This window comes from Staurois parvus, unplaced genomic scaffold (assembly GCF_062004578.1).
Source record: "Staurois parvus isolate SC_StPar_1 unplaced genomic scaffold, SC_StPar_1.0 ptg000562l, whole genome shotgun sequence".
NCBI classification, from domain to species: domain Eukaryota; kingdom Metazoa; phylum Chordata; class Amphibia; order Anura; family Ranidae; genus Staurois; species Staurois parvus.
Window position 1 is genome coordinate 10,491,736 of NW_028318358.1, and position 72,089 is coordinate 10,563,824.

General features: G+C 39.4%; 1 protein-coding gene across 4 annotated transcripts; it reads right to left on the minus strand.

Annotated features, from left to right (window-relative positions):
- Nucleotides 1-1,627: 1,627 nt before the first annotated feature.
- ZNF740 (zinc finger protein 740) lies at nucleotides 1,628-58,502 on the minus strand. 4 transcript variants are annotated; one of them, XM_089691465.1, is made up of 13 exons: nucleotides 58,382-58,502; nucleotides 52,963-53,037; nucleotides 45,097-45,196; nucleotides 41,993-42,169; nucleotides 38,939-39,022; nucleotides 38,508-38,631; nucleotides 38,312-38,430; nucleotides 35,466-35,542; nucleotides 25,840-25,902; nucleotides 25,345-25,368; nucleotides 23,411-23,478; nucleotides 23,213-23,331; nucleotides 1,628-9,659 (listed from the first exon to the last, which is right to left on the minus strand). In XM_089691465.1, exons 3-13 carry the CDS (start codon nucleotides 45,118-45,120, stop codon nucleotides 9,570-9,572), a joined length of 969 nt encoding a protein of 322 aa, XP_089547591.1. In that variant the 5' UTR covers nucleotides 45,121-45,196; nucleotides 52,963-53,037; nucleotides 58,382-58,502; the 3' UTR covers nucleotides 1,628-9,569. The 4 variants fall into 4 exon arrangements, with proteins under 4 accessions (XP_089547591.1, XP_089547592.1, XP_089547594.1 ...); XM_089691466.1 differs by having other exon boundaries at nucleotides 58,442-58,498; XM_089691468.1 differs by lacking the exon at nucleotides 41,993-42,169.
- Nucleotides 58,503-72,089: the final 13,587 nt, after the last annotated feature.

The following is a 72,089-nucleotide window of genomic DNA, read 5'->3' on the forward strand; positions in this document are numbered from 1 at the left end:
ATCCAGGTGCAACAATTGAAAAGATGTTGAAAGCTTTACAGTTTGTTTTCTTCAGAAAGCAGCTACAGCCTGAAAAGAAAATCCCGTCTCCTGCCAGTATGCTGTAGAGACCGATCTTTGTTCAAAAGCCATGGTCTTTGCCAGAGGTCCAACACCTTCTGCTGAGTCACAGCTACAGTTCTCCATTCAGCTCTAATTTGGCAGCAGACTTGTTGGAACTCTGCAGAAATACCACTGCTTGCAAACAGAAAGCAAAGGACTTTTACTGGCAGGAGAAAGGCTTTCCTACTCAGGTTGTGGCTGCTATGTTAAAGAAAAATAACTACACCTTTAAACATGTTTTGTTGCGCATTTAATTAAGCTGATTTGATCTGAAAGATCAGTTGGGATTTAAGCTGCCCCATGCTCGTTACAATCTCCCTTGGATTTACCATAAGTGTAACATGAAAGCCAACCTAAACATTACATTCATTTTGTATCCAGACAGGCCCTGCAGTGCCAGCAGTTGGTAACCTAAAGGAGATTGTAAAATTAAAAATTGTAAAGTGAATGGCCAGCTTACAAATGACAATATTAAAAACCATCCAACTGCACAGTGCACATACTTCAAAGAAATAAATAACCTAAAAGGTTAAAATGCTGAACAAAATGTGTCTTAAGTAGCTAGTCATTAGAAGCATGTCTTGCAATATTAAGTGTGTGTTGGGTTAATGTAAACCTTCTTGAAAGATACATGGAGGCTTCCAGTCCTGACTTCTTATCCTGCAAGGGCTCATTGTCTGGCTGTCATGCTCTACCTGTGCGCAGTTCAAGTCTCCAACCAGAATAAGTAAGCAGATAAATTGTTCTGCCTTTACTCTGACCTTCCTGAGCTGCATACTTCCAGTTCTAGATCAGTTCAAAACATGCTGAAACCAGAGTCTGCATAAAAATCAATCATTTTAGGAGGAGCACCACAATTGAAGCCTACAAGCTTTTCTCAAGGAATGTGTACTCTAAGACCTAGGGTCAGTTTGTACAGTAAGCTTTTATAAAGCATTTTCAAACTTTTGAACAAGCTTCAGGTGGCTTTGTTTAATCTTTTAAAGCACCCTTTAACTCCACTTTGAGAATGCTCAACACATATCCAACTGGCTGCCATTTTAAACAAGCTAATAGCAGGCGTTAGTCAAGTTTTATGCAGCCCTGAAGCCTACTGAATCCTGCAAACAACGTGTTTAAAGTGACAGCTACCACTTAGATGTGTTCTTAAAGTGGAGAAAAGTTCAATGTGATAAAAATGGTAGCAGATAGTCTCTTCTGCTATAAAAACTGAGTTCTAAAAAATATTTCCTGGCTTGCTAAACACATTTTCTTCAAATTATACACTGATTAGCACATGCACAGATCAGTGTGCAATCCTGGCATCTTGCAGATACTGGGAGTAAGAGCCAGGTGGCAGGAAAAGTAACTTCTGTGTCCACCCAGTGGAGATCAGAGGCAAGATGGTGGCAGCAACAGTGCAACAAGGGGGAGTGTGGCCTCAAATCAGTGGAAGAGGGCATATTAAAGGTAAGCCTGCATATTATACGTCATTCAGGAGGTACTGATAAAAAAGGGTCACAGTTAATGCATTCTCTGACCAATCTAAACCATAAGTTAATTTTATTGTGAAGTGTCATGGCACTTTATTTTTTTTATTTTTATTTTTTTACAAAATATCATACATGATTAATAAGTAATAAAATGAATAAAAAAACAGGCATAAGAATTTACAACACACAATATTGAAATGAAAAGAAATGACTTATTACAGATAAGCAGACATTTAAGTGTACCTGTTATTTACAAAGAGGCAGCCATTTTGTGAGGTGTACCAAGCAGTCTACTGGCTTACTAAGACTTAGATACTTGTTCTTCGTGAATTGCTAGGCTCGATTATCTAAATAAAATGGCTGACTAATGTGTCAGAACAACAAATGCACTTAAGCCAAAAGTAGTCAGACTTTGTTTAAAAAAAAAAAAATAATTAAAAATTGAACTTTCATTAGTATTCTACAAAAAGAAGTCTATTTCTACAATACTTTTTTCTATATTTCAATATACTTGTTTGCAAAAGTAGAAAAAAAATGAAATAAAAAAACTAATGAATCACATTCCTGCATTAACTGGGGGGAGTCATCAGTAACGGTGCAGTGTGTAATATTCCACCATGGACTGGTGAGCCTAGATCCACCTGGATATTTTCTAGATTTGCTACAAATGTACTACTTGACACCACTATGATTTCTTCTCTTTCATCAGGTGCACCTGGTTCTACATGTTTTACAAAAACAACTGAGTACTGTCCGTGATATTTTATTTGCAGTAACATCCAAATTCTTAGGACAAGCTTTCGGGGTATACCCCCTTCTTCAAGGTCCAAGCAGTGCAGTACATTTTACAAAGATGCAATGCTTTTTCTGACCAACAGAGGAAGAAATATATAAAACGAGTAACCAATATGAGAGCGTTGTCTCAACAACTGAGCTGAAATGGGACTACAGAAGCTGCAGGACGTTATTATAGTTTGATATATGTAACCACTTTATATTGCAGCAAAAAAAAAAAAAATATACTATCTGGCAGTGATATCCGTAACACAAAAAACCCACAAATCATTCTGGTTCTGCACACAAAACTGTAGAAAGTTGCTGTTCAACAGTATTATTAATTTAAGTAATTTATGCTTTTTGGCAGATGATAATCTGGAAGCACTGCATTTGAAAGCTCTAAAGATGCTTGCCAGATCACAAAGTTAGTTTACAATGGATAAGTTCACCTTTGGGAACAGTTTTTAGGGTGGAACATGTAATATGTTCACACTGATGCAGCCGCTCCCCGACCCTCTAGTGACAGTGAGAAGGGGATCTTCTCCATAAACTCAATCACAATTGCAAAAAAAAAAAAAAAAAACACAAAAGTGGCCAAGTGGGTGGGGCTCTGCCCATCTGGCTGCATCATTCATTCACAGAATTCTGTGAATAGGAGAACTACAAGTACCAGCAGCCTTTGCGACTGTCAGCTTGTAGTTCTCCATGAACTACCAGGGCGCTGTTGAGAGCTCTAGGTAGCTCATTGTTCCTTTCTGTCATTATGTAACTGCCTGCCTGTACGAGCAGAGTTTAAACAGACCATCTGCAGGAGTCCTGTATTGCACCCGCAATCTGCTGATACTGTGTGCAGTGCTGTGCAGGCTCCTAGTAAAAAAAATAATTATATATATATATATATATATAAATAATAAATGCACATTTTTTTAACCTGCAAAAAGATGAGAATTTTTTTTTTTTTTAAAGTGAACTTATCTTTTAAAAATTCTATCCCCATCCAAATTTAGTTCAACTTTATGTTCTATGTTATAGAAGCAGATAATAATACCCCAAATTCATATGAATCAACATTCAAATTCAGTTTAGTATTTTTACAAACGCAGTAAAAGGAAATGGGCTAAAATGTTAATCAAAATAAATACAGTAACCGTTAAAAAAAAATAACATAAAATAATGAGTTTTGCAGCCACAACTAAATTTAAAAATTTCTTTTGCACGATTCGGGCACGTTTGTCACACAAAAATGCATTACATTTTCAGGCGCCATAGAAATTAAATGGCACCTGAACATGATGATGTGCGATTTCACATATTAACAGCGCATTTTCAAATTGTGGGCGATTTAAAATGAACGGAGCCTAAATGAAACATGCTATTAGGCATATTCTTCATTAATGACCATTATTTAGAGAAGGCAGAGTTGTTTAGTAACACATACCAAGACCAGTAACACGTTAATATAAAAAGCCGACATATTAAAAAGTCAGGCCATAAAAAAAAATGTATTTCAGTTTTAAAGTAGAAACTAGTGGGTGCAATTGCCAATCTACTTTCCCATACTGCGGAGAGAGTCCTGATTCTTCCACGTCATCCTCCCTATTCCAGCTTCACCTTTTAGTAATTCATGTTTTAGTCTTAGGCCCAGTGTTGTTGAGATTTGGACATGCGACAACGAGCAGTTTACAATCACATGCATTTGACATCAGTTTGAGAATTCTAGGACCATGTATGATTCACTGACCAGTGCATTTGTCGTCCTTTTGACCTGCACTTTACCTCCTACGCTTTATAACCTTCTTTAAGGTAGAACTTTGACTTCCTATTTAAAGAAAAAGAAAAAAAAAAGTGCTGCAGAACTAACAACTTTCCTGTCGTCCTGCAAAGTCTCACAAATACCTGCTGATCCTGCCAGTGAAGTCCATTGTTGGTGTGACAATTATGTCGTACTGCTCCTGAATTCAGACTAGAGTTGACACTATCATGTAGCATGTTTGCTCTACAGAGAAATGAAAAAAAAAAAAGTAGCAGGGCATGTGGTTATCAAGAGTTGTCACTGCTAATTCACATGCCTGTAGCTGGTCAGTCAGCAACTGGTCACTCCTAGTCCTAAGAAAAACAGAAAAATCCAGTGCAGAGGAGCTCAAAGTGTAGTATTAGAATGCACCACTTATTAAAAGAATATAAAAAATGCACTCCTAAAAGAATAAAAGGGAGGGCATCTGTAGCAGGACACAGGCTGCTAGGATATCTATAATCCACTCCAAGGCTCAGGAGTGCTGAGGGAAGCCCACCTGGTCTAAAGGGAAGGAATGCTGCAGATCTAAGAAGACTCCGCTGAATCTACACACCCAGGAGAGGCAGAATAGAAGTCAGCCGCTTTCAATGCAGACACGCTCCACGAAGTGATGTTATCCATCAAGGAGATGAAGATGCCCTGGAGACTGATAAAAGGGAACTCCTCCAGAAACATACGTCTCGCTGTACCAGTATCTTCATCCTCTTTATGGAAGACATCACACTCAAGGGAGGCTACTGTGGATTCAGCAGTGCCTTCCTAGAGCAGCAGCAGCATCCCTTTCCTTTAGCCCGGTTGGGGTTCCCTCAATACGTCTGAATCCTGGTGTGGATTGTAGCTATCCCCACAGCCTGTATCCAGCTGCCCACCCTTTCATTCTTTTGTGAGTGCATTTTATATATTCTATTGAATAGTGCCATTGTAATACTACACTATGAGCTCCTCTGAGCTGGATTCTTTGTTAGCTTTCATTACCCATGCAGTCAGTGTAGGGGTCTGGAGATTTGAAAGCCGTTGGCTTTAACCAGGACTGCTTTGACCTATCAGAATCACTTTTATCCATCCTAGCTTTCCTAAGGAAAGAAGGGGAAGTAGACAGGGGCTTTCAAATCATCAGACCCCTGCAGCAGCTGTGTTGATGAAAGCCAATTATCCAGAGAGGTAATTGTAGCTGCTTTTGCAGTCCCTTTTTCTTTGGATTTCTATGGCAAGAGAAAAAAAGCAATGCTGGCACGAACAAACGCCCCATATGGAATTGACAAATTCAGCAGACAAAATGACAAGCCTGGAAATGGCTAAAGAAAATGCGTAGAGCTGGGAAATTAGGATATCAGCAGCATGAAAAAGAAACATAAGACACACACTGCCAGTGTGCGATTAAACCTGTCAGTATCTAAAACCAAAATATTGTACAGTGGCAGCGTAACTGCAACTCATGATGTTGTTTTTGTTAAAGATAGATTTGGATGCAATAGTGACAACATCAGAAGGATCACAGTAATATTGTGCTAAAAGGTTCAAGCTCTACATTAACTAAACAAAACCACTAGAAGGCTTAACAGATTTTAAAGTTGAACTGCATACAGTTAAGTACATTGCTTCAAAAATTATATGGAAGCGGTTTTACTAATCAGGTACTTGCACTGCTTGTATTTAAACAAAAAAAATGTAATTGATTTTTAACAAATACAGACATGGATTGATGTGAGTATTTTATACCTGCCTAGGGTTCAGCTTTATTTAGCTCAAGGTGGAAATGCTGCTGTGGGATTTCACTGCAAAACGAACACCGTCTGTTACAGGAAGCAAGGGGAAAAAAGTGGACCAACTGGCAGGATCAACAGATTATAAAACTATTCACTTGCAAGTGCAGCGCTAAAGCATAAGTGACAAATGCAATCATAGAGTGCTTATGTGAAGAGAAGTGTTCATACAATAAAATTGTCTCAGATCTCCAAACTCCGGCCGCGGCGGTGTGAGGTCAGCACGTAAGGCTCACCCAGGCTCCTGTGGTAAGCTTCTCCCCCTAGGGGGATCTATTTCTTGTTTTGCATAGCCCTGACCCTGGAGAAGTCCGGCCCCTATTTATGGCTTCTTGAGACCCCCCCCATAAGGATCAGCATTAATGCTATTATACAAGTAGTGTTCTGGTGAATGCATATCCATACAAGGTGGTGGATTCCTATGTTGGATCATGAGCACTCTTAAGCATCACAGCTGGTATTGCTGCACCTCGTAGTTCCACAAACACCAGGCGTTGCTGTGGCCTGTAGTGCCACGGACTATGTATAATCACTAATATTGCTAAAAAGCGCACGTATCACTTGGCACTTCTGTGACCTGTAGTGCCGTGGACTATTTATATTCAGATTTTTAGAGTTTATGATTCTATGATTTTATATGACCGGAGACTGTTTTATTGTATGAACACTTCTATTCGCTCTATGATTGCATTTTGTCACTTACGCTTTAGCGCTGCACTTACATTTGAATTGATTACTGTGGGTTTGTTACCTTGCCTTTTGTGCTAGCAGCTACCATATTATCTGCACTCACCTTATATCTCAGGTTATAAAACTATTATATAGGGGGACTCGGAAAAACAAAAACTGCTGTAACCAGTAAGAGGCAGTTATCGTATAGGACCTTTTTTTTTATTATTTACTTAGATCCAAAGGGACCCTACGATAGCACAGCAATAAGTTTAAAAAAAAAACAAAAAAAACTTCCAAAACAAACAACTGCCTCCAGCTCTTCGTTGTAGAAGTACAATGACTAACATTGTATTTCCCCAAATTTAGAGGGAACAAAAAATAAACACAGGCAGATACTAAAACATAAAACAGGCAATTATCTATTGTGTGAAATCTTCTTGGTCCTGAACAGTCCCTTCTGCTGCCAAATAAATACAGAAAATAACTTCTATATTATTTGTGACAAAATACCTCTAATGTTACTAAACTTTTCATGAAAACAGTTACATGAATTTAGGCAACCTAAGCACCTTTACCTTGTACAGTTCTTGCATATTTAATAAAATGGAAAGTATTAACAAGTCGGTCATTGCAGGGGGCTACACAAGGATTATACAGTAAAGATTTTTGGTAGTACCAGCAGGCTAAAAAAGGGGTTAAGACGACAGTGCCAAGTTAAAGTGGTATTAAACCCAAAAAGCAAACATTATATTGCAGCTTACAAATTCTTAGATGTGATGGCTGCATAAGTTTTCTTTCTAAGGCCCTGTGTCCTTTAATTTCATCTGGTGATCTGGTCAGTAACTGTTTTGAAAAAGAACAAGCTTTCCTACAAATGTATCAGTTAACACCATTGAGACAAACCATTTAACACTGATAGGGGTGCTTACAGTGATCAGCTTTTATTTATTCCTGTACTGTAAAACATTTATCCCACACGGAAAAAAAGACGGTTCCAGTTACTGCTTGTGTAACTCGTGTGAGCTAAAGAGTGCCTTAAATTTTTTTACTACATTTAAATCTGCTAGTACAAATCGGATTGGTTACTACAGAGACGACTATCTGACTTTCCACTGTGTTCATTCATGTTAATGTGGTACTCTCACTTCAAAGCTGCTAGCAGGTACCTGAAGCAGCTGTTATTGCTTCCTCCACAAACGATGCTGTGCTATTTAAACTAGCTAAACTCTGACACTTCTGTGTACTGTTGTTGCTTGACCACTTCTCCTACCACTCTCACATATTCCTAATCGTCTATCACAATAATGGGCAGCCTGATTGGCCAATAGGAATACGTGTGGAAGCAGAAGACAGGCAACCTCTATTATTACACAGAAGTGCTGGAGCTTAATGCAGTATTAAACCCAAAACCAAAAATGTAATATATTGCACCTTACCAATCCTTAGATGTGGTGGCTGCATTGGTTTCTTTTTTCAGGCTCCCTCCCACCCCTTTTTTTCAACTGTGAACTATTGAGTAACACACCTCCTGTAGTAGACTCCTCTGCTCTGGATGAAAGAGCACAGGGGAACCTTCGTACAGCAGCACTGTCAGTCTGTCTGGGGGGAGGGGAGTGTTAGTGGATCTAAATCTGTTATTCCATCCAACAAACTGAAGACAGACTCCAGCTCACACTGCAGTTACACAGTTACTGGATGTTTTTCTTTTGGGATAAAAGTTTTATGCAAATAAAAGCTGACCGTTGTAAGCACCTCCGTCAATGGTAAATGGTTTGTCTCAACACTCCAACTGCTACATTTGCAGGACAGATTGTTCTGTTGAAAACCAACATACTTGTCGGCTGGATCATCAGCTGAAAATAAGGGAAAGCAAGCCTAAAAAAGAAAAAAATGAATGCAGCCATCACATCTAACAAATGGTAAGCTGCATAAATGTTTGCTTTTGGGTTTAATACCACTTAAAGGCTAATCCTTAGATTTTAGAGAACTTTAGTTTATTTGGACCAAGGTGGTCCAAATGAACTATTTACTTCACCAACAGATGTATTGTGTGGGCTGTATAAATAGGATCTCCAGCTTGCTGCCAGAACACTGAGCTGAATGCTGTATGTAGTTCATACAGCGCTGAGAGCTGTTCCATGTCTTATTAAAGCAAATAGTTCCAGCTTGGTCCAAATAAACTATTTAACATTCACTAAAGCCTGGAGATCACCTTTAGGGCAATTAGAACAGCTGGCATTCAAGTGTGTGCTTTGGTTGGAGATTAAAACCAAAGTTGCTGCCGGTAAGTGATGTAGGCAATTTATACCTGCCAGCACTTTTTTTTTTCTTTTTACATGATAGAATCACTTTACAGAGCATTGGTTCACCTCGACAACAAGGAAGCAGTGATTTTATAGACTGACGTAAACATTTACAGAACACCATTCTGTTGATTTTACAACCATTTCCATACAGTTCCCTTCATGATATAGAATTACACTGAGTGTGAGAGACCTGGGTGTCACCCATAACCTGCAAAGATAGTTTGAATTCTGACTTGCCAATTGGAATCAGGTGGCCTAAACTAAAATGTGTAGCCACCTTTACAACCTAGTGATATCAGTTCTTTACAAAGTTTGATACTCATAATATTAGTTCAGCTTGCAAATCTCAATGAATTTGTGCTCAACATCAACAAAAGTCCAACTTTCAGTTTTTTCAGCCAGGGTTGTGGAAACTTCTTGCCTGAATAAACACAGTCCTTAGTTGTTTATCGTTTTCACTTTCACTCTTCCATTAATGGCTGGACTGCAGTGTAGTATAAATTCAGTCATCTAGACTTCCATTATTTTGTATTACAGATAAAACACCCTCCCCCCAATCATCAGTCATCTGTCCTTTTAGATAATTCTCTTAAGATACTGGGTCCTATTACTGGTACTGGTGGTAAATATGTCCTGAGTAAACAAACATTCTGGACACTGAACTGACAGCTAAAACCACAAGCTACACAACAAGCTCTATATTGGCACTCTGTGGACGGTTGCCCTGGCACATCCTCTTGTGTCTCAGGAGTCTGTCCGTCCTTGAAAAAGCCTTAAAGAAAAAAAAACAGCAAATTGTAATTATTCAAACAATAACCACAACTAAATATTCAACAGAATACTAGATCTTTGGTGAAAAAAAATGTCATAAAGTGGATTTCCAACTAAAATCAAACTAGCCTTAATTATTTTATTGTCCCCTCACCCCTCCTAACACTTATGCTGACTAACCTGTAAAAAAAAAAAGATGTATATACTTACCCATGGTCAGTCTAGTCATATGATCCCGCTTCAGCCAGTAGCGATTGCAGGGGAGAGAAGAGAGTGCTTAAAGGAACATGTTATACCCTCTTTTAAAGGTGAACGTATCCTTTAACATTGGCTTGTAAAGCCTGGAGCAGTGAAGTCACACATAGCATAACCATTGTCGGTGCTCCCTCCTCTTCCCTGCAGCTGCCACTGGCTGACACAGGGGAGCCATGTTACATGACCGAACCAGAGCAAGCTGAAAATAGTAAGTATATGCATCTTTCTTGCACAGGTTAGTCATCATAATTGTTAGGAGGGTGGTGGGAATATTTTAAGGCTAGCTAGTTTAAAGCTGGAATTCCATTTTAAAGTGGTTGTAAACCTCAGACAAGAAATATGAATAAAGCATATCCCTCTATAGTATATACTTCTTTCAATCCAGAGCACTAAGTGTCATTTCTGTCTGCTGCTTCATTCCTCTGCTATAAGCATGAATTCTGACAAGTTTTCCTAACACTAAGGAAACCGAAAATTCAAAATGCACTTCGCGAAAACCGAAACACACAGTTTTTAAAAATGAATATATTTTTTGGAAAAAAATACACTTTGATTAAAAAAACAAAAAAAAAAATATATATATACCCCAATTTTTTTGTAAAATATGAAAGAGAATGTTACAGCGAGTAAATAGATACCCAACATGTCACACTTTAAAATTGCACACGCTTGTGGAATGGCGTGAAAACTGTGGTACTTAAAAATCTCTATGGGTGATGCTTTAAAAATTTCTACAGGTTAGCAGTGTAAAGCTACAGAGGAGGTCTAGTGTGAGAATTATTGCTCTTGCTCTGACGTTCGTGGCGATACTTCACGTGTGTGGTTTGAACACCATTTACATGTGGATATGGCCTACATATGCGTTCACCACAGGGGGACAGGGGCACTTTAAACTTTTTTTAAAATTTGTTCAATGTTTTTTGTTGTTTTTTTGCACTGTCCTTTTAAAAAAAAATAATTTAAAGCATTGGATCCAAAAAAAAAAAAAGAAAAAAAAAAGCATTGATCTAGTGCTTTAAAATAAATCAAAAATAGCCGGAACCGGAAGCGACATCACTCCGGTCCTCCAAGAGCAGAGAGATGAGTGGAGGCCATCTTTCCTTCACTAATCTCTATGCCCAACGCCGGGATCGTTTGATGGTTTCTCAGGTAAGGATGAGAACTACTGAGCGGCGGCAGAAGCAGGCGGCAGGGTTTTTTCGGCACCTGTATTGGTGCTTTTTTCCCATATTGGCCGAAAGGGGCGTTTTCAGCTGAAATGTTTCGGCCACTGAAATTTCGGTGCATCCCTACTTTGAATGGATGTAGAGAAGACTGCAGGTAAACAGATACACACAGATTAAACAAATCCTCCTATGTAAGTTGTATCACCTGAGGATAGTCGCTTCACTGGGTATATGCAAGGGTTTACAACCACTTTAAAAGAGAAGTATGGATTCCCCCCACCAATTATACTTGCCTAGGTGGATGCAACATTGGTCTCATGCTGCATCTGTCCCCTGCCGGCTGTGTGTGTGAGAACTCAGCGATCACATGACCACTGAGTTCTCACAGCAGCTCTGAGCAGAGAATGGTGACTGTCATTCACCGCTGTCTGCTCTGCCCCGTGCTCACTGGAGCACTGGGCTGTGGAGGGAGAGAGAGTGGCTGGCTCAGGCTGTCAGCGGTTCGCTGAGAGGCTGAGCCAGGTGCCGCTCCAGACTCTGGGGTGGATCACGACTTTGAAGTCTGGATCTATCCCCAGCCAGGACAAGATGGGAGACATCAGCTGACAGCAGGCTTCAGCCCACTGTTGGCTAAAAACGGGTCAAAGGAGTGCAGAACGAACTGCACTCCTGTGATCCACAGGAGGACAGTAAAAAAAAGAAAAAAGAAAAGAAAAAACCTTTGGCTGTACTTCTCCTTTAGGGGAACACTGTCCACATTTTAAAGTGTGTAAAGGATTTTTTTTTTCAGTCTGGATAAAGCGAGGAAGTGTTAACACCTGTCAGGTTTTTTTGCCATCTGTGTCTCAGTGAGATTCATTCTATTTATCCTGTTGACCATTGCCACCAAGACAAAAATCAAGGAGAAATCCTAAATGTTCGAGATTTTATAAAAATCGCAAGAGATGAGGGGAAAGCCTCCAATGGACCAAATATTCTGGTGACAGATGGGAATCCCCCCCACCACACACTTTTGTAAAGATTTGCAGTCACTTCCTGTTGCATCTCCAAAAGCAGGATACTGGCAGCAAAAAAAAAAATCACCCTGGATAAAGACATTCGTAGAAGAAAGAAAGCCATTTCTCTTTCAGTATACAACAGACATTGACAAAGAACACCTCCACAAGGGCACACTATTCTGAGGCTCATTTTGCAAGGTTTTAGGTTTATGCATGCATTCTATGCATGAAGGTAAATAACCTGTGTGCAGCAGCTCCCCCAATACTTACCTGAGCCCCATTGCGATCCAATGATTTGAATGACGGCCTCGGCTGTCCCGGGTCTCTGCCTCCTCATTGATTGAGACAGCAAGCGGGAGCCATGTGAATGGACACACAAAGCAACGGGAGCCCCCACAGCAAGCTGCTTGCTCTGGGGGCAAATGACGGACAGGAGGAGCCAGGACAACCTGTGGGGGACCCGAGAAGAGGATGATCCAGGCTTCTCTGTGCAAAACCACTGCTGCACACAACAGGAAAGTATAGACATGTTTGTTATTTTACACACAAAAAAAAAACAAAAAACCTTTAGAATCGCCTGAAAGACTACATTACATCATCATGGGATGTTGTATTCTGTCTTATGAGAATATTCAGAACTTTAGTATCCTATTCATTTTCAACATGAGACTAGCATGAGAAAAAAAACAAAAAAAAAAACAGAGGAGCATTCGTCTGATACTTTCACCATGTATACTAGCCTTAAGGGTTTTTTACCTTAACCACCTCCCGTCCGGCCATTGTATATAAAGGACAGTGGCAGTGCAGGGTCGGGTGACCATTTGTGACATCATTGCTTACTACGTGTGAAATCTGTGAATGATCAGAGGTCACATGGTACAAGGCTTTTCACAACAGCCTTGTACCATGTGACAAGCTGTGACCAATCACAGCTCACTCAGTAGTTCTCAATGGCTGCAAGAATGCAGCTAGAGAGAAGGAGGAATGATTGCTTTTACAGCCTTTATAGGTGTAAAAGCAATCAGTGTAAAAAAATAAAAATAAAAAAAATAATCTTCATCACCCCCCCATGGTGACACTGTACTGCTAGGGTGACAGTTTGTAAAAAAAAAAAAACAAAAAAACCCCCAAATAATATAAAAAAAATAAAAAAAATGTTTAAAAATTATAATTTTGGTTATAAACTAATATGGGTTATTTTTTTTTTACTAAAAAGATAACGGAATAAATTTTGGCCAAGATTTATGATTAAATACTATATATTTGCAAAGTTTTATAAGAAAAACACTTTTTTTTTTTTTTTTGCGTGAGTAGCGCTGAGATTCCTGAATGGCCCCGTCGTCTTCTGGGACCGGTCACGTGTCCCACAATACTACGTGGATAGAGGGTAGGAGGACAACTTCCACTTCCGATCACCTAGGCGATCGCAGGGGGAGTGGGTACCTGTCAAATTCGGGTACCCGTTAGGCCCCCCCCCCCACTCCCTAAAGGTGCCAATCCTTAATGGCAAACGGGGGACCAATCTTTAAAGCGGAACTTCCCTTTTTGGGTGGAACTCCGCTTTAATGTATTCTATTTCCTTCAATAGGCCTGGTTCACACCTATGTAGTTTGCTTCTGATCCATTTCTGCAGTGCTTTTTGTGGCGCATTTTGAGTCTTTGCACATACGTTTTACACTTTTTTAATGCAGCGCATTTTGAGTCTTTGCACATGCGTTTTACACTTTTTTAATGCAGCGCATTTTGAGTCTTTGCACATGCGTTTTACACTTTTTTAATGCAGCGCATTTTGAGTCTTTGCACATGCGTTTTACACTTTGGCAAAAAAAGCATAAAGCAAATTGCATTAATTTGTTGCTGGGCAGATTAAAAAAAACACAAAAACGCGTCAAAAAAGCACTACATGCTTTTCTGCAGTGTCACCATTGAACTATGTAGACTCAAAACACATCAATTTGCACTTAAAAAAAAAGTCCCTGACCCTTTCCAAAAATACGGCAGGTGAAAAAAAAAAGTATCAATGTGAATGTGTCCCATAGAAAACCATGTTAAATGGACTGTAGTGCACTTCTGCAAAATACACCAAAAAACACATAGGTGTCAACCAGGCCTTAGTCAATGCAGAGCCTGACAGCACTGTATAAAATGTATGTCGCATCAGCTTCATACAGTACACCACACTGTGTTAGAGAAGCAGGATGGAGACTTTTCATACTGTTTCCGGGAACAGAATTGAGTCGGGCTGAGTGCTGCTCAGCTGTTCACAGAAAATCTATTTTTTTCCAAATTTAATGCAAGGCTTCCTCTGATTGCCTAAGGTGAAGATCGTGACATTATCCGTCCACCTTGCCACCCTAGCCAATCACAGGAAGCCTTGTATTCATTCATAAAAATACAAGGTTTTCCACAATTTAGTTCCAGGAATAGGATGGTAAGTTTCCATACTGCTGTGGCAATACAGCTCTGTCTAAATTTATATAGCCGATAATACATACAGATTATACAGCACTAACAGTCGCTGAATCGATTAGTAAAGGGAATGGTTCATTTGACCAGTTTGGCCTAAATGAACTATTTAACCACTTCCTGTCCGGACACTTTTACCCCCTTCCTGTCCAGGGCAATTTTCAGCTTTCAGTGCTATCACACTTTGAATGAATTGTGCAGTCATGCAACACTATACCCATATGAATTTTTTACCATTTTTTTGAGACAGATAAAAGCTTTATTTTGGTGGTATTTATTCACCGCTGGGATTTTTATTTTTTTTGCTATGTAAATGAAAAAGCCCAAAAAATTTGAAAAGTGTTTTTCTTATAACATTTTGCAAATAAATGATCTTTCATCATAAATCTTGGCCGAAATGTTTTCCGGTATCTTTTTAGTAAAAAAAAAAAAACATAAGTCAAATTAGTTTAGAACCAAAAATTATAATTTTTTAAATTTTTTTTTTTTTTTTTTTTACATACTGTCACCCTAGCAGTACAGTGTCACCATGGTGACACTGTACTACTTGTAGGGGCTGATTTTTTTTTTTTTTTTTTTTTTACAGTGATTGCTTTTACACCCATATAGGATGTAAAAGCAATCATTTCTCCTTCTCTCTGTCTGCATTCTTGCAGCCATTGAGAAATACTGAGTGAGCTGTGATTGGTCACATCTTGTCACATGGTACAAGGCTGTTGTGAATAGCCTTGTACCATGTGACCTCTGTGATCATTCACAATATTTTACACGTAGTAAGCAATGATGTCACAAGTGACATCTTGCTTACTACTTTGCATGTGATCACTGATTGGCCAATCAGTGATCACGATTGGGATCCTGTCCGGCGATCGGTGTTTCACTGTGACCGGAGGACACAGTGGGCACCGGATCACGGTGCTGCGCGCTCCCGGGGAGCGCGCACAGCTAGAAATGGCGGGTGCCATTTATGAACGGCAACCGCCCCTGGAGTGCCACCGTTCTGCCGTTTATAAACAGCAGGCAGACGGCAAGTGGTTAAAGTCACAGAATTTCTATATTTAGAATTAAAAGGCTATTGAGGTTTTAATCTCGAGTCACTCACAGCTCCTTTTATCTGTGAAAGACTCCATTTATGAAAGTCTCCCCTTTTTGTTTCTGAACTCCACTTCCTCTGCCTTGGATTTTTACATCTTCAGACAGTATAGAGTAGATGAAAGATTCAACAAAGTAAATGGGTTTCCACTGGGATCAATAAGGCAGGATCTTGCCGCTGGAATCTATGAGCTTTAGAAGAAGCAGGTGAATGATAGAAATATAAATAAAAGGAAAAAATGCCATCATATAGGGTGTAAACACCGATCAAAGGGACCTCTCTGACCCACCCTATTTTGGGGTGTGGATTATAAACCGAATATGAGCATATTAGAAAAAGTTAGCAGCTGACTAGAGCAAACTGCAAAAAAATAGCGGTATTTTAAATCCAATGCAGAGTAAGCAATAAACATCAATAATAGATGCAAATAATTTCTTTATCATGATCACTAAGATCTTCTGAAAGGGTGGGCATATAACATGGTGAATATAGTCAACCAAAAAAGTAAAAGCAGTGAATTAAAAAAAAAAAAAAAAAAAAAGTCCTGCGTATGCACTTAGCTAGATCATGTTGATTAAGCATATGGCTGGGAAACCGATATTTTGATACGAAGAATTCTTCATATATAGGAGGATGATAGTATTGTATGGGAGAGTCCACTTTCATAGTATTCTGAGTGATTCTATCTTCACAATTTTGATTCCTTGTTGTTTTCTAATAGTGACATAACTTTAAGCGAATACTTCTTTGCACTTCACATGTGTGGTCATCAGTATTGGTTATAGAAGTAGCAAGTGGAAAAAATCTTAGGGAATCAATATGTGTAGTGAACGATATGTATGAGAACAATCACCATATTCATAGATATGTCATCAAGATGAATCTAATACAGTGATCATTGATGAATTACTTTAAAGAGGAAAATCTAATTGAATCTAAAATATTACCTTCATTATATCTCGTCATCATCATGTAAAGTATGCTGACTAGAAAGATTAACAGTGTGTGGCCAGCCTCAATCGGACGATATTTCTTTAACGGAATGACCTCTATTAATGGCACTATTATGCTAAATCTAAAATAAATGACAAATATTATCCATTAATGATTTTTTTCATCTTACTAATAAGTATATTATGGTAAATACCCTAATAGAGTTCGTCGTATGTAAAGAGAAATTGGATCTGGTGATCCGCTATCAAGAATGAAGACGTTTCCTCTTGTTCATAAAAGAATTTTGACTGTAGATAGTATATAGGTATCTAGAATCTTGATCCTGTAATTGCATTGATTCATATAGATGAAAAATAGCCCTTAATAGGCCCAAAAATTCCTCTTAAGTAAAAGAAAGACGGTTCCTTGAGAAGGTTATGGACAAAAGTCCCGTTTTATATCATAATGTAAATCGATGCTGGACGCATATCACATATAGAGTAGTCACCTTAATAGGTCCAAAAATGTCTCTTCTAAATAAGAGTTATAAAGTTCCTCTGTGAAGACCAAGAACAAAAATGTTCCATGTAATATCAAAGTGCAAATCAATGTTTAGCACATTTCGAAAATTACTTGCCACCGGTGGAAGTTGTATACATCACCATACATTACTGAGTAGACTCCCCGGAGAAAGCTCATTAGCTAGCGGTTTCCGTCTTGCCCAGTGAATATCCAAGATGGAGGCGTGTGGCATACCTCCTCCACCTCATGGACACAACAGCATGGTGTTACGTAGGGCGTGATGATGTCATTACGTTGACGTGTTTCATCCGCCAATCATCTTGGACTTCGTCAGAACTGGGAGGGGACATCTTTCCAATCCTTATATAGTACAATATTTGCATAATCTATTCTATTTGTCACCCTCTTGTGTTGAAATGTCATCATTACATTGTTTCCAAATCTAAATTAAATTCTAAAAAATGACTGACACATATAGATCATTAAAGGGTTGCTATAAGATCGACAGATATATCACATATTATATCTATTTATTATTATTCAGCAGATGACAAAATAGGGGCAGATCAAAGTTTTCATTTTCATATACTGAGTAATAGATTTTATAATGATATAGTATCATTAATAGGATACATTTAAAAGTATATTATCTATTTAAGAAACACTTTACAATTTAATTCAGTATTTAACCCCTGGGGTATCAAAGTACCCAGCGTATAAATCAAAAATTTCTCTTTTTGCAAAAGAATTCTATCAAAATCACCTCTTCTAGAAGAAATATTAAGGAGAAAAATAACTTTCACTTTCAGGCCTTCTATTTTACCCTGATGTACTTCCTTAAAATGTTGAGCTAGGGGATTTTCCCTTTCTTGTTCAGTTTTACTTTTATGATCATTTTTAATATCATGTAGATGTTCACTTATAAGTACTCTTAAAGATCTTTTTGTTTTTCCTATATAAAACTTTTTGTATAGGCATTCAAGCATATAAATCACTCTACTACTAGAGCAATTTATAAAAATCTTTATTTTGAAAGTGTTTGAATTATCCGCATTATACAAATTTTGGCTTTTTTTGTACATAAGGACAAATATGACAATGACCACATGGAAACATACCTGTAGTTTTACCCATTTTTGTCAGCCAATTTTCTTTAGGAATTTTTCTAAGTTCTGATTGTACCAAAATATCATTTAAACGAGATGTTTTTAGCTACCACTTGGGGTTTAATTTCCCACTATCTCAGCTATTCCTGGGTTGGTTGTTAATATATTCCAATGAGAATGCAGTACTTTAACTTCCTTCCATTGTTGACCAAATTTAGTTATAAACCTGATAGGTTCATTTTGTTTTATCCTATTAGTATCTCTGCTTTCAAGTAATTCACGTTGAGCTTTACTTGAAGCTTTAAATTTTGCCTTCCTCAAGGTTCTATGTGAATAGCCTCTTTCCCTGAATCTCATATATATTTGTGCAGCCTCTATTTTAAATTGAGTTTAATTTGTACAATTTCTTCGTATTCTAAGGAATTGGCCAATCGGTATACCTTGTTTCAGTGGTTCAGAGTTATGGCTACCTGCATGTAAAAGTGTATTTGCTGCCGTTTCTTTCCTATACGTTTTTGTGATTAAACTATAATCTTGAATTGAAATGGATAGATCTAAAAATTAAATTTCCTTATAGTCATCAGTATATGTTAGTTTAATATTCCTATTGTTTTGATTCAAAATAGTTAGAAATTCCAGAAGTTGGTCTATATTTCCTTCCCCTAACATGAAAACGTCATCAATGTATCTGAGCCATTGTGCAACATGGCTCTTATACAGTGGTGAGGTATAAACCTCATCTAATTCCCATAGTCCTAAATGAAGACAGGCATAAGCTGGGGCCCATTGTGCACCCATAGATGTACCACATATTTGTTGAAAAAATGCTCCCAGGAATTGAAAAAAAATTATGTGAGAGCATAAATTCCAGGAGATCGTGAATTAATTCATTTTGGGCTCCCATTTCCAGATAATGCAATTCCAGGAAATAAGCTACCCCCCTAAGACCCCATTTATGTGGGATAGATGTATATAAGGATTCTACATCAATGCCTACCACGAGTGCACCCTCTGGGACCTTAATGTTTTCGATTTTAAATAAAACATCTTGTATCTTTAACATAATACTGTAAGGCAATAACTAGATCTTTTATTAGGTCATCTATATATTTACCAATCGTTTCCAAAGGGCCATTTACAGCCAAAACAATAGGATGACAAGGTGGCTTAAGTGGGTTCTTATGAATTTTTGGGATCGCATAGAAAGTAGGAATATTATATGTATCAATTTTGAGCATATCATATTCCTGTTTATTTAACAGGTTCGCTTCATATGCCCAAATAATTTTACGATTTAGAATATTAACTATTTTAAGAAATGAGTTTTCAGATAATTTTCTTAAGTTCTTAAATCTTTTAGTTGTCTTTTAATTTTTATAGTCTTCACTATCCATAAGTACTATGGTACCTCCCTTGTCACTTCTTTTAATTACTATTTCCTTGGCATTACGTAGTTCATCAAGAGATATTCTCTCATTTTTAGTTAAATTATCTGGGTGATTTTTTCCGCAGTTAATTTTCTGTAGATCTTTATGGACTAAATTTAAAAAAAAGACTAAGCGATTTTTACTAATATTAGGCATCCTTTTTGAGGGTACTTTCAATCTCGTATTCCTTTTCCATTTCATAGATGTTGTTCCCTCTTCTACTTCTTCCTTACCCCTTTCTTCCTCTATTGTTCCTTCTTCAAGGAGATTTAATAAATCACTAAGTGCTTATCAGCCTCTGTAGTTAACCCTAGTTGTTCAGATATTTTTTCAGTATTAAATGGAATTCTCAATAGTATGTTTCTCAAAAATAGATTCAAGTCTTTAAATACCTCAAAAAGTTCTATTTTACTTGTAGGGGAAAATGATAGTCCTTTATGTAGTAAATCAAGATGTCTACATTCAAGGTTAAATTTTGATAAGTTAATCACTTTAAGGTAATTGGTATTTCCTTTAATATTCAATTTGGATAACAGATTTATTTTTTGTGACTCCTTGTTCGATTTATATTTGTCATAGTTTTGGAAGTATTTTGGGTGGTTCTTTCGTCTTTTTGTCGTTTCATTTGGTTGTTCTCCGATTTTAGAGTATCTCTGTTTTCTGTATTGTCAATCTCTCTTGTCAGCATAGTTTACATGATGATGACGAGATATAATGAAGGTAATATTTTAGATTCAATTAGATTTTCCTCTTTAAAGTAATTCATCAATGATCACTGTATTAGATTCATCTTGATGACATACCTATGAATATGGTGATTGTTCTCATACATATCGTTCACTACTCATTGATTCCCTAGGATTTTTTCCCACTTGTACTTCTATAACCAATACTGATGACCACACATGTGAAGTGCAAAGAAATATTCGCTTAAAGTTATGTCACTATTAGAAAACAACAAGGAATCAAAATTGTGAAGATAGAATCACTTAGAATACTATGAAAGTGGACTCTCCCATACATTACTATCATCCTCTATATATGAAGAATTCTTATCAAAATATCGGTTTCCCAGCCATATACTTAACCACCTCCCGTCCAGCCGTTGTATATAAATGGCCGGACGGTGGCAGTGCAGGGTCGGGTGGCCGTTTATAAACGGCCTCCCCACACCCTGCTTGTGCACGCTCCCTGGGAGCGTGCAGCACCGCAATCCGGTTCCCACTGTGTCCTCCGGACACAGTGGAATACTGATCCTTGGACGGGACCCTCTGTGCGAGGTCCCGATCATGTGATCACTGATTGGCCAATCAGTGATCACATGCAGAGTAGTAAGCAAGATGTCACTTCTGACATCATTGGTTACTACATGTAAAATCTGAATGATCACAGAGGTCACATGGTACAAGGCTATTCACAACAGCCTTGTACCATGTGACAAGCTGTGACCAATCACAGCTCACTCAGTAGTTCTCAATGGCTGCAAGAATGCAGCTGGAGAGAAGGAGAAATTGCTTTTACATCCTTTATGGGTGTAAAAGCAATCAGTGTAAAAAAAAAAAAAAAAAATCTTCATCACCCCTCACAAGTAGTACAGTGTCACCATGGTGACACTGTACTGCTAGGACGACAGTATGTAAAAAAAAAAAAACATAAAAAAAATAAATGTTTAAAAATTATAATTTTTGGTTATAAACTAATTTTTTTTACTAAAAATATAACGGAATAAATTTTGGCCAAGAATTATGATTAAATACTATTTGCAAAATTTTAAGAAACACTTTTTTTCAAAATTTTTGGACTTTTTAATTTACATAGCAAAAAGAATAAAAATCCCAGTGGTAAATAAATACCACCAAAATAAAGCTTTATCTGTCTCAAAAAAATGCCAAAAAAGTAATATGGGTACAGTGTTGCATGACCGTGCAATTGTCATTCAAAGTGTGATAGCACTGAAAGCTGAAAATTGGCCTGGACAGGAAGGGGGTAAAAGTGTCCAGACTGGAAGTGGTTAATCAACATGATACAGCTGAGTGTATACGCAGGACATTTTTTTGTTTTTAATTTGGTGCTTTTACTTTTTTGGTTGACTGTATTCACCATGTCATATGCCCACCCTTTCAGAAGATCTTAGTGATCATAATAAAGAAATTATTTGAATGATAGAATTAGCCAGCAATTACCAAAATGAAGAAAAAACCCCCAAAAAACAGCAAACTGGCCTCTTAATTTTTCAAGTAATGAGACACAATGAGAGACATATAGCGGTCGCTATTGATAGCCTCTTTTTGAAAATGGTAGTTACAAAGCTATTATTCTGACCACATATCTTCAATTTGTAGTAACCACTTCCTTTCAGAGTCTCTCTCTGGCTGAAAACTCTGTACAGCCACATCTGAACAGAGCAGGCAGAGAAGTGGAAGGGGGTCATTCCTCTGATCATTCAGCTGTGTGTTTCAATTCAACCACTTGATGCCCAGCGATGTACCTGTACGTCGCTGGCTTGGAAAGGTGATATCTCAGTCATCAATGCAGCGATGACTGAGAGATTATTTTTTTCAGCTAATGATTTCCTTCTAAGAAGCCACTGGATTACTTTTACAGGTTGCGGAACGAGGTCCCACCCTCCTCCTGCCGCTGCCTTTACCAGACTCTCCCGAGTGGGGAGCTCGGTAAGGATGCCCAGACGGCATCAGCTTCCCTGAATACGGAGAGGAACTGATCTTGCTCCTCCCACTATGATGTCAGAAACCGGTTCCTTTGTTTACAAACCATTGCCAGTTTGTGTAGCAGATCAAACCGATCTCAGTTTCATCTGCTGCTCTGGAGTTCAGAGGAGAGATCTGCGGTCCATGAGACCTGCCATGGCCCATGTTATCACAAGGGATGTTGCACTGTTTGTTCATCAATTGTGATAGCAATAAAAAGGATTTAAAAAAATGTAAAGTACAGTGTAACAATAAAATAAAATTTAAATATTAGCCCCGTCCTCGTGAACAAAGGTGAACACACAAGTCAGTCCCGCACACATGTAAACCACAAATCGCACCACAAATGTGAGATATCACCCCGAAAGCAATAATTCTAGCACCAGACCTCCTGTGTCAATCTAAAGTAATAACCTGTAAAGGCTTTTAAAGCATTGCCTATGGATAATTTAATGTACCATAGTTTGTCGCCGTTCCACAGGTGTGCACAATTTTACAATGTGACGTTTGGCATCTATTTACTTGGCGTACCATCTTTTATATTTTATCAAAAAATGTGGTATTCTATTGCAAAAAAAAAAATCACTGCACACATACGGCGTAACATAAAAATTGCAACACCCACCATTTTATTCTCTAGGGATTTTGCTTTAAAAAAATATGTTGGGGGATCTATGTACTTTTCTAGCAAAAAAAAAAAAAATGCTGATTGTTACATGTAGCAGAGGCTTGTCAGAATTGACTGGGGACTGAAGTGGTAGAGCTTGAACTCTGTCTCTAAAACAAGATACTTTCAGCAAGGCATGTAAGAATAATCTGGCAAAATGTGCAAAACAGTCTTGGGCTGAGGCTGAGAAAAAAGAAATATAGATTGACATACCTGCTTACATCTCTCACATTGGAACGGTTTCTCCCCACTATGGACCCGTTTGTGCCTGTCCAGATGATACTTCTGAATAAACTTCATGTCGCACATGTCACACTCAAAAGGACGCTCTCCTACAACACAACAGGCAGCCATACTGAAGATGCCTTTGCTAACACAACAGTGATCCTCGACTATGTAACCTTGACTTACCTGTGTTAGCGTACACGTCTCTGTCAACATGGTAACTCGGTGAGTAAGAAGGTAAACTTGCACCAGACCTAAAACATATACATATAAATGCGCCTGGTGAGTTTGCTGGAAAGTGCCCCATGTTAGGCTTGTGTAGTTCTCTGTAGGACCGCTGTGATATGTTCCTATGTCATACTAGGAATAAATAGATCACAAACAGTTGTGCGATGGAGATGCAAATAATTTTAACTATATAAACTAGTGAAATTCAGTTTTAAACCCTTGATTAAAAGCATAATTTTGTTCTACATCCCCAGTATACAGTATAAGACCACAGGAAGGAAAAAACAAAATGTAAACTCAAATTTTTGAATGTATTATTAAATGTAGAATATGGCGTTTGGAGGTATTTATCCTCTAGATCACAGCTGTGAAGATATCAGACACTAAAAGGATTATTTCATAACTCTACCGATTTTGCTTAACAAAGGTAGCAATGCAAGTTGGTTTGTTGAAAATCTCCACTGATGTTAATGTGGCCAACACAACTCTAGTAAGCACATTGGAGGCAGCAAATTTCATTTGGGTTCAAAAAGCAACTATCTTTATACACCAAATTTTTAAATTGACAACTTAAAATGATTAATGTTGTATTTGGTGGAGGGCATTTAGGCCCCTTTCACCCGAAGGGACTGATCAGGTCCACCTGTCACTTTTTCAGGCAGACTCGATCGGACCCTTCATTGTCCTCTATGGAGCGACCGTGTCCATTTACACCCGGCTACATCCAATTTGATCCGCTAAAAACAGATCCGCTCCCTATCCGTCTAGTGAATTGGACGACAGATGGGTTTAAATGGGCAGGCGGTCCTTTTACATCCAACCACCCATAGAAGAGAGTGGGCTGTGTCTGTGTCCGCTCTGCATAAGCAGAGCGAAAGCGGACCAGCCATCTGCCTGTTTAGCGGGGATCAGCGGACAGATCTCCCACTGAGCAAGTGGACTGATGGTGGAGCCTGCCCCGAGAAAGGGGTCTTTAAAGGCTTTCAGTCAGATAATCGTAAATAAAGATACTGCTGAGGCTGGGAAAGCAGACACTGTCAAAGGAGAAAAGAAGGATGCTGTATCGGATGAAACTGCTACCCTGGCTAGTTAGAATTGATATGTTGGTATTGAATTTCATTTTACAAAAAGCACACTAACTCAAAACCTATTTCAGAACTGCTCGTCCTATTTGAAAATACCCATGGTAGCAGTATCTCCATCCAGTTTTCTTTCTGTGGTTTATTTTATCTTCTCTTCCATCCCATCACGACATCACCAAAATGTGGCATTAAACTAACAGCCACAGCAATATACATTTGTAAAAAGCACATTACTTATGCTAAACTCCAGTAGACAATGATAAACTCCAGCAGACAACTGAATTTGGGGGGGTTTTTCCTGCTGTGTCATTGTTTTCTGAGAGCGGGACTCTTCTGCGACCATAATACACCGATCAGTACCACAGCAGATTGGCTACATGTGCTGATCGAAGAAAGATTTTTCCAACAAGCCCCTTCAAGACATGTCGACCGGTAGATGGATTGCTCATGAATTGGAATGCCCATAGGTAGATTGAAATTTGCATGGTCCATGCTAAACTGGCGTATTTTGGTCCATCTACGGCCAGCTTTAGTTGCAGTACATCAGCCACCCAGGAATACAAACTGGATCTGTGGCAAGTACTTTGGTGTTCTGCATAAACAAGATTAGGTAAAGCTTGTGAATGCATAAGAGAGCTTTTTTAACCCTTCCTAGTCAAAGAAAAGGGAAATGGCACAGTTCAAAATGTTGGCAAGTAGTTGCACTCCCATCCTTCCTGTATAAACTGTACGTGCTCTTTAATGGTATGACAGCAGTTATAAGCCTCTTCCAAAATCCAAACCTTTTAACCTGGATAAAATCTTGCATACCTGCCACACCCTCCATGAAGCAAACTGTTGATAATAAAAAAATGATGCATTTCACATATTTTTGTACTATACCATTTCTATATCAGGTGAATACAAATCAAAAATACCAAAAAATATAATGTGCTTAGATACATCTTCCCCTAATATAGATATCTTCAAGCATTATTTTTTTATACATTTAGTTTTTTTTAAATGCATCAACTTGTAACAGAAAACACATCTGAAACATTAAGTAAAGAATTCACAAATTTATTAAAATATCCTACACACACTGGCAAGCAAGAAGAGCCAGATTATACAATGTAGTTAACAGGGAAACTGACTGCCCCAACATCTCCAGGGATGAATAAAAAAAACTGCCATATTTGTATAATTACAAAATACCAACCAGGTAGGACAACACTAGCTCTCCTAAAACCTAGACCTCAATGAATATTCAAGAAAAGGGCAAACTTAGCTAACAAAAAAGAAACCCATCGCCATTCAAAAAAATACCTTATATTAGTGTTGTCCAACTCAGTCTTCAAGGGCCAAGTTCCTCCCACAGGCTTAGGATTTCTGTAATTAACAGAGAATAATGACTTTAAGGGATCTCTAATCCTATGTAGTTGATTTATCACTGTATAGTTCTGCTATAGATATTGGGAAAATTAGCTTTCCTACACTTATAACATTAGCAAGGCTGCTCAGAGTTCAACCATTCCTTAAAACTCAATTGTTTTATGGTTTTCAGGCCATAATCCCTTCACATACTTTTAGAGCTCTGGCATCCTGTGTATAATAATGTTCACACTATAACAGCTCAGGATGTATGTGACATCACTGAGGCACAACATTATTCTGATTGCAATTTACATGGCCAGGGTCAGTAAATTTAAATTTGGAAGAAGTGGAGTGAGCAAAACACAGTAACGGCTCTAGAAATTAAGTATAATTAACATACATCCAGTGACTACATTTCCATATAATGGTTATATTTAAGAAAGGACATTTACAAGGTAACTGTGCAGTAATGTAGTTTTCCAAGTAACACTGTATCAGCCCAACAACTTGTGTGGTCTGTGGCCCTTGACGACTGGTGCTGGACAGCCCCAGAAGAAAAAAAAAAAAGATCAATGGTTTAAAACAAAACTATTAAAACAAAGAGTATATATAACCATTTTTTAGCTTTGAATGGAGTAGGGAAGGGTCAAAACCTCCTGCAAGGTTATTATTTTTTTTTTCTGTCTGTGTAACATTGGGAAAATTTACATTAAATTCCCAGTCCAGAGAGATAACAGGAGGTTAGAAGAAATCGCCAAAAATGAGTAGGAAATCACCTCTTTAGGTAGGTGTCCTCGCTGGAAGATCTCTTACCTCCTGTTCAGGGGATAACTCTAAAATTTTGGATTTCCCCCACTTTCTCTCTTAGTGAAACTGGACACCAATACAAATAGGGATGAATTTCCCCAATACGGACATAGACAGCAATAAAAGAAGAAATGCACTTTAAAGCGGTATTCAAACAAAACCAAAGATGGATTATTTTGCAGCTTACCATTCCTTAGATGTGGTGGCTGCGTGAGTTTTTGTATGGCTCCGCCAACACTGTTTTCACCTGGTGAGGCCAGTAACACACCTCCTGTATTAGAGAGTCTAAATTCAGGATGAAGGAGCACAGGGGAACCCTTGCAGAGCAGAACTGTCAGTCTGGGGGAAGGAAGCGTTAGATCTACTAGCAGAATTGGATACACTAACAAATTTAAGCCAAAGTCCAGCTCACACTGTAGTTATGCAAGTAGTTAAAGCAAAAGTTTTTTTCCCTTCTAGGATAAAGGTTTTATATAAACAAAAGCTGAACATTGTAGCACCCCTGGTAGTAGTAAATGGTTTCTCAACCCTCTAACTGGTACATTTGCAGGAGAGTGTACTGGCCAGATCACCAGGTGAAAATATAAGAAAGCTGGTAAGCTGCAATATAATAAATGTTTTCTCTTGGGTTTAAAATGGCTTTAAGTACTGTATCAACTATTCTCCATTTACTGCAATTTCTAACAATGTCAAGAGCAACTTTTTTTAGAAAGTTAAAAATGCAATTTTGTAAAATAAACATAATGTATTATAGCCATATATCTGAGTAAACATTTAGTAGTGCCTGTCATCAGTGCTGGATTACTGAACTGACAAAAATTTGCAGAATTTTTATGCAAGGACTTGCCTGTGGAGACCTTACTGCTTTACCCAAAGTTTCTACAGGGTTTCTAAATGTTACACAGATGCAGAAAAGAAAAAAATACCACAATAAAAAAAAAAAAAAAAAAGACAAATCACAAGTCCTTTTATTAGCTTACTCTATGGACTTCTAAAGAGATCATTATCAGTTTCACATGAAACATACAAAAGGTCTTTTTTTTTTTTTAATTATAGGCAATTCTGTACAGGAATACATTTTACTCTGCACTATTTAGACTCATGCAGACCCATAAGCAGGATTTACAGCATGTGGCTGAAACTATTTCCCTAAAGAGAGAATGCTGGCATACTGCAACCAATCCCTGCTATAATTAGTACATGTATTTGTTAAAAATAACCAACAAAAGTTTGATAGGAAAAATAATACAAACAGTTTAGCATTTGAATGTCTTGAAAAAAAATTTATTATTTATTTTTGTCTCAGTCTGAACTTACAAGCTTCTACACATAATGTTCCCATTTAAGAATTTTTGAAGAGTTGGAACAAACATATAGCTTTAAATATGACAAAACAGCTTGTAACATTGTAGCTCTAGGTTCCTCAAGTAAGTCCATGTCTCCCCGAAACACACAGACTCTGAGAACTAGAGGACCCGGATACAGATTTAGGGCCTCTGTGTTTGCTGGCATATAGAATCAACAGCCCAAACCAGCATTGACTGCTTCGACCCCCTCCTACACTCAGAGACTCAAAGCAGAAGATTATAACCAGCACAAAAACAACCTGATGTCGGGGTCTTTTGCTGTTATGTGTAATCTGTTTATTAAGGCCCCTATTTTTTAACTGTATAAAAACCTGTATTTCTGTACAATAAAGTTATTCCTTTGGTTTTTACCTCATCTTGTCTGTGTATGATGCTTAGGGTAAGGGGCTGATATTAGCTATTGGTCTGCTGGAAGGGTTTGGAGGCGGCACCCAGGCGATCCGTCACAGTGGGGAATTTGCTTTAGAGGAAAAGCATAGATCTGGTTGAACTGATTCCACAGAGTTACCAGAGCATTCATTGCAAACACTACAGTATGCCTAGATTTGCAGACAAACACGCCAAGTATGTTATTGAACCTGGAAGCCAGGATGGTCAACATCTGGAAGTCCCCCATCTGTAACAGAGGGTAAACAGAACAGTCTTCAGAGTCCAGATGTTGCCAAATGAAGAAGTCTGTCTGCCAGTTCTGCCCCACCTGGAACATGCAAGATGGTCAGTGCTGGAAAGTGAAGTTCTGTCCAAGCCATAATCAGGTCTGGATGCGATAGGGAATGCGCTGGAAAAGTCTAGAAGATTGAGGGCTCTTCAGAAAACCTGGGATAGTCGCTTTATGTTTAGCCAATGCAGGCAGCGCCAAATTTCAAACATGTGCGGACTGCATCAATAAAGACTGAAATGGTATCCCTTCAGTTTTGGATCAATGTCTACAGACTGCAACTGCTTCCATACAAATCCTCAAATAAGAAAAAAGTACAATCCAGCTCAACCTCAGTTGTGTGTGCACAAAAAACTGCAGACTAAGGAAATTTAGAAATGAACTCTAGAGGAGACGGAATGGAAACAGTTTCTGCCCCTGCATTTTCAGTGTGCTGTCAAGTCTGCCCATAAACTCAGACATAATAGAAGAGAATCCTTCATTAGAAAAGATCAAAGAAGGGTTAACCCATATATGGGTTAAGGAAGACCCACAGGAGTATGGCAATTTAGGCAGGGAACAGTGATTTGGGCTATTCGTGTCTGGTCCTTTGATAGGGACACATCAAGACTCCCTGACCAGGTCCGCATGAATTGCTGCTCTTGCACTTCTCATTTGCTATAGCAAGTACACAGTGAGAAACAGCCTCCAAGGGAACTCACAACTTCGCTGCTGGAGCAAAAGGGTTAATGCCATCTGAGATGAAGTCACTTGTAAAGAAACGGGAAGCTCCGGTAGAGTCCAAAGGATTGTAGACCTCATGTAGACTCAAAATGGGATAGTGGGAATGCAATGATACCCACAAGTTCACAGAGAAAATGGCACACACATGCACTATGGTCAACATAGATCAGACTTGCCCATAAGAAGATGGGCCCAAACCCCTTGCTTCCCCTTCTTGCCACTGCCCATGCGACAGAAGCACAGAAATAAACTCCAGTTACACCTTCCCCCAGAGCACATAGAGGCAGGATCCAGGCAGCATGCCACCCTCACTAGACTTGACTGCTCCGGCAGATATACTCCCTAAGGAATCTCCAGGGGCAGGATTTCACCAGACAAGTGCATTGCGTTCCCGAACATGTAAAGCACTCTGTGGCTGACATGTTTCACCACAGGTACATAAGCAAGCACCTTACGCACAATCCAATGCAAAATACACATCATAGGCTGGCCCAGCCTTTTCTTCTCAGTGGGATCTGGGTATGGCTTCCATGACAATACTGAGAATCAGCCAAAAGCTGCAAAGAAAAAAAAACCTTTCTGGCTCTGCAGCACTTAAGGAAACTTGCTGGATAAAAAATAAATCTTGATGAGAGAAGGCCACCAGTCTCCTTGGAAACTAGCAAAAAAACAGGAGGCATACCGGGAATGGGAGGAGTTCTACTAGGTTGTCCTTAGATTTATTTTGCCAGTGTTAAATCTCCTGAAAGCAGCAGCATAACCCTATGAATCTGAATAAGCATTCTGTGTTCCAAGATGTACGATTGGAAAAATAAAATTTCACACACAAAGCTCTCAGCTTTTCAAACTAGGACACGACCTTGTCATATACATTTTGGTCATATACCATAACCACCTGCGCCAAATGTTTTACAATCATATAAATGCAGCTGCCATTTCTTATCTTAAAGATCTTAATGAATGTATACAGCCAATAGTGCTTGCTAACTTATAATCAATATGTGCAAATAAGACATACAGCATAAATGTTCCCAGAAAAAAAAATTCCTTAATCATATATAAGTGCAAAGTCCAAAGTATTGTGTATGCCACAAATTCCAACAATAATATGTAATAAGTGTCCTTAAAAAGGTGAAACACTCTGCACTTGCCAAATCGCAATGACCCCCTTGTTATACAAGATAATCCAAAAACAGAAGAGAAACCCTCTCAGTGTAAAAACCATTTGTTTTACTAAAAGGTCCTCTTCGCTTTTTGAGTTATATGGCATTTGAGCCAGTGAAGTATTGGTTTCGCCTGTTGATGAGGAGGTGGCAGCAGAACAAGATGCAGAGCAGGAGATCCAACCAGGTCCTTGGGTGACCATAAAGTGCAATATGACTTTTCTTGCTGTATAACAAGGGGGTCAATGTGATTTGGTGAGTGTTAACAGTCACACATGGTGGAATAGTAACTGGTGGTATCGGTGGATACAACAGTACTTTTTACTTGGGATGCACCGAAATTCCGGCAGCTGAAACATATCGGCCGAAAATATACCTATTGGCATTTTGCCAATAGGAAAAAGTGAGCAGATACAGGTGAGGATGATTGCGGCCCTCAGGCATCCACCACACATCAGCATGACCTGGCCACACCCTGCCCTCATCCGACTGGGTGAACCTATGGCATCCTGGAAGCTAGGAGGACCTCAGAGCCCATATAGCAAAACACGGGGACCGCTTTTCCTGGTACACCTTTTTGTGTGCTTCTGGGCACGTGTTTCCTTTTGCAAATCCTGTGTGACAGTGATGTGGCAGAAGAAAGCAGCATGTGGTTTGTGAAGAGCCCTGATCCGAAAACTGAACTCAAAGTCAGAGGAGGCAGCGATTGAAAGACTTCTGGGTGAGTGTTCCCATGCGACATGTGCCTGGCCGGAGAAGAGTGATGATAGAATGTTACACCGTTTTATATCTAGGCTGCCTCATCCTCTATAGCAGTGGTCTCCAAAAACTGCGGCCGGGGCTAGATGTGGCTCTTTCCTTGCCTTTATCTGGACCTTGGGCACTATTTCTCCCACCGACACCAACAATGGTGCATTATTTCTCCAATGACACCAATGATGGGGCACTATTCCCTTCACTAACACCAAGGATGAAGCAGTTCACCTACTGATACTAATGCTGGGGCACCGTTCCTCCCAATGAAACCAATGATGGGGCACTAGTCCTTTCACTGACACCAAGGATGGGGCAATATTCCTCCACTGACACCAATGATGGGGCATTATTCCCTTCACTGACACTAAGAATGAAGCATTCCACCCACTGATGCCAATGATGGGGCATTATTCATCCTACTGCCACCAATGATTGGGCACATTCCTTTCACTAATGCCAATGATGGGGCATTGTTTGCCTTTTCTATTAACTAAATTTATGATCACCACTGCTGTTTTTTTTTTTGGGGGGGGGGGTTGCGCTATGAAAGAGGTCACAAAAACACATTTTCTACTTTTTCTGCTATAAAACATCCAATAAAATTTTTTTTTTTAAAAATCTAATTTCTTCAAAATGTAGGCCAATATGCATTCTGCTGCATATATACACTGAAGGAAAAAAGTATTTGATCCTCTGCTGATTTTGAATGTTTGCCCACAAAGAGATGATCAGTCTAAAAATTGAATGGTAGGTGTATTGTAACACAGACAGAATATCAACAAAAAATTCAAAAGAAATATATGTCTAACAAATTATGCACTGATTTCCATGTTCATGAGGGAAAGAAGTATTTGATTCCCTTAACAAAACATGACTTGGTGGCAAATCCCTTATTGGCAATCAGACGTTTCCTGCAGTTGGCCACCAGGTTTGTACACATCTCAGGAGGAATTTTGGCCCACTCCTCTTGGCAGTTCCTCTCAAAGTCATTAAGGTTTGGTGGCAGACGTCTTGCAACTCGAGCTTTCAGCTCCCTCTACATATTTTCAATCGGATTAAGGTCTGGAGACTGGCTAGGCCACTCCAGGACCTTAATGTGCTTCTTCTTGAGCCACTCCTTTGTTGCCTTGGCCGTGTGTTTTGGGTTATTGTCATGCTGGAACACCCATCCACGACCCATTTTCAATGCCCTGGCTGAGGGAAGAAGGTTCTCACCCAAGATTTGACGGTACATTGCCCCGTCCATCGTCCCCTTGATGTGGTGCAGTTGTCCTGTCCCCATAGCAGAAAAACACCCCCAAAGCAGAATGTTTCCACCACCATGTTTGACAGTTGGGATGGTGTTCTTGGGATCATAGGCAGCATTCCTCCTCCTCCAAAACACAGATAGTTGAGTTGATGCCAAAGAGCTCGATTTTGGTCTCATCTGACCACAACACTTTCAACCAGTCCTCCTCTGCATCATTCAGATGTTCAGTGTCAAACTTCAGAAGGGCCTGAACATGTGCTTTCTTGAGCAGAGGGACCTTGTGGGCACTGCAGGATTTCAATCCTTGTCGGCGTAGCGCGTTACCAATTGTTTTCTTGGTGACTGTGGTCCAGGCTGCCTGGAGATCATTGAGAAGATCCTCACGTGTAGTTCTGGGATGATTCCTCACTGTTCTCATGATCATTGACAATCCGCGAGGTGATGTCTTGCATGGTGCACAAGACCTAGGGAGACTGACAGTTGTTTTGTGTTTCTTCCATTTGCGAATGATTGCACCAACTGTTGTCACCTTCTCACCAAGCTGCTTGGCGATAGTTTTGTAGCCCAGTCCAGCATTGTGTAGGTCTACAATCTTGTCCCTAGAGCAGCTTTTTGCCATGGTGGAGAGTTTGGAATCTGATTGTTTGATTGCTCCTGTGAACAGGTGTCTTTTATACAGGTAACAAAATGAGATTAGCAGCACACCCTTTAAGAGACTGCTTTTAATCACAGCTTGTTACCTGTATGAAAGACACCTGGTAGCCAGAAATCCTGCTGAATGATAGGGAATCGAATACTTATTTCCCTCATGAACATGCAAATCAGTGCATAATTTGTTACACATGTATTTATTTTGATTTTTTTGCTGCTATCCTGTCTCTCAGTGTTACAACACACCTACCATTCAATTTTTAGACTGATCATTTATTTGTGAGTGGGCAAACATTCAGAATCAGCATGGGATCAAATACTTATTTCCGTCACTGTATATTTTTTAAAAACTGGCCATTTCGGTTTTTGGCCAAGTACATCCTGAATTTTCGCCACCAGAATTTTCATTTCGGTGCACCACTACTTTTGATATATAATTATAGTTGGAATTTGTGGTATACACAATACTTTGGAATTTGCACTTGTATATGATTAAGGAGTTTTTTCTGGGCACATTTATACTGTATATCTTATTTGCACATATTGATAAGTTAAAAAGCGCTATTGGCTGTATACTTATACATTTTAGTGCCTTTCATGTTTTTAAGTTCACCAAAAAACACTTTGCCTTTAAAAGAGCATAATAATTTGTTCTTGTGAATTCAGAGTATGTGTATGAAAATCACATGATCTAGACCAGCCTCTCTCAACCAGTGTTACTACAGAAGTTGTTAAGGTTGCCATAAGCTGTGGCTAATTAATCTCAAGTTTGATGGTGTCTGCCTAGTTCCAGGGTGAACACCCATTGGCAGAGTCAGCAGCATGACACCAATTATCTTTATAGCTGCTTGTAAGGGGGCATTCTGACCTGTTTTAGCAGGGGCTTCTGAATCAAAATTACTGCAGGGTTTCTCTGAGGTAAAATAAGAAAAAAAAAAAAGTTGAGAATGGCGGATCTAGACCCATTAATTTTGGCCTCAGAACTAAAAAAGTCAGAATGTGACAAGTATGAAGCCATTAAAAGAAACCATCACTTAAGTTGAGGCTGCAATTGGTGACTTCTGTAAAAGCCAATTGCCTGGCTGTCATACAGGTGCTTAAGCTTCAATATTTTGATTCACTAACCCAGGACAAGTCAGCAGATTAGGAGTCCCGACTTTACTGTGACTCTCCTGATCTGTATACTAGTTCAGAGTCAGTGACTTAAAACATGTAATAGCTAGGCAAAAATAAATTTTCAGGAGAACAGCAATAACAGTCTTCATATTTCTCTCAGCAATGTCAAAATTTCTGCTAAGAACACAAAAGAATAGTAGCAATTAGCAGTGAATGACTGAATCACAGTATACTATTTACAAATGCTTGGGATGTTAAAAATGTACATTAGATCCTTTTTGGAACACAGATTTTAACAATCTCACTTATCCGCAAGACATAATATATACAGTAATTGGTAAACAAAGTGCAGAAAAATCTAGTTAACGTGTAGAAACACTAGTAATTCCCACTGAAAACTTCAATTATTTTAAACAGTCATTGTGAAACAAAGTCGCACTGCTTTTGTAAATTTGGGGAGGGGGGGAGGAGGAAACATGAATGGTCTCAAACTATAAAAAAAAAAAATAAAAAAACCGCACATACATGTAAATGTTCCCACTGAAAAATATACTGTACACTGCATTTGCCTTAATACAGAGTTCACTTAATGTCTTTTTTTGGTGAACCGCCGGAAGTTTGTGTACATCCAGTGTCTATAAATGCGCCTCTCACTACATAGTTATTTGTAAAATTAGAGAAGAGTATACTTATTAGTGAAAGGAAACATATCTGGATAATATGATAATCGGATACTGCCATGGTTTCAATTAGACGTGTGTATGTTATAAACAATGTTTTACACACTTCCTGGAAGTGACTGTTAGATGTTCACTCAGAGTGGTCTGGAGCAGGTTCCATTTTAAATCATTCTTAGAACTAGGTCTATGGTCTCTAACCATATGCAATGGTTTATTTATTGTGATATAATGCAGATGATAAGGAGCATACTGTATGTTTATCACTTTATTACCAGTCCCCTTGCTTTGGGTTAGTCTTTTCAGATGCTGGAAACAGCAGGACTCAGGATAAGACTCCTGAGTTTGGGAAGCAACGTCTGACGTAGAGAACACGGCGTCCAGTACAAAGGTATACATTACAACACATACTCTGTCTCGGCAATGTTGGTGTGGCATCCTTGACACATCCTCTTATGTTTCAGAAGTCTGTCCGTCCTTGAAAAGGCCTTACAAAAAAGAAGGAACACAGATTATGTGAAGGAAAGAGATTACGAAGTTAATGAAACAAAATTACTAAATAGTAGCAGCTACCAGCAAGAAAAAAAAAAAAAAAGACTGCGCAGACGTTTACACTGCTGGTGAAGATTTGTCTGGACTAGGTCTCATCTAATTGACAGGCTTAGGCCATCCAACGTTATAATGCAAATACCGTCAGTAGACACACAAGAAATATTTTAAACTTTTACTGTCCAATAAATGAAACTTGGCGGCTGTGTTTTGGGTTTTTTTAAATAGTGACTGCTAGCGAGGGGAGAAGATCCTTTCTAGCTGTTGCTAGATGCAGCAGCTCGGGAGCAGGATCAGGTTACATGTTCCACCCTATAAACAGGTGGAACATGTAACATGTTCCCAAAGGTGAACTTATACTTTAATGTTTCTTTTTACAGATTACATTTTAATTGTTTTTTTTCCTACATTTTTCTTTTAAATCATAAGGATAAGTTCACCTTTGGGAACATGTAACGTTCCCAATGCTGCGGCTGCTGCCGGTTGCCCCCCCTGCCTGTGACAGTGCACGGGGAGAAGTTCCCTGTACAAGCTGTAACTTTGTGAATAGAGCGTGGCCGTGTGGGGCTCTGCCCACACAGCCGCAACATTCATTCACAGTTCTATGAATGAACTAAAAGTCGTGACAGCCGTAGCGGCTGTCGGCTTGTAGTTCTCCATGAACTACCATGGCGCCGTGGAACCCCATACAGGAAAGCACATATACTGACAGATCTGCAGACCTGCATGGCACCGGCGACCTGCTGATTGCTGGTGCAATAGTTTACATGCTCCTGAAACCAAAAATAATAAATGCACATTTTTTACCTGCAAAAAAACAAAAACGTGCATTTAGTATTTTTTGGTCAAAAAGGTGAATGTATCCTTTAATATTTACAGAAGCTAACTGTACCTGTTGCTTCAACAGCCAATTCAAAATGGAATTCATTATTCAAGTTTAAACACTTTAGCTCCAGGCCATCTCAGGCACTTTTTGTTTATAGGTTAAAATCAGTATTTTTTGCAAGGAGAGCATTAATCAGAGAAGCAGCCAAGAGGCCTATGGTAACTCTGGAGGAGCTGCAGAGATCCACAGCTCAGGTGGGAGAATCTGTCACCAGGATAACTATAAGTCATGAACATTGCAAAAGGCAGGAAGAGTGGCAAGAAGAAAGCCATTGTTGAAAGAAAGCCATAAGAAGTTCCATTTGCAGTTTGCAAGATGCCATGTGGGGGACACAGCAAACATGTGGAAGAAGATGCTCTGGTCAGATGAGACCAAAATTGAACTATTTGACCTAAAAGCAAAACGCTATGTGTGGTGGAAAATGAACACTGCACATCGCCCTGAACACACCTTCCCCACCGTGAAACATGGTGGTGGCAGCATCATGTTGTGGGGATGTATTTCTTCAGCAGGGACAGGGAAGCTGGTCAGAGTTGATGGGAACATGGATGGAACCAAATATAGGGCAATCATACCAAAAAAACCTGTTAGAGTCTGCAAAAGACTTGAGACTGGGGCGGAGGTTCACCTTCCAGCAGGACAACGACCCTAAACATACAGCCAGAGCTACAATGGAATGGTTTACATCAAAGCATATTCATGTATTAGAATGGCCCAGTCAAAGTCCAGACCTAAATCCAACTAAGAATCTGGGGCAAAACTTAAAAATAGCTGTTCACAGATGCTCTCCATCCAATCTGACAGAGCTTGAGCTATTTTGCAAAGAGAATGAGCAAACATTTCACTCTCTAGATGTGCAAAGCTGGTAGAGACATACCTAAAAAGACTTATTTATTTCAGGTACTCCTATAGCGCCATCAATTTACGCGCTTTCACATATATATATTGTACATTCACATCGGTCCCTAACCCTCAAGACTTCCAGCTGTAATTGCAGTGAAAGGTGGTTCTACAAAGAATTGACTCCGGGGGCTGAATACAAATGCACTCCACACTTTTCACATATGTATTTGTAAAAAATTTTGAAAACCATTTATCATTTTCCTTCCACTTCACAATTATGTGCCACTTTGTGTTGATCTATCACATAAAATACATTTACGTTTTTGGTTGTAACAGGACAAAATGTGGAAAATTTCAAGGAGTATGAACACTTTTTCAAGGCACTATATGTGATAGCAATAAAGTTTTTTTTTTTTTTTTTTTTTTTTTTTTTTAAAGTCCGGTCGCTAAGCACATGCATCTTCGTATAAATAGGTTGACTACGCTACATATTGCAGCGAACATCGAAGCAAGAGCAATAATTGTAGGGCCACCATTTACAGTAACACTTAACCGATAAAGACTATGGGCAGTTTTGGGCATGGCACAAGTTCACGGCTTGACATGTTTTGGTATCTATTTACTCATCGCAATCTGACCTTTGATATTTTTCAAAAATCTGTTTAATTTGTAAAATCATAGCTCATAAATCTTATGTTTTGTAGCCTGGAAGACCATATCCCAGTGCACAACATTAAATTACTACCTTTTCCTTAATGGGCATTTGGAAAATTGTAAACATAGGCTGACAGTTCTTAACATCTTAGTCTGAATGTTAAGTACATAATATAATAAAGGCATATGATGGTATTTAATGGTTGCCCTGACCCGATAATTATAGTGGCTTCACATATATAGAAAGTTTAGTCTTTTTATTAATTAATTCCTATAACCTAAAAGAAGAACAGCAACAAAATATAGTGTAAATGAGAATATTTACCTGCTGGCATCGCTCACATTGGTACGGTTTTTCTCCACTGTGGACCCGTTTATGTCTGTCCAGATGATACTTCTGAATAAACTTCATATCACACATGTCACACTCATATGGGCGCTCTCCTACAAAATGATACTATATTACTCTGAGGATATAGTGCAGGCAAAGCACTATCTAAGCCTGAAGCACATTACCTTACCTGTATGGATGTACAAATGCCTCTTAAGATGGTAGCTGCTCCTGAAGGCCCCATAGCAGTGTTCGCAGATGAAATTCTTGGGTATATGTAGTGAATATGGACTGTTCTCCTCTGCTAAGACCATCTACAACATAGAATGTATGGGACTCTACAATCTTTGACCAGTATTATAGTTTTTCTAGATATGATTAGTATAATAGGTAATAAATGGTCTCACATACAGAATGATGCAGTCAAAGAGAGAATGCACATCTATAAGTTTGTACAGTATATGAAACCAGAAAATATAGGTACAATGTAAATGGAAGACGAATCAAACCATTTTCCAGAAAACCTATTATTTTAAAATATGATTTCACAGAACGCTCCATTGTTTTCCTCAATCTAAAAAGCAAGAGAAGATAGAATTCTCTATCACTTAACATCCATACCTTCTTGTGGCTTTTGCTAGCTTTGGAAACCAAAGTAGGCTGATCTCTTATAATTATTGGCTTTGATGTTTCTTTATGCGGCTCCTACAAACAGAAAACAACAATGAATTTGCAGTTCTAAGAGTGAATCTGAACAAGCAAGACGCAAAATAACGGATTTAAAGTGTTACGAAATCGACAACTGTAAAATCAGTCTGTATATGCAGTAAAACATGCTTGTTATACTCACTGTGGAACCTAAGGGGTTAATCCTCTGCATTTTGTAAAAAAGGCGGTTTAATCCTGTCTTCTCCGATCCTCCCCTTCTTCCAGTCCCCAATCTATCTGCTGATAGTACAGAGCTCTAGGAGTCACTCTGCACATGCTCAATTTAGTGTGCATTACTAGAGATTGTTTTTTGGGGGAGGGTGCATGTGATCAGCACAGGGCCCATCAGCACTGTCCAGACAGAAGGTCAGGGGTCATGCAGCCTCATAGGACATTCAAAGCAGAATGAAAACTCCTCCTACAAACTCTACCAGTACGCAGCTGGACACTGATAGAAGTTACAAGACTGCTATACACTACTGATGAGCAAAGGTATTTAGCAGTTGATATTTACTAAAATATTTGCATTTCCATGTTGTGTGTATTGTGAGAGGCTGGATACAGTGAATGAAGGGTCATGGGTTAAGTAACACTTTAAATAAAATAGAAGTAATATTTGCAGATGGTATGCAAACATTTTATTTTTGGATAGAGTAGGAAATGATTAGTGACCTGGTCCATACAGATTTGAAAATAAAAAACCCCAGTCTGTAAAGGGAAGTTATATGCTGTATACTTACCTGTGCTACACTGCTGATCCCCGTATTCCAGTTGTGTGGAATACCTGTTGCATCGATGTGTGCTGTGGTTCCTGCCACACGCTTACAAATTTGTTGTGACGTACAAGCCAGGAGGATACACAACATGCAGTGGGGGAGCAGGTATTCCACACACTGAGAAAAGTAGGATACCCACATTTGCAATGCAAAGTTTCATCATACTGGCGCCAGACATTTTACAGATTTGGGTTAGATTGACTTTAGCAGTGTACTGACAGCCACTTTAACCACTTCCTGTCCATAGGCTAAAGAGCCACTGGATTACTTTTACAGAAGGCGGAAGGAGGTCCGTCCCCCCTCCCCCCACACACCCTTTTAGCCACTGGGGAGCCTGGTAAGGAAGCGACTGGTGGCATCTGGTTCCTGAAACACAGTACAAAAAAAAGAGATGCAATTCCTTGCACTGTGTGATGTCAGAAACTGGAAGCAACGAAGCTGTAGTCACTTCTGCTTTCAGTCTCATGTAAGCAAGCCATTACAGCCTATAAAAAGCATCGGATCAAACCAATCTCAGTCCGATTCGATGGTTTAGATGCCAGAGGAGACACCAGATCTCTCCAAAAAGATTTTTAGGTACCGAAGTTTGGCACACGGGTATATGCAATTTTAAAGCATGACGTTTGGTAAAATATGAAATATGATGTTATGCTGAGTAAACGAATATCAAACAATTGGGTATTATATTGTGTTTGTGTGCATTAAAATTCAGTCAAGTGCATTTTCCAAAAAAGTTTGCGCTTGAAAAACCGTTGAGCAAATACTGTGTGACACAAAAATATTCGACAACCACTATTTTATTCTCTAGGACCTCTGCCTTAAAAAAATAAATAATATACACACACAATATTATACACACACACACACACACGTATATTGCCAAACATATTGGGACGCCTCCCTTTACACGCAGATGAACTTTAAAGGCATCCCAGTCTTAGTCCGTAGGGTTCAATATTGACCTGGGCAACCCTTCGCAGCTATAACAGCTTCAACTATTCTGGGAAGGTTGTCCACAAGGTCTAGTAGTGTGTCTACGGGAATGTTTGACCATTCTTCCAGAAGAGGTCAGGCACTGATGTCGGACGGGAAGGCCTGGCTTACAGTCTCCTCTCTAATTCATCCCAACGGTGTTCTATTGGGTTGAGGTCAGTCAAGTTCCTCTACCCCAAACTTGCTCATCCATGTCTTTATAAACCTTGCTTTGTGCACTGGTGCACAGTCATGTTAGAACAGGAAGGGGCCATCCCCAAACTGTTCCCACAAAGCTGTGAGCATAAAATTGTCCAAAATGTCTTGGTATGCTGATGCCTTAAGAGTCCCCTTCACTGGAACGAAGGGACCAAGCCCAACCACTGAAAAACAAGCCCACACCATAATCTCCCCTCCACCAAACTTTACACTTGGCACAATGCAGTCAGGAAAGTACCATTCTCCTGGCAACCGCCAAATCCAAACATGTCCATCGGCCAGACAGTAGCGTGATTGGTCGCTCCAATGAACATGTCTTCACTGCTCTAGAGTCCAGTGGCGGCATTGCTTTACACCACTGCATCTGACACTTTGCATTGTCCTCTGCTTTTTCACAGGTAAATGTTGTTCTGTGATCATTTTAAAATTTTGCAAACAGGTAATTTTTCTCATTATACTGAAAATACAGCGCGTTCAACTACACAGCTATATGCAACACAATGCGTTGATGAGGCTGCTCTGATGAGCAGCATTGATGAGCACTGTTGGGCTGCACAGATAAGGTGGCACTGACTGACCACTGTTGAGCACTTTTGGGGCTGCACCGATAATCAGGGCACTGATCAGTGCAAATAGCTGCTTTGACAGTTGCCGGTTACCGGCAGCACTTTCTTCACACTATGACAGTGTGAGGAAAGTAATGCCGATAACTGGCAAGTGTATTTACATAGTGGCCTATGATTGGACACAGCCGATCACATAGCAAAAGTCTGCTGTGATTGGCCTTTTACCATGTCATGTGATCATCTGTGTACAAAGGAGGCACGTTCTGAGAAGATGACAAATGGACTACAGAACTCGACTACCGCGCTGTAGCCGGCATTTGGCTATAGCGCAGTAGTAAAGTGGTTAAGACTGGTTCGTTTTAGCCTGCAATTCTAGTGTAAAACAACTGATTACAAGCAGCACACAACAAATTGTGTTTTACTTTATAACATACCGTCTCCTCTGTGTCTGAAATTTCAGTTATTTCTTCTACATCATCATCAGTATCATCTTCTCCTTCATCACTCCCTATGGTACGTGACAGGCTGGCACTCAACATCCCCAGCTTTTTACCTGCTGCCGAGTGAAGCAGACTCAAACCCGATATTCCTTCGCAGCCCAGCAGACGGCGCTGTAACAGTTGCATTGTTGTTATTTTTTACATAAGTACAATTATAGAAACTTTTACAAGTCTGACAACAGAACATCTAACTACATTATACTGAAAATACAGTGAGTTCAAGTATACAGCTATATGCAACCTAGTCGGAATCAATTCTGTTATAAATTTGAATTATTGTTTTATTACTAATGTTACATTTTCTCCTATTTGCTTATACTTGAGAGTAAACACATACCTTTACTATTCATGTGGTTTTTTTTTAGTTATTATTTGGCTATTGTTACCAGTCTGTGTTGACGTATTGCTAATTATTCTCTTCTTGGGTCCCAGTATGGTAACAATTTTTTCAGTTTTCCACTAACATTCTTTTTGCCAAAGGGAGTTTTTATTTTGTGTCTAAATTAAAGCAGTACTAAGAAAATATGGCAGCTGCCACCATCATTTTTTTGAAATGCCTCTTACCTGGCTGACAAGTTGCTCCTAAGTCCTTAATCATAGTTCTGGCTCACCGCCTGCATGTTTGTTCAGCAGGTACTGTGGCCAGAAATAGCTGGGTAGATAGTGTTTTCAGAGATGTTACCCTTTATATTTTCTCAGCATACGATTCCTTTCACCATTGTCTTCTGGGATAATTTATTTATTTCCACACACGTTAAAAATCTGCATTTTTTTTCTGGAAATTACCTTAAACTCCCCAAAATTATATATTTTCTGAAAGCAGAGGTCCAGTAGAATTAAATTATTGTAAGTGTAATTTTTGTTCGTCACACAATAATTGTGCAACTGTTTATCAAACACATTTTCAAGAAAAAAAATACACTAAAATGAATTTTAGTGCAAACACAATAGAATACCCATTTTTTGGTAAAATATAATAGAAGGGGTTAGGTCGAGTAAACGGATAGCAAACATGTCAAGCCTGTTAAATGAACACAATGAAAAATCATGCAAGTACTTAAATTAGATAGTGAACAAAGCAGCAAACACACTAAGAGGATATCCTTTTTAAATACCAAATCTATATAAATATCTGGTGTTGCGCTAAAGTGCAATCAAAGTGATATAAATATTATGCACAAACAATACATAAATATACAAATTTGAGCAGTGAATAAAGTGCTCAATGGGAAATCAGTACCACAAATTAAAGTGCAAAATAATTAGCATATATGTGACAGTACCTATAGGGGTATATATATATAAAACAGTCCCCTTTTGTGATGAATAGTCCCAACTCTTCATTCCAACTTGTATAACCACCAACGTGAACACTGCACCACCGTGATGACAAATTGGAGGCTTACCAGATCCTCTGACCCCTTGACTATAAGGGGGGTCAACATACGCCTTATTACAATACTTCCAATCCAGACTCATGTATCTCAAGCCAGAGCACATGTATCATCAAAAGCTCTTCAGACGGTCCCAATCTCACGAAGTTGGCATATATTCCATGTAATGTGAGCAGTTAACCAGCCAGAAGATAAACAGACGACGCTGCACAGGTACAGTGTTGACTCTAAGAGCCTCAGAGCATGTTAATATGATGCAGCGGGACTGCATTCACTAATAAAACCACTTTCATATCACTGTTCAATTACCTTACATTTCTAGAAATCAAAGCTCCATACAAGGTCATTGAACAGTGATATGAAAGTGGTTTTATTGGTGAATGCAGTCCGGCTGCATCATAAAAACATGCTCAGAAGCTGTTAGAGTCAACACTGTACCTGTGCAGCATCACCTGTTGTCTTATCTTCTGGCTGAGGAACTGCTCACATTATATGAAATATTTGCTAACTTCATGAGATCGGGGCTGTCTGAAGAGCTTTTGATGATACATGAATCTGGATTGGAAGTGTTGTAATAAAGCATATGTTGATCCCCTATAATCAAGGGGACAAAGGATCTGGTAAGCCTCTAATTTGTCATCACGGTGGTGCAGTGTTCACATTGGTGGTTATACAAGTTGGAACGAAGAGTTGGGACAACACAAAAAGGGGACTGTTATATACACCCCGTCACATATATGCTAATTATTTTGCACTTTAATTTTTGGTACTGGTTTACCATTGAGCACTTTATTCACTGTTCACATTTGTATATTTATGTGAAGCCGGTTGCCAACAACCATGAGTTATGGCCCTAGGATGATTTTACTCCGTCGGTTGAGCCAATGTCTCACGCGACGCGATTTTGGTTTACATACATGTGCATGCCCTACATGCTTATTTGCATTCTGGGGTGTGGCAGGGGTGTTTTAATTTTTTTTTTTTTATTTGCTTTATGGTCTGCTATGCCCTCCACTGCAGCTAATCAAGGAAATATCATGCTTGATTAGCCTGGGAACAATAGCCCTGAATGTGGGTGATGTTATACACGTCACTTCCAGGTTCATTAATCGCAGAGAAGATCGAGGAATGGATGTTCCTAGACCTCCACCTGCTCTAAATTTTACATTAGCTTATCACAAAACCACAGCAGACACTGGTAGAGGGACAGCACCTTTGGAGACCCGTAGAGCTACCAGGAACAATTTTAAATGAAAGCTGAGAGTCGGCTGTTAAAATAAACACCAAGCTCATGGCTTGGTAGACAAGACAGCTTATATATTTTCAATAGCCATTTCGAACTACACTTTATAATCTTATGCAAGCAGCACAAAAATTTGGGGTTTTTATTCATCCATTCAAGTTTATGCATTAATGGATAATCTTGAACTATAAAGTGCAGAGGAACTCTTTGTATGGCATACTTATAAAAGGTTAGAAAGTATAAGTGGTTTGAAGTCTGTCTCAACTCCAAAATATATTCTAGTGGGTGCTGGAGGAGGATTGCAGAATGGTGATGATATGAAGTGTTTTAAGATACCCTATTCATGCATGTGTGACAGAAGCAGAAATGTAGTAAACAGTAATATAATTGGTGGTACTAACTGCATTTCTATGTAAATGAGCCATCTTGAGTCACTTGTCCAGTACAGGGGAGACGGCCACCAATCTGTTCTGAAATCTCGACAATCAGTTCATAACAGCCCTGAAGAAAAAAATTAGAAAAAGTGTGAATGAACTTTTCATCATAGAGAAGAGACAGTGGGGAAAAAAAAGAAGTTACATAGTTATTACATCTTTAGGCTGAATAGCCAGCCATTGCCATGTGCAGCGTGTCCACATGGGTAGCTAGACTATTGGATCCAACCCAGTCAACATCCTTATCTCAAAAGAGGTGGCAATAATTCAAGGAAACCAATTTTTATAGAATTACCCAAAGATCAGAGACAGAACCCAGACATAATTTTCTGCTCCAGCTGTAATAAACTGGGTCAAAATTAAATCTAAAAAATATGAAAATCACAAGAACTATACAATAATACCTCGGTTTACGAATTTAATTCGTTCTGTAGGACTTTTCGTATAGTGAAAAATTTGTAAACCAAAACGCAGTTTCCCATAGGAATGCATTAAAAACCAATTAATCCATTCTGGAGATCAGAAAAAAGTAAACACTACTAAAATACTGCATGAGTTATTTTATCAAGTCATGTGGTTTTAGTAGTGACAACCATGTGTTAATGTTTCAGCTGTCAGCGTGGTTCCCGCTGAAAGCTGAATGTAAAAGAATTGCCGGCAATTAAAAAAAATAATTAAAAAAAAACAGTGTGGGGTCCCCCCTCCCATCCATTCTAAGCCCTTCAGGTCTGGAATGAATTTTGAGGGGAACTCCCACATCCCCTCCTGAACCATACCAGGCCACATGCCATCAACATGGGGGGGAGCTTTGGGGCAGGCGCCCCCCCCCCCAAAGCACCTTGTCCCCATATTGATGGGGACAAAGGCCTCTTCCCCACAACCCTGGCCCCTGGTTGTGGGGGTCTGCAGGCAGGGGGCTTATCGGAATCTGGAAGCCCCCTTTAACAAGGGGCCTCCAGATCCCAGCCCCCCCATGTGAATGAGTATGCGGTAAATGGTACCCCTACTTATTCACAAAAAGTGTAGAGTGTAAAAAGACAGCACACAGTCTTTGACAAGTCCTTTAGTAAAAGAAAAAACTAAAAGAATGTCCCCCACAGTAGATCAAACATTAATCACGATGCCCGCCAGCCCGAAAAAAGAATAAAAAAAAAATAAATTAAAAAAAAAAAGGCTCCGATTATGGCTTTCAGCCTTCTGCTTGGTCAGGTGGTTTGACATTTCTTAAATATGTAAGGGGCGGGGTCACTCGGGGACATCACCTGAGTGACCCCGCCCCATGTGACATCATTGATGTCACATTGGGTGAGGTCACATGCGTGATGTCGACGGGTGGCCCCGCCCCTTACATATTTAAGAAATGTCAAACCACCGGAGCAAGCAGAAGGCTGGAAGCCATCAACGGAAGCGGAGCCTTTTTTTTTTCTTCTTTCTTCGGGCTGGCGGGCATTGTGATTGACGTTGGATCTACTGCGGGGCATTATTTTCAATGGATTTTTATTCGTAAACCAAAAATTACATTAACCGAGGCGTTTGTAAACCGAGGTATTACTGTACGTGAGAAGAACCTCAAACCTTTACTTATGGACTATCCAAGACTAGAAATCATCTCAATCAAGACAATTATCTTTATCGTATTAAGATTTGTTCCTGTCGCAATTGCTTAAAGACAGTTATATAAAGGGCCTCAAAAGAATTTTGCACTCCCATATAGGTATATGGGAACGCAAAAATATAGTGAAGCAGATCAAATCCAGGTCAGGAGGTCAACCGCAGGCTGAATGTACCAGTCAGTGAATTCTGAATGATCTCACAAGCACCTCAAAGCGATGCCATTGACACAGGCCCAAAGTAAGAATTCCTCTATATTTTTTTACATGTCCGCATTTACTTTCTAAAAAGAAGAATTTATTCAACTGGAGAAAAAAAATCCACTCTCAAAGCCTGCATACAAATTACTTTATACTAATGAAAGATTAGCTATACGATTGCTATAACTTTAAATTCTGTGGTGTCACTGAGTGAGGAACAAAGGGGAAACCCACAGGGACAACTGATCTAGTGAAACCTGTCTTCTAACTGAATGCTGTTACTTTTCAGATACCTCCCATCACTTTTCTCGGGACAGGAAATAAAGGAAGATCACAGCGCAAATAAACGTAATGGTGTTTTATCCATTCCCTACTCTATCCAAAAACAAAAAAAAAAAAACCCTAAAACTCACAACTTTAAATATGCTTTAATTAAGCTTAAAGGAAAATGTGCTGGTAGGAATTATTAATGTTAATTCCAGGGTTGCTCTGTCCAGCAAAATGTCCAACAGCTAAAATAAACTCATTTTTGCAAGGTGATAAGGTGTAGAAAGAATGAGTAGAGCCACTCCATATACGTATGAGGGTTATGGAGAAGGAATTCATGAACCGATCACTATAAGACATCAAGAATGGCCAGCCACTTCATGATCTGCAGAATGCTGGTGCAATGCTTTCCAGGCTCCTTTGGACAAAAATAATAAATGCCCTTTTTTAACCTGCAAAAAATGTACATTTATTATTTTTGTCAAAAAGGTTAACTTATCCTTTAAAAAAAAAAAAAAAAAAAAAAAAACTAATTAAGCTGAAGTTCCTCTTAAGATAAAGAAATACATGGATACATTTTTTAACTGCTTTCCCGCTGCCCTATAGTTGAACTACCCCTACAGGGTGGCAGAGCTGCGCAAAATCACGTGTATATATACGTGATTTGCATTTCCGGGTAGGGGGCGTGCGCTACCCTATCCGCGCTGCCATTGGCAGCTACAGATGTCAATCACAAGGTCCCAGCCGGAGATTCCCCGCCAGCACCCGGTGATCGACAAGTAACACTGACAGGGGGAGAGACCTGAGTGTAAACAACACAGGTCTCTCTCCTGCCAGCAAGAACATGCTGCTGTGTATTTCTCTGCACAACAGAAAAACACATAGCACATTATGTAAAACAGCACACAGTTACCCTTTGATCACCCCAGATGTTAACCCCTTCCTGTCCGGTGTCATAGCTTTTCATTAGCACTCATCACTGTATTGGTGTCACTGGGGATGACAGTAGCAGTTAGTTCCCACCCAGTGACAGCATGCCCACCGCAGTCCCTCTATAAGTCGCTGATCACCCCCATTACTAATATATATATATATATATATATATATATACATATACATATATACACACACACACACACACACACACACACACACACACACACATATACAAAAAAAATTCCAGTATATGTACTGCCATTTGTAGACGCTATACCTTTCACGTAAACCAATTAATTTATATGTATTGGGATATTTATTTTTTTTTTTAGCAAAGACACATAGCAGAATACATTCTGGTCTAAATTTATGGTGAAATTTCATTTTTAAAATTGTTTTACTGGATAGGTTTTCTAGCAAAATGTCAACAATATTGGTTTTTCTTTTTATTATTTTTTTATAGCGTAAAAGAAAAAAAAAGAAAAAATCAGGTAATCAAAGAACACCAAAAGAAAGCTCCATTTATGGGATAAAAAGGACATAAATTTAATTTATTTACAGCATTGCATGACCGTGCAATTGCCAGTTAAAATAACGCAGCACCGTATCGCAAAAAATTGCCTGGTCAGGAAGGGGGGTAAATCCTCGGGAGGGCAATTGGTTAAGAACAGACAGGACTTTCATTTGGCGATATTGGGGTTGATTTACTAAGGGCTCGTTCACACTTGACTAATTTCGAACTCTTGCCAAATGCCCCTATAGCATTTGAGGAGTGTTAAACATACTTCCCAAACGCCTGTCTAATGCCTTCTAATAAAGCTAGTGTGAACTTTGCCTTAAACTGGAGAGTGCAAAATCTGTTGCAGCTCAGCATAGAAACCAATAAACGTCCAGGTTTTATTGAACAAGCTGAAGTTAGAAGCAGATTGGCTACCATGCACAGCTGCACCAGAGTTTGAGTTTGAATTCTCCAGCTTTAGTAAATCAACCCCATCATCTAGCAAAAATGATTTTTTCACAGCCAAATGATCTAATTAAAAATATACTTTTTCTTACTTGATCAATGTTAGTTTAAAACAGTGTTACTGTATATAAATAATAAACTATATTCTTTAATTTGTGTTTAAAATAACACTACAACTAATTCTGGCACAACGCATGTTATTTGCGTAGGCAGCTTTTGGCAAAGGTGAACTAACCCTTTAAAAAAAAAAAAAAAACCTGACAAGTGTAAATTTTCTCTTTTTAACTCCTTTAAACATTAAATTATACTAATAGGCTCTAATTAACTCCTCTTTCCCCTTCTTACTTTAACTATTGAAAGAAAAAGTTTTTATGTGTAAATAACACAAAAAAACGATTTATTTCAGTAGTTAAAGTGAGAAGGGGAAAGAGGAGTTAATTAGAGCCTATTAGTATAATTTAATGTTTAAAGGAGTTAAAAAGAGAAAATTTACACTTGTCAGGTTTTTTTTTTTAAAGGGTTAGTTGACCTTTGCCAAAAGCAAAATCTTAAAAAAAAGAAAAATTAAAAATGAAAAATAATAAAAAAAATTATAATTTTTTTTCATACTGTCACCAGTCAGTGTCCCTGATCACCGCCATGCCAGTTATATGATGACGCTGTACTGCACTGGTGACAGTATGTAAAAAAAAATAAAATAGTGAAAATAATTTTTTACATTTTTTCATTTTCCAAAAAATTATGACAAAAGAAAACACAACTTCAAAAAACTCGCCATGCCTCTTATGAAGTACGTTGGACTGTCTACTTTGCAAAAAGGGGTCATTTGGAGGATATCTGTACTGTTCTGACATTCTTGGACCTCAAGAAATTGGATTGGCTGTCAGTACTTCAGGATTGATCAATTTTCAGATCTATACCGTAGTTTGTGGACTCTACAGTATAACTTTCCTAAAAACTAAAAAATACATCCTAATTTGGGTTATTTTCACCAAAGACATGTAGTAGAATACATCTTGGCCTAAATTTATGAAGAACAATTATTTGTTTGCAAACTTTTATAACAGAAACAAAGAAAAATGTGTTTTTTCAAAATATTCTGTCTTTTTGTTAATTTAGCAAAAAATAAAAACTCCAGTGGTGATTAAATACCACCAAAGGAAAGCTCTAGTTGTGTGAAGAAAATAAAATTTTAGTTTGGGTACAATGTTGTATGACCGCGCAATTGTCAAAGTGTGAGAGCGCTGAAACCTGAAAAATGGCCTGGCCAGGAAGGGGGTAAAAGTGCCCCGTATGGAAGCGGTTAATTATTGGACAACAAAAATATTTTAACCTTGGACACACGGTCTGTTGGTTGAACATGATATTGTTCTATTGGTCACACTAGCACCAATTCTTGGCTTCATGCCCATAGCGCTCTGTATTCGTTTTTTTTTTTAAAGTTGAATAATGCCTTTGCTATAGGTGTAGACCATTTACATACCCCTCATGCAGCCTGACTGGAATACTTCCATGACATTGCTAAGATGTGGATAAGTGAAGCCTAGTCATTACTGCTCACATGCCAAATGATCAAATAAAAATGCCCAAAAACCAAATGGGGCTTTAACCACTTGCTCCCCAGAGGATTTACCCCCCTTCCTGACCAGGCCATTTTTTGCGATGTGGCGCGGTGTTACTTTAACTGACAATTGTGTGTTCATGCAACACTGCGCCCAAATATTTATGTCCGTTTTTTCCCCCCACAAATAGAGCTTTCTTTCGGTGGTATTTGATCGCCTGTGCACATTTTATTTTTTGCACTATAAACAAAAAAAAACAAAAAACACAATTTTGGAAAAAAATTTTTTTTTTTTTACTTTTTGCTATAAAACATATCCAGTAAAACAATTTAAAATACCAAATTTCGTCAAAGCTTCAGCCAAAAAGTATTCTGCTACAGGTCTTTGCTAAAAAAAAAAAAAATATCCCAATACCTGTAAATTAATTGGTTTACGTGAAAGGTACAGCGTCTACAAATGGCGGTATATATACACCTGAAAATTTTTTTTTTTTTAATACTATTAATTACTAGTATGCAGAGCAATACAAAGCAGCATGCTGGAGCTGACAGCGGAGAGATCTGTATTGCCTACATACAGACCTCTCCCCCCTTCACTGTTCCTCGGCGATCGCAGGTGGGGAATTTTCCGGTCGGGACCTTGTGATAGACAGCTGTAGCCCCCAATGGCAGTGCGGGTAGGGCGCGCATGTGCCCCCTACCAGGAAATACAAAATCACGTATATATACCCGTGATTTTGCTCAGCCCTGCAGCAGTTCTGCTATTGGTTGGTCAGGAAGCGGTTAAAGAATATGTAAACCAAACATTTCATATTCCTGATATGTGCCTGCTGTGCCATGTACTTGTGAGAAAAACGATCCTGCTTTCTTTGTATTGCTTCCTTGGTGTCAAATACCTGGTGTTCCTGCCAGTCCCTCTGCATTCCTATTAAAACTGATCACACGAGGTATGAGAGCACAACGTGGTCAGTTTTCTGGCTGTGCTGGGATCTAATCCAATGATCAGACTTGTGCTGATACGCTCTCCCTGTACAGCCATTCACTGGGAAGATCAAAGTGCTGCTGTTTCTCCTCCCCTTGCTCCTTTTGCAGGTGAGAACACAGGGTATGTGACCACTTATCAAAAAAAGGGTTTTGTTTTTTTATTTGTATACACAAATGTTTTGCCTTTCATTTCCATTTTAGAATTCATGGATTGTTTTTTTTACAAGGTGAGGGTTTATGTATACTTTAAAGGGTTAGTTCACCAAGAAACTGTAGATGCAGATAAGGGACATCTGTAAATAGAACAAAAACATACAGCTTTGACCAAAGTTGAATAATGCCATTACTGTAAGTGTAGGCCATTCATGTATCTCCTGAATGAAAAATGAGAGACTGCATAGTTCCATCTTGCCTTGTTGCCAGGATGTTGTAAGCCCCTCCCAACCAATATTGCTCACTCCCACCGTCACAGGCGTGAGCTCTCCAGTGCTGAATCCGAGAAAGCTCACTCCTGTGGTGGTGGAGGTGAGCAGTGAGGACTAGGCCTTGCTCACTAACATTCTGGGAGTATCCCAGTCCGGTTTCAGAAGGTAAGTAAATGGTCTATACCTACACAAATACACTGCAGGCACAGAATTCCATGCCTAACAGCTGCACATAAACAAAGGGGAGGGAAGGCTCATGACATTACTGACCTAATTTGGTCACATGGCGTGACATTGTGTATTAATACATTTGGAGAAATACATCATGTACCAATATGATGGGGTTATTTTTTAAATGACTGTGTGGAAATCCCAATCTCCTCCTTATTAGATCCCGTATGTGGGGTCATTTTCTGCTGCTTCCTTGAATGGAGCTTGAAAAACAAAAATGGAATATATTGCAGTTTACCAGTCCTTGCATAAGGTGCCTGCATTCATTTTCTTTTTAGGCCTCCCCCTTTATTTTAACCAGGTGATCCTGCCAGTAACACATTGCTGTTACTAGGAAAGAAAGTGGCAGACCTGTGAAGGGGAAGGGGTTCTGTAGTTCACATAGGTAAACTGGGCAGGGGTTTCTGGCAAGCCAACACACTTATCGGAGATAAAACAAAACACTTAAAAGTTTTCTATTCAACAAACCAAAAGGAAGTAAATAAAATAAGTTCATTTTTAAAGTTTACATGTATTTTAAAAACGCCAAAGCAGAGCGTGAGGTTCATGCAAACAGTACATTTCTTCAAACTGCTCCATTCTGATCTATTAGTAATACAATTGATAACATTTTGTCATCGGTTTTAATCAGCATGAAAAGAAAAAAAATAATACCTGTTAATCCTGCCAGAAATCCAGTGTTGTCCTTGTTCGCACTCTGCAATGTAATCTTAAAATGGATGTAAAGCTCTGAAATGAAAAAAGTACAAGTATATACTTATATAGTGTGTACTAGTCTCAATCCAAAGCACAGAGTATGATTTCTATCCACTCTCTCCTTCCCCTGCTATCTGCATGAGTTATGCCTGTCGATCTAAGATGACACCAGACGATCCTGAAAGAAACCCTTGCCCCCTTCACCATACAGTAGGAATAGAATGAATGAAGGTAAAAAACCTTTAGTACCACTTTAAATGGCTTGCCTTATCCCTGTAAGCTGATACACTCTGCTGGACAGCTTGGTCTTTTGAAAAAGAACAGACTTACTGCCTGGATCACTAGATAAAAATAGAAAAAATAAAGCCAAAAAAAACAAAAACAATGCAGCAATCACACCGAAGAATTGGTAAACTATGATATGATATAATAAATATTTGCTTTTGGGTTTAAAGTAGTTCTAAAGGCTTAAGGTTTTTTACCTTAAAGTGTCACTAAACCCACAACAGTAAAACCAGTCTGTATATGCAGTAAAGCATGCATGTTATTCTCACTGTGGAATCTAAGGGATTAATCCTCCATGTAGTGTAAAAAGGCTGTTTGTTCCAGTCTTCTCTGATCCTCACCTTCTTTTACTGTCCCCAACCCATTTACTGATAGTAGAGAGTTCTAGGAGACACCCTGCACATGCTCAGTTTGGTGTGTATTGCTAGAGAGGTTTGTTTTGGGAGGGTGCATGTGATCGACAAAGGGCCAATCAGCGTTGTCCAGACAGAGGGTCAAGGGTCATGCAGCCTCATAGGACAGTCAGAGCAGAATGAAAACTCCTCCTAAAAGATTAACCAGTGCTCAGCTGGACACTGATAGAAGTCACAAGATTGCTATATACTGCTGATGAGAAAAAGGTATTTAGCAGTTTATATTCACTAAAATAATTGTACTTTCATGTTCTAAGGAAGACTGGATATTGTGAATGCTGGGACCTGGGTTTAATAACACTTTAATGCATTCTTGACAGTAAGAGGGAAAAAAAAACAAAAAACGTTTGTTACTAGAATCCCCCAGCCCCCCTTATGCTTACCTGAGCCCGATCTCGGTCCAGCGATGTGCGCAAGAACTGCGAGTCTCTCCGCTCTCTCTCTCCTCTCAGGACAAGGAGGAAGTAGCTGGGGCCATTGGCTCCTGCTGCTATCAAATACTGTGAGGAGGGTGTGGGGGAGGTTTCTGAGTCGTGCTGTTTGTCTATGGATGCAGGCAATGCTGCTTGGAATCAAGCCTGCATGAGAACCCCCATAAAAAGCAGATAGATCTATGGGGCACTTGCAGAACAGGAGGAGCCAGGAGTGCCGGCAGGGAGTTCCAGTGGAGGAAGATTGGGGCTGCTCTATACAAAACCATTGCACACAGCAAGTATTTAAAAAAAAAAAAAAGAGATATATAGATCTATATATATATATTTATATTTACACACACACATATATATATATATATATATATATATATATATATATATATATATATATATATATATATATACACACACACACACACACACATACACCAGGGAAAATAAGTATTGAACCAAAACAAGTTCAGAAATCAAATTATATGTAATAAAATGGAATGACACAAAAGTATTGAACACGCTAACTGAAATGTATTTATCCATTTCAATTCCGGGCACTTTTACCCGCTTCTTGCCCAGGCCAATTTTCAGGTTTCAGCGCTCTCATACTTTGAATGACAATTGTGCGGTTATGCAACACTGTACCCAAACTAAATTTTTATAATTTTATTCACAGAACTAGAGCTTTCTTTTGGTGGTATTTAAACACCACTGGGGGTTTTATTTTTTGCAAAATTAACAAAACGACAAAAATTTAGAAAAAAAAAAAACACGTTTTTCTTTGTTTCTGTTATAAAAGTTTACAAATAAATAATTGTTCTTCATAAATTTAGGCCAAGATGTATTCTGCTACATTTCTTTAGTGAAAATAACCCAAATCAGTATTTATTATTTAGTCTGTAGGAAAGTTATAGAGTTCACAAACTATGGGATATATATCAAAATCAATCAATCTTGAAGTACTGACAGCCGATCTAATTTCTTGAGCCACAAAAATGTTAGAACAGTGCAGATATCTCCCAAATGACCCCTTTTTGCAAAGTAGACAGTCTGACGCATTTCATAAAAGGCATAGCGAGTTTTTTGAAGTTGTAATTTTTTTGCTATCATTTTTTGGAAAAAGAGGAAATTAAAAAAAAAATATTTTCAAAGATGTTTCATATTACACTATGACCAAAGTAGTATGTTACCATAGTAACATTGTACTACTTTGGAGAAGTGATCAGTATTTGTTTTTTTTTTACACAATTTGTTTGCTTATAAGCAAGCATTTAACTGAATTAGATCGATTCATTCAGGTTCTTTTGTTGTGATTAGCTGTGATTGGCCCAGCCTGTGCATGTGATCACTGTGACCATTCACAGCTAGACACAACTGTATACAATGGATGGCATGAAAGGAAGCCATCCATTGTTTACAACTGTCATGTGACCTGCTGTGATTGGTCACAGCAGGTCACATGGTACTGACAACGGGGCGGTACCCAGATCTGTCTTCGGCTGTAATCGAGGTACACAGTGACAGATCTCACCACAGCGCGGCCCTGCGGGCACGTGCAAGGCACGATCCAAGAAGGAGGTCATATGATGCTCTCCCTATCGACAAGAGTCCCATCCAGCTGTCATTTCCTATAGGCCGAGCGGGAAGTGGTTAATACTTCATACAAATCTTTTGTTGGTAATGACAGCTTCAAGATGCTTTCTGTAGGGGGAAACTACTACTACTTCTACCCCCTTCCTGCCCAGGCCAATTTTCAGCTTTCAGCACTGTCACACTTTGAATGACAATTGCGCGGTCATGCAACACTGTACCCGTATGAAATTTGTATCAATTTTCTTGAAACAGAGCTTTCTTTTGGTGGTAATCACCTCTGGGTTATTGTTTGCTTAGCGCCCCCGGATCCGCTAAAATAAGGCCGCAAAGGTCTTGAGAGAGCTCTCTGCTTTTACCCATCATGAGATGTTTTTTGTGTGACACCTTGGTAATGAGACACCTTTTCATAGGCCATCAGCTGAGACTGAACCAGCCAATATTAATTTACACTGACAAGGGGCTGAATTGCTTTTTTATTACTGATAGATTTCAGCTGGTGTCCTGTCTTTCCATGCCTTTTTGCACCTCTCTTTCTTCTTATGTTCAATACTTTTTCCCGTGTCATTCCATTTTATTACAAATAACTTAATTTCTGAACGTATTTGTTTCGATTTCTTTGCATGGGTTATGCAAAGAGACCCATTTGTTATGGATTGCATGGGTTGTTACTGACATGTGGTGAAATTTTAATGTCAATAGCATCTTTAGAAATTATTTACTGAAAAAATGGTGATGTGTTCAATACTTATTTTACCCGCTGTATATATAAAGCTTCAGAAGCACTTTAATACTACTGTAACAGCTTCCCGTCTTCAAAAGTACTGCTACAGGGCGGCAGGGTGCGCAAAATCACATATTAGATATATTTATATATATACCTCCTAGATTGTAAGCTCCAAGGAGCAGGGCCCTCGAACCCCTTGTGTATTGTATTGTTACTGTACTGTCTCCCATTATAATGTACAGCACTGAGCAAACTGTTGGCGCTAAATAAATACTGTATAATAATATATGTAATTTTGCATCTCCAGGTAGGGGGCGCACGCCCTACCCACACTGCTATTCGTGGCTGTCAATCTCCATGTCCTGGACAGTGATTACGCACCGGTGCCCCGTGATTTCCAAGCATCTCTGACGGGGGGAGAACTGTTAGTAAACAAAACATTTCTCCTCCGTCAGCTCCTGCACACTGCTTTGCATGGCTGTGCACAGCACAGCCATGCAAAGCAGTGTGCTTACAGTGAAGCACACAGACACAGTTCCAAGTAAAATAGCACACAATGAACCCTTTGATCGCCCCACGTTAACCCCTTCCTGCCCAGTGCCATTAGTACAGTGTCAGTGCTTTTTATTAGCACTGATCGCTGTATTGGTGTCACTGGGGATGTCAGTGACACCAAGTCAGTTTCCCCCAGTGTCAGAATGCCCACTGGAGTCCCAATATAAGTTGCTGATCACTGCCATTACTAGTAAATATTTAAAAAAAAATAAAAAAATTCCAGTATCTATACCCCCCATTTGCAAATGCTATAACTTTCACGTAAACCAATTAAATTTACGTTTATTGGCATTGTTTTTAGCAAAGACAAAGCAGAATACATTTTGGCCTAAATTTATGATGAAATTTGATTTTTTTAATTTTTTTAATGGACATGTTTAATAGCAAAAAGTCAAAAATATTGTGTTTCTCAAAAGTGTCTTTTTTATAGTGCAAAAAAAAAATTTAAAACACACGTAGGCGATCAAATAACACCGAAAGAAAGCTCCATTCATGGGGAAAAAAAGAACATAAATTAAATCTGGGTGCAGTGTTGCATGACCGTGCAATTGTCAGTTAAAATAATGCACCGCCATATCGCAAAAAATGGCCTGGTCAGGAACGGGGGTAAATCCTCTGGAGGGACCAGTGGTTAAGCCCCCGGTCACATCGGGTGCGATTTGCAAATCGTATGCCAAGTCGCACCCTATTGTCTGCTATTACAGCGGTCACATTGGTGCGGTTCCGACATGGTTGTTGCACCGATTTCTAAAGCAGCACATGCACTACTTTTGTTGCGATTTGTATAGCCAGTTGTGTCAGATGTCTTGCAAATCGCAAGGAAGTCAGCAGGTCACCGGATTTCGAAATCACGTGACTTTACTGTAAGTCGCACGATTTCAAAATCGGCTTTGATGCGAGCGGGGTTGTAATACTACTTGAAGACTACTGCCTACAGAACTTTGTTTACACAGCCCAAAAATCACACAACGAATCCTGGGGAGTGAGAGGGACCTCTGCAGGATGTGGAGCGCTGTGACCCCCAATAATCATGAAACAAAAAGATAAGAGCCCTGTGTGGCGCCCCTATGAAGGTGAGTGGAGGGCAGAGCAGTGTGCTGTGTAGTGGGGGTGGGGGAGCAGCACCCCCCACACAGCTTCCTATGGGGGGAGGAGGAGGGGGTGGGGGGTCTCCTCCATGTCTATACATCTCACACAGCTGTATGCGTACAATGGGAAAGAGGCAGACATACAGAACACACATGCATACACTTAAAGCCCCCCCCCCATATATATAATAAGGATGATAAATGGATGCTATCACAGGGCCGCCTATTGTGCTCCCAGGCTGCGCACTCCCGCTCTTTCCCATCTCGTATGTCAGCAGCGGTTGCAGATACCTGTGTGCATCCGCAGAACTCCGACAAGAAGTGTTCCCACTCCAGGCCTACACCATGTACCTCTGTCCCTCCGCGACTTGCCTCGGATCCCACTTCTCCCGCTGCTCCGGATCCTTTCCCCCGGGACTTCCGGTAGGGTGGAGCATGCGCAGTGCCTGCCCGTCCGCATACAACCGCCATCTTACTAGAGACAGCCTGTGGGAGAGCGATGGACTATTACAAATTATTTGTTACTTCCAGAAAATAAAGTCATATCACAATGAAAGTATTCTGAATAGTCCATGGAAATGCAATAACACTATGTGCATTGCAGTGTAAAAATCATATCACCATTGTCAAGGCCAAGCTTGTTATAAAAGAATCGCGCTTCTTTTCCTCACAATGCTAGGCAACTTATAGCTTTAAAGGGTTAGTTCACGTTTACCAAAAAAAAAAAATGCCTATGCCGATAAGGGATGTCTATAGATAAAAACAAACTGTGCAGCTTGGACCGTAATGCCCTTGCTATAGTTGAAGGTCAATTACATACCCCATAAATAGGCTCGCCACCTCATCCCTTTAAAACCAAACACATTAATTACACAGGTTCTGGGGCTAATTTAATGCAGATAAGGCACTAAGTGAGTTTACCACCTTAATCGGCCACAGGACCCGTGTAATTAATGTGTCCAGTTTTAAAGGGATGAGGTGGCAACCCGACTCATAAAGCCTGACTGGAAAACTCCCAGGATGTTGCTAAGAGAGGCCCAGCTGTTACTGTTCACCTTCACTATGACAGGAGTGAGCTCTTTCTCTGATTCAATCTCTTCACATGCACTATCCCCTGATGCTGTAGTTGTAATCTATGCATCAGAGAGCTCACGCCCGTGTAGAGTTGCCACCTCGTCCCTTTAAAACCAAACACATATTGATTGCACAGGTTCCGTGGCTGATTAAAGTGGTAATTAAACTCACTTAGTCCCTGAAAAACATCCCCACACCATAATCCCCCCTCCACCAAACTTTACACTTGGCACAATGCAGTCAGGTAAGTACCGTTCTCCTGGCAACCACCAAATCCAGACATGTCCATCGGATTGCCACACAGAGAAGCTTGATTCATCACTCCAGAGAACACGTCTCCCCTGCTCTAGAGTCTAGTGGCGGTGTGCTTTACACCACTGCATCTGAAGCTTGGCATTGCACTTGGTGATGTAAGGCTTGGATGCAGCCACTCGGCCATGGAAACCCATTCCATGGAGCTCTCTACATACTGTTGTACTAATATGAAGGCCACACGAAGTTTGGAGGTCTTTAGCTATTGACTCTGCAGACAGTTGGTGACTTCTACGTATTGTGAGCTGACCCCACTCTGTCATTTTACGTGGCCTACCACTTCATGGCTGAGTTGCTGTTGTTCCCAGTTGCTTCCACTTTGTTATAATACCGCTAACAGTTGACTGTGGAATATTTAGTAGCAAGGAAATCTCACGGATGGACTTATTGCACAGGTGGCAACCTCTCACGGTACCACGCTTGACTTCACTGATCTCCTGAGAGCGCCCCATTCTTTTACAAATGTTTGCAGAAACAGTCTGCATGCCTAGGTGCTTGATTTTATACACCTGTGGCCATGGAGGTGATTGGAACACCTGAATCCAATGATTTGGAGTGGTCTCCCAATCCTTTTGGCAATATAGTGTATTTGACGTAGCCAGAAGGATGCATGAAAAATGGAGAATTTTTTGCAACTTTTTGCATATTTTGTGCAAGTTGCAGGAATCTCTTTATTGACTCAAGCAATCTGCTCCAGCATACAATTTAGAAATAAACAAATTCTTGCTATACAAAGGATTCATACAAAGCAGAACTGACCCATGTGTATACTTAAAATGAGTAGAAATTGACTATATGTATATTTTACATGGATGACTTGATTGTTGCTCACAAAAAGGATGAGGAAATTGCAAAGTTGACTGCAATGCTTAACCAGCATTTTGAGACTAAAGATCTTGGGGGTGTGACATATTACCTTGGAATTAGCGTACAATGTGAAGAAGATGGAAGCTTATTGTTAAATCAGAAATCTAAAATTGAGGCAATGTTTCAGCAGTTTGGCATGGCTGAAGCAGAAGCAAGTACTCCCATAGACACAGCATACCTAAAAACGGAAGGGGATGAGGATCTTCTTCCTACTAATAATCAGTACAGGCAAGCAGTGAGGGCATTGCTATATACTGCAACCACTACACATCCAGACATTGCAGGTGCCATGTTGCCTCTTTGTAGACACGTGAGCAAACCATGTGAAAGAGGCTGGACATCATGAGATATCTCAAACAAATAAAAGACCTGAGTCTGAAGCTGTGTGCAGTTGGTGATGTGAACCTCAGAGGATATGTGGACTCTGGGTGATAGGTGACCTAAACGCTCACAAATCCTCAAGTGGAAACAGTCCTATATCTTGGTCCAGCAAGAAGCAGATCTCAGTAGCTTTGTCTTCTACAGAGGCAGAATACATTGCTGCTTCCTATGCCAGTCAACAAGCTGTGTGGTTAAGTTAATTGCTTGAAGAGCCATTGTCCCAGCCTACAATCTTATATGAGGACAATCAAGGATGTATCAAACTTGCCACCAATGAAAAGATAAATTCGGTAGTTAGGTGTCCGGACACATTTTCCCTAAATATTGCATCCAAACCTGAAATTGTCAATTAACTATGCCATTTTGTGGTATTTAACCCAAAGCACTTAGTAATACTGCATAAAAAGGGGTTAAAGTCAATTCACAGAAGGAAATAATTAAATGCATTAATTAAATGCCTCCCGCCCACCATATAAGGTAATGATGGGTGCAAGGCAGTTCTCTCTAACTGCGCGTACACAGCTCTGGGAGCGCGCAGCGCAGCGATGGGTGGCGCGCTGTGTCCCTTGCACACAGCGGATCACCGATCAACGGAAAGAGCCGAAGATGTCGGCTTGGTCATGTGAGCAGCTGTTTCCAATCACAGCTGATCACATGTAGATAGGGAAATTCCGGTTATCAGCATTTCTCACCTTACGAGCTGTCACGCTGACAGCTCGAGAGGAGAGGAGAGCCGGTAATCGGCATTCTTCGGAGGGGACATCTACACTGATCATCAGGGCACTGATGATCAGTGTGACCCCAGAAGTGCCACCTATCAGTGCCCATCAATGCCAGCTGTCAGTGCTCATCAATGCCACTTGCCAGTGCCCATCAGTGCCTCATCAATGCCACATATCAGTACCTACCAGTGCACATCAATGCCACATATCAGTACCTACCAGTGCCCATCCGAGCTGCCTTTCAGTGTCACCTATCAATGTCAGTCAGTGCCACCTATCAGTGCTGCCAATCAGTGCCGCCTATCAAGGCCAGTCAGTGCCACCTGTTAGTGCCGCCTATCAGTGCCACCTATCAGTGCCATATATGAGTGCTGCCTTTCAGTGCCCATCAGTGATGCCTGTCAATGCCCGTCAGTGTCACCTACCAGTGCCTCCTCATCAATGCTCATCAGTGCAACCTATCAATACCCATCACTGCAGCCTCATTAGTGCATCAGTGAAGGAGAAAAATCACTTATTTACAAAATTTTAGATCAAAAACTAAGAAAAACAGTGTTTTTCTTTTCAAAAGTTTGTTGTTTTTGGTTTGTTTAGCAAAAAATAAAAAACCCAGAGGTGATTAAATACCACCAAAAGAAAGCTCTATCTGTCGCAAAAAAAATGATAAAAATTTCAAATGGGTACAGTGTTGCATGACCGCGCAATTGTCATTCAAAGTGCGACAGCGCTGAAAGCTGAAAACTGGCCTGAGCAAGAAGGGGGTATAAGTGCCCTGTAGGCTAGTGGTTAAGTAGTGGTCCAAGCATACAGTATTTATGTAAAAATATAATAGCCAATTTTGAGTAGTCCCTGCCTTTTTGGATCCGTTCTCTCAACAGTAAAGCATAGAAACCTAAATATGGAAATGATTAAGATTGATTTACTTAAAGTATACCTAAAGGAGAGACTATTTTTCAGTTTTGGATAGAATTGAGTTGCATTAGAACACCTGTCAGGTTTCTATTGCTGTATGTGCCCTTGTTAGGGATATTCATTCTCTCTATTTGTCCTGTTTAACATTATCATTGAACATAAAAGACAATCTCAAATTTTGGGTAGCCTCCTATCTGCTGCCTTTTGCAAGAAAGTTGTCAATGGGAAGAAGGTTTACCTTCCAACATGACAATGGCCCAAATCACACAGCAAAAATAATCACACAGGGGTTGAAGGAGAAAAGGTGAATTGCATTGCCTAGTAAGAGCCCAAACTTAAACCCCATTCAAAATCTATGGAATTACTTGAAGACTGCAGTCCACAAACGGCCACCGTCAAATTTAACTGAACTTGAGCAGTTCTGCAAAGAAGAGTGGGCAAATGTTGCAAAGTCTAGATGTACAAAGTTAGTAGAGACATATCCAAACAGACTATAGGCTGGAATTAAAACAAAAGGTGGTTCAACAAAATACTGGCACAAGAGGTGATCCTATTTCCAACTCAGTGATTCTGTTTTATATTTTTATTTGATTTTTTCTGACATGTTGGTGTTTTTTCACTTGTTGGGAAGCTATAAGTTGCACTGAGTAAATACAGCTGGATAAAACCAAAACTGTGTCTGTCTTCATTTCAGGCTGTAAATACATGTGATTATGTTAAAGGGGGGATGATTTTCTATACCCACTGTATCTTCCCGCTGACATCATTGATCTTTTTAGCTACCTATAAGTGGGTAATTCATCCCAGTTACCACAAGTGTAAGGAGCATTCTTCCTACTGACCATCACATTAACATATTATGAGCAACTTTTAGCAGGGGTTTCCTGAGACTGGAAAGTTATTTCAAGGGCTCCACTGTGTTAAAAGGTTGAGAAAGGCTGACTGAAAGTGTAACTAAAAGGCAAAACTTTCTTTTTAATTTTTTATAGCGTAATGGAGGGTTAGAAACTGCTGTTAGTTGTTTTTGTTGCCATCTGTGTCCCATTGGGGAGATTTTGCTTAATTTCTTGGTCCATAGCTAAAACAGGAAGTGAGAGCAAATCCCTGCACATTAAGGGAACCCTTTGGGGTCCTCCAGGTCCTCAGAACTACTGCCCCCATTGGAAAATTTCCCTTCTATTACCTTTCTGGGGACAACCCAAAGTTTGGGATTTTCCTTTCATTTCACTAATTAGTTGAATATTTTAACCACTTGCTCTCCTGAGTATTTACCTCCTTCCTGACCAGGCCATTTTTTTGCATTACGGTGCTGGGTTATTTTAACTGATAATTCCGCGGTCATGCAATGCTGTACCCAATTTTTTTTCCCCACAAATTGAGCTTTCTTTTGGTGGTATTTTATCCTGTGCGGTTTTTATTTTTTTTGCGCTGTAAAAAAAAAAAAGAAAAAGACTGGCAATTTTGAAAAAGAAAAAAAAATTTTTTTGACTTTTTGCTATTAACCACTTGCCCTCTAGAGGATTTACCCCCCTTAATGACCAGGTCTCTTTTTGCTACTTGGCGCTGCACTAATTCAACTGATAATTGCATGGTCATGCAATGCTGTACCCAAATTAAATTTACGTCCTTTTTTTTAACACAAATAGAGCTTTCTTTTGGTGGTATTTGATCACCTGTGCACTTTTTATTTTTTGTGCTATAAACAAAAAAAGACCGAACATTTTGAAGAAAAATTATATTTTTTACTTTTGGCTATAAAAAACATATAGTAAACTCAAAGTTAGTTATAAATTTAGGCCAAAATGTATTCTGCTACATGTTTTTGGTAAAAAATCCCAATAAGTGTATATTGATTGCTTTGTGTGAAAGTTACAGCGTCTACAAACTATGCTATAGATCAGGGGTGGGCAAACTTTTTGACTTGAGGGCCGCAATGGGTTCATATATTGGACCCGGGGGCCGGACCAAGAGTAGATGAATGATGTGTATGTGTCATCCATAGTAAGTATAGTAATATTCCCCCATAGTAAGCATAGTAATTAATCCCCCATATAGTAATTCATCCCCCATAGTAATTCATCCCCCATATAGTAATTCATCCCCCATAGGAATTCATCCCCCATATAGTAATTCATCCCCCATAGTAATTCATCCCCCATAGTAATTCATCCCCCCTATAGTAATTCATCCCCCATAGTAATTCATCCCCCATATAGTAATTCATCCCCCATAGTAATTCATCCCCCATATAGTAATTCATCCCCCATATAGTAATTCATCCCCCCTATAGTAATTCATCCCCCCTAGTAATTCATCCCCCATAGTAATTCATTCCCCATATTAATTCATCCCCCATATTAAGTCCCCAAGTCCCCCCTGTGTCAATTTACTTACCTTTGCTCCGCGCGTTCCTCTCGCCGTGTTCCCGCGCCGTTCCGGTCTTCAGGGCGGACTGTGAGAGGAGCCTAGCTCCCCTCACGTTCGTCACGCTGCCCCGCCTACACACATCCTGACAGCCATCCTGACAGTATCACGCTCCGCGGGCCGGATTAAAAGGTCCGCCGGGCAGTAGTTTGCCCATTGCAGGTATAGATACTGTAATTTATGCCATTTTTTGCTATACAGAGCTGCACTAGTTTAAATGACAATTGCGCGGTCATGCAATACAGTACATAAATTAAATTTAATTCGTTTTTTTCCACACAAATAGAGCTTTATTTTGGTGGTATTTGATTACCTGTGCACTTTTTCTTTTTGGCGCTATAACCAGAAAAATTTTTGAGGAAAAACATTTTTTAAAAAAAACAAACAAAACAATATTTTAGCAGTGCTGGCACAGACCCACTGCAAGGGATACTTTTCTTTCTGCCCAGACTTGCGCTTTAAGCTGCAAAGCAGCAAAGGGGGGTATAGATATTGTAAAGCCTCGATGCTTTGCAAAAATGATCAACACTGTCATGTTAGGTGGGCTGTGCAGTATTTTGGGGTGTAATTCCACATATACCCATGGCTTGTGCGAGAAATAAATAATTTAAAAGACAAGTTCGTGTAAAAAAAAAAAAAAAAAGTTTTTGTCATTTTCTAGAAACTTGTGGAAAAAAAATAAATCTTCCATGGACTCAATATGCCTCTCAGCAGATAGCTTAGGGTGTCTAATTTCCGAAAAGGGGTAATTTGATGGTGTTTGTACTATTCTGGTATTTTAGCACCTCAAGAATTTTGATGGGCAGTCAGAAAGTAAAAGCTGTGTAAATTCCATTATCTATACCATAGTTTGTAGACGCTATAACTTTCACAAAAAGCAATTAATATACACTTATTGGGATTTTTTTAACCAAAAACATGTAGCAGAATACATTTTGGCCTAAATTTATGACGAAATTTTAGTTTTTTTAGATATTTTTATGACCAAAATGAGAAAATTTTTTATTTTTTTTTAAATTTTTCTTCAAAATTTTTCTAGTTATAGCGCCAAAAATAAAAAGTGCACAGGTGATCAAATACCACCAAAAGAATGCTCTATTTGTGTTAAAAAAAGGACATAAATTTCATTTATGTACCGTATTGCATGACCGTGCAATTGTCCGTTAAACTAGCACAGAGCTGTATAGCAAAAAAATGTTGTAAATTGCAGTATCTATACCATAGTTTGTAGACGCTATAACTTTCACACAAAGCAATCAATATACACGGATTGGGATTTTTTTTTACCAAAAACATGTAGCAGAATACATTTTGGCCTAAATTTATAACTAACTTTGAGTTTACTATATATTATTTATAGCTGAAAGTAAAAAATATTGTTTTTCTTCAAAATATTTGTTTTTTTTGTTTATAGCGTGAAAAATAAAAAGCACACAGGTGATCAAATACCACCGAAAGAAAGCTCTATTTGTGCGCAAAAAAGGACGTAAATTTCGTTTAGGTGCAGCATTGCATGACCGCGCAATTATCAGTTGAATTCGCGCAGTGCCGAGTAGCAAAAAGAGGCCTGGTCATTAAGGGGGGTAAATCCTCAGGAGCTCAAGTGGTTAATAAAAAGGTAAAAGAAGGTATTGTATCCACAAAATGACAATACAGTCTTGGCTCAGTTGGTTCTGAGGAAGAGGTAAGTCGTCAAAACGTGTTAGCCAGTTGGAAGTCCATAGTTCCCAATGCTGACAGACACGTACTGCGGATTGGACAGAGCTGTTCCTTTATGATGTGGCTTTGACTGTATTGTCATATTATGAGTACAATACCTTCTTTTATCTTTTATTAAATACATTTTTTAAGGTAATGCACTAGGCCGGTGAGCACTTTGTTTGTTTTCTTTATTCAGTACATTTGGATTCCCCCGGTCTCTTGAGGGCAGCAAGGCGTGCATATTCCAGGACATTTGTGGTGCGGTCCTAATTTGTACTGAGTCCATCCCTAAGCGCAGGAGCATCTGGGTTTGCTCTTCCTTTATCATTACATTCATGATCAGGTTGAACAAAATGTAATTGTGCTTATGTATTGTGAAACCGCTAACATGATTGCAGATGCTTTGACAAAACTGCTCACAAGAAACAGATTTATAGAACTGAGATCTGAAATGGGACTAATTTAAGGAGTAGTTGTTCAGTGGGGGTGTTGGCATACAATGTTCATGTATTTGTGTACAATACATCAGTATCAGTTTTCAGTAGACATATATTCTTCAACCTGTAGCTGGCAGTGTCTATAAGTTTGTAGCGGAATCTGTGATAAAGTCTGTGTCTTTCATTTGAATAAAAGTTCCTTTTTCCTGTTAGCAGAGAAGCAGCAGATAAACACATGGACTGTGTCTGTTCTGCTTGATATATACAGAATCTCTAACACATCCCTTACCTGCCTAGGCATTTTTTTGGTAAAGGTGCACTAACTCTATAAGGCCCTATTCGGTTTTGGAAATTTTTTTATTTGAACATTTTTACAAGAATTTTAGGGTTCGTTTACACTTATCAAAGTGTTTTTAGAAAAGCGCCACACCCTAAAACTCTAAAACAGCAGATTCCTACTTCAAAAAAATCAAAAATAATTTTTTGCTCAAACAAATAAATATAAGGAATGCGCTAAATAAATATATAACTAAATAAATAATAAAAATAATGAAGAATTGTGAAAAAAATATATAGAAAATGTTCATAAATGTTCAAAAGTCTTCAAATAATGTCCACACTGTGCTGAATCCACCACCAAAGAAATTGAATCACTCACCAGAGCTCAATGCTGATCAATAATTGGACCAGCAAAAAGCACTTTTGCTCTGGGAGCAATATAGATCAATCCAGTTCCTGGATGCAATGCTGTGCAAACAAACAAAATCCCATCGGATGAATAGCCAACATTCAAGGATATAGATAATTTCCATGAGTATAAATCACCTTTCTTTCATATACCTCCATACCATTGGGACCATGTTTAAAGGTAAAAGAAAAAGATCATGGTGCAGCAAGTTTAAAAAAATGTAACAAACTTTTAATGAATGAATAAAACTCACAAGTGAGGTGTTTACACCGACACCAGTATCAAAAGCATAGACTTAGGCAACCGTACATGAATGCAACCCCATTCACCACGGATCCCCTCCTTTCACTGGCCTACTGGATGACGACGTCTGAGACAGTCTCTGGATCTGAAAGGAGGGGATCTGTGGTGAACGGGGTTGCATTCATGTACGGTTGCCTAAGTCTATGCTTTTGATACTGGTGTCAGTGTAAACACCTCACTTGTGAGTTTTATTCATTCATTAAAAGTTTGTTACATTTTTTAAACTTGCTGCACCATGATCTTTTTCTTTCACCTTTAAACATGGTCCCAATGGTATGGAGGTATATGAAAGAAAGGTGATTTATACTCCTGGAAATTATCTATATCCTTGAATGGTGGCTATTCATCCAATGGGATTTCGTTTGTTTGCACAGCATTGCATCCAGGAACTGGATTGATATATATTGCTACCAGAGCAAAAGTGCTTTTTGCTGGTCCAATTATTGATCAGCATTGAGCTCTGGTGAGTGATTCAATTTCTTTGGTGGTGGATTCAGCACAGTGTGGACATTATTTGAAGACTTTTGAACATTTATTTTCATTTTCTATATATTTTTTTCACAATTCTTTATTATTTTTATTATGTATTTAGTTATATATTTATTTAGCGCATTCCTTATATTTATTAGTTTACACTTCTGGTTATTGGAGAGTTAAATCGGAGCTTCAGCTGAAAAAAAATAAAAGTCAACAGCTACAAAAACTGTACCTGCTGACTCTTAAAATACAGACACTTACCTGTTCCTCGGTACAGTGGTGTCCTCATCATGGCTGGTTTCACTTCTTCTCTCCCTGGCGCCGGCATCTTTAGTGTGGGCACCTGGCTGTGACAGCTTGCGGCTTCACAGCCGGGTGCCCACTGCACATGTGCGAGAAGTGCTGCTCTTTGTGAATGGCCCCGTAGTCTTCTGGGACCTGTCACGTGTCCCAGAAGACTACAGGGAGGGAGGAGGGGAGGACAACTTCCGCTTCCGATCAACTTAGGCGATTGCAGCGGAAGTGGGAGCGGGTACCTGTCAAATCCGGGTGCCCGCTTCCCCCCACTCCCCAAAGGTGCCAATCCTTAACCCTTTGAGGACCATAAGATTACGAAACGCCAAAATACGTCCCTTGGTCCTCAAAGGGTTAATGGGGAGTGGGGGACAAAGACTTAAAGTGGAACTTCCCCTTTTGGGTGGAGCTCTGCTTTAAAATGCACAGTTGAGATTAAAAGGTTAATTGCTTGTTTATGCCTAAAGGAGCAACAAAAGGAAATTTACTTACCTGATCCTTTGCTCCTTTCCCTAGCTAGACCAGTCCTTGCAGCTTCTGTACTCCCGTGCTCCAGAGGTCTATGATCCTGAAGTCATTAAGACCAGAGCAGAGTCCATAGCCCTGCTCTCAGTGTGAGAACACGGGGGTATAGTCCACCACCAGATTGAGAGGAGCCCCATCTTCCAGGGGAGTAGAGGATCAGATAGGTAAAATGGTTTCTCCTTTTCGCTAGACAAAACTAGCTATCAATGTTAGCAGTGCCAGCACAGACCCACTGCAAGGGATACTTTTTTTTCTGCCCAGACTTGCGCTTTAAGCTGCAAAGCCAGCAAAGGGGGGTATAGATATTGTAAAGCCTCAATGCTTTGCAAAAATGATCAACACTGTCATGTTAGGTGGGCTGTGCTGCCCACTGAATGTGACCCATTCAACTGAATGCAGGTGCTCCGCAACTGCCCCACAACCCTGCCTCCTCACTGTCTGTAAAATGCCCTTTGAAGAGTGATCCAACATGGATCTCTCTTTAGTAGGCAACGCAAAGGTAAAAAAATCCCTTAGGCTTCAGCATTTTTTATTTTCAACCAGTGCAAATCTAGACACTACAGGGAAACAAGAAATATATTTTTGCACATTGTTAAGGCACTTCCATTGAAATCTAATTGGGGCCAAAACACATGACATCTGATAAATGTACAGGTCTTCTGCCAACTGTTCCTTTTCAACCAGACTAAGTATGTAACTATTGCCCCCAAGAAGCTCATGTACTTTTTTGCGTTATGTTTTAAATACAGTATGTAGGGATCTGTTGCTCTCTACTGTCTGAATTTTTAACTACTTCATGGTATCATAGAGCTAATTGCATGTAGCACTTCCTGTCTCTGGGAGGCTGGGTTGAAAAGCTCAGAGGAAGGAAGTAGAGAGAGGGTTTTGGACCACATGTCCAGTGATGGAGCAGCTGTTATTGATCCAGACAAGAAGCAGGGATTATCAGGTAAGTGTTTCTGTGTTTACTGGTCTACTGCTGTTGCCCATAGCCTCTGGATGTATCTATATGCAAATATATACTGTAGATAGATTGTATATACTGTATATATAACTAAAGACTGGTGACAGAAGTATATTTGTTCCCTTGCTGTTTTCTCAAAAGCACTATACCAGATACTCTGATACAGCATGCATGTGTAGTGGACACCTTGCTATATATTAGTAGGTGAACCTGTTTATCGCAATAGAGTTTATATACAGCTCCTGTTATTTAAGTTAACCCTGTCCCTTCTGGTCTGGGATTCTATCGCTAGTTTTAGCTTAAGGCTCAATAACCAGCTTAGTCTAGAGCCAGGTTAGGCATCCAACGACTCATAGGTAGTTGGAGAACTTGTATTTCAAATTAGAAGCTACACGGGACTAAGATACAGAGTACGTATTCTGACTTTGAGTTCCAGTGTCACACCACATTGTCTGCTGGTTAGAAATAGCTGGCTGGACAACGGCTGGAGGATCTCTCCATTATCACTTGTCTTCAGGTCTCTTATACCAAGACAGATGCTGCATCATAATCATCCATCATATGTGCACAATTCTACCAGGACTCCTTGTTGATAATACCTGTCTACACATTTGATATACTGTATATATTACTATTAATGTTTTGTTACATAAAGCTCATAATATTTCCGTATAGATGTGCATCTATATACTTATGGTTAATGTTATATGCTGGTTGCTCTGCTCCTAATTACTTTGATGTGAATAGAGGGGATTTCCTTCCAGGGAAATTAACCAATAATCCAAAGGGCCCTGTTCTGGACGGAAGCAGTGACAACTTTATTATCAAACCCACTCTTCACCCACTTAGTGAAGGTTCTGGTCCTCTTATTTACCTACAGGTTTCCTGTTTGGGAATACCATTTCTTATAACCCCCCAAAAGAGGGCTACAAGTTTCTCCAACTATATCTGAGATGCAATGTGCAGTAATGTGTATCTCTAGACACATTTTTGTAGTTCTGAGTAGAGTAGGAAGGGTGTTAACCCCTTCCAGTTTTGATTGCAGTCTGTGTCCTATTTGGGAGATGAACTCTCTATTTGTCTTTTTTGACATTTGACACAGGACTGAATGTTCTGTATTGGCATCGGTTGTACTTGTGGCGAGATTCGTTTAGACCCAGTCTGTCAGAATGTGTGCAGCAAGTTGAATGATTGCCTTAACAGATAGTTTACTCAATGAATAACAACTTCAGAGGTATTTTCCAATGCTTCTTTATGCTTCAAGGTAGCAAAGGTATGAACATAAAAGGTGTTTTCATAGGTAAATTTCCAGTGCTGTCATAGCTTCCTCACTCTACAGCATCTTGATAACCACTAAACAAAAATTGTGTTACAACAGGAAATGAAGGGTGGAAGCAACCAACTAGTCAGAAACAGCAAGGGTGTTTGGATGATACCAAATAACATTATAACATAACGTAAATAACAACTGCTAAACAGTAAAGCTGCGTGGCAGCATAGTCCCCGTCTGGTATCGAGAGATACCACTACACAATTATTTTTTTTCTTTTTTAAAATACTGTTAACATTGCATACAGTAAAATACTATCTAACCTTCCCAATTCTGCAAGTTAGCTATATTAGAGGTCTTAAGTGACTCCCTCACATAACACTGAATCAGAATTACTAGAAGCAGGCATAATCAGGACAACCTCAGTGACTGGTCTGAGAGGTTTTTGAGTCTCCGTCCTTAACGATCCTGACTTCCACACTTCGGACTCTTCCATCATCACTGGCAATGGCTTTTGTAATAAGTCCAACTGGCCACTGGATCCGGTGAGTTTGCTGCTCTTTTAGCAGGACTAGGTCCCCTTCCTTTAAGTTGGGCTTCTGGGTTTGCCACTTTTTACGTCCTTGGAGAAGTGTGAGGTATTCCTTC

Coding starts and splice junctions, on each gene's coding strand:
- ZNF740 (XM_089691465.1), bottom strand. CDS start 45,120: ATGGCTCATTTACATAGAAATGCA. Junction 42,170..45,096: donor CTCATTTACATAGAAATGCA/GTTAGTACCACC, acceptor CAACTGTTACAG/CGCCGTCTGCTGGGCTGCGA. Junction 35,543..38,311: donor AATGTGAGCGATGCCAGCAG/GTAAATATTCTC, acceptor CTTTTTTGTAAG/GCCTTTTCAAGGACGGACAG.